The sequence below is a fragment of the Ovis canadensis genome, chromosome 18 (genome assembly GCF_042477335.2).
Source record: "Ovis canadensis isolate MfBH-ARS-UI-01 breed Bighorn chromosome 18, ARS-UI_OviCan_v2, whole genome shotgun sequence".
Lineage (NCBI taxonomy): Eukaryota > Metazoa > Chordata > Mammalia > Artiodactyla > Bovidae > Ovis > Ovis canadensis.
In genome coordinates this window covers 22,995,157-23,063,965 of record NC_091262.1, presented here as the reverse complement: position 1 = coordinate 23,063,965, position 68,809 = coordinate 22,995,157, and the positions used below count along the sequence as shown (strand labels likewise).

Genomic DNA, 68,809 nt, shown 5'->3' with positions numbered 1-68,809 from the left:
GATGAATTTAGTGGCGCGGCTGCCTCCCTGAATCTGAACGGTAATGATGGATTTATCAACGGGGATTCACCTTCAACACAGCAAGGGAGGTTTACTCAGCAAATACGTCGGCGAGCACCCACCCAAATACAATCATTTGACCCCCTGCGGGCATTAGACACCTCACCTCTTCCGCCGCCTGCTTGGGGGTGGGGAGGAGCCTAGGGTCGCCCGGGGCCAGCGCCACCAGGAGGACCAGAGGGGCACCACCTCTCCCCTGGCCTCTTGCCTCTCTTCTAGGCCTGCGGGTCCCGATCTCACTTTTGGGACGAGTGGGGGACCCGGCTTGCAGGTTTGGGCATGGGGAGTGGGTGATGACAGTGTTGGAGCACACGATGAAGTGTGAGCTGTCTTGGTTTGGCCAGGTGACATCAGGGGGCTAAAGCCCCCTTTCGCTCCTCAGTTTCGAAGAGATAGCAATTGTTCCTGCGAGTGGGCTCTCCAGAACCCAGCTTTTGAGCACATCTTAGGTCCTCAGATTCTTGCTGGGCCCTGGACACCATTCTAGGAGAGGCGGCTCCAGGACAGAGGTCTGGGCTGCCAGGCCCTCAGAGGGCCCCAGTGTGCCCAGAGTGGGTGCCTGGCGGGCCTGCTGGGCCTGCTGTCCCCAGGCTCCCCAGACCAGCCAAGCCAAAGCAGAGGCGGCTGTTTTCTGAGGTTAGGATGGAGCCCCTAAGCAGGAGGGCAAAACTTCCGAGCGTCTTCCCCTGAACAGATCCAGCTTCTCTCCCACCTGCCCTGGCAGAGCCCACCCTGCCATTTTAAAGTTTCTGTGCCAATGGGTTTTATAGAATTTGGTTTGGACTGTGATCATTAATGCGCACAAACCCCCACTGACCACCACCTCTTTCTGTCTTTTTATCTTTCTTCTGGAGAGAGGAGGAAAAGTGCTGGCCTGTTCCATCAAGCCCGGTTCGCATTTGCTCTGGCCTCTGATTTCTCTTTCTTCTTTGGAAATTTCATTGAGATGTCTCTGTACTCCGCTTGTCAGTTATCTTTGTTCCTTTTAAATAAAGGGCTTTTAAATGGACTTATTGCTCCCAGCGTGGGTTCCTCTCTCTAAATGTTAGAAAATTGTGCCATCTACCCGCTATGCTGAGTACTGTCACACTCGGAGACCTCGGGGACCTCCGGGCCGGCTTCAATGCCGCCGTGTCAGGGGCCGCGGGCGGCTGGAGGAGGGGGCAGCTCACGTGGATTTTTGCAGATTTCCTCCAGCAGCCGGCCCGCGTGGCCACGCCAGGGCCCGGCCCGCCCCGCGCGCCGCCGCCGGCTTCATGACGGCAGCGAACCCGGGACTGCAGCCGATCCCGGAGCACATCGCAGGCGTGGCCGGGGCTCTCCCCTTCTCCCTTCCCTCCGAGATGCCCCGGGCCGGGAAGGGGGGCGCCTGGACTGCCTGTGGACCCGAGCAGCCGCCGGGGGGTCGGGGATGACCGCGGACAATGAGGGGAGGCTGCCGGGGAGGGGCCGCGAGGGGACTTGGCCACGGCGCTTTGGAGCGCTCCTGCCCGCCGCCAGCCCCCCTCTCTGCCTCGAGGAAGCCGGGCCCAGGCGTGCGGAGAGCCACGGCCGCCGACCGGCTTCCCCGCCTCGGTGAGCGAGAGGGGAGCTCGGGCCAGGCAGTTCGCTGGCAACTTTCAGCTCTGTTTTCCCCGGTAGAGATCATTCTGTAGTCTTCTGGAAGGCCACTCACTACTTGCTTTGCTTCAGGGGAGTGTGGTTTAGCTGAACCGAGTTCGAACAAATCAGATGTCTGACGTGGGGTCTCCTCACCCCGACCCCTCCTCTGCAAAACCACAGGTTCTTTTTGAATGAGTTAAAATGGATTAGCAGTTTAGATTTTATTATGTGGCTACCCGTCTCAGATGCCCCCCCCCCACCCTTTTTTTTAGCCTATTAAAAGTATTAGCTAAGATTTCCAGGTGTCAGTCGGGTATTTATGCTACTGGAGGTGAGGGGGGGGGGGGGATCTGCGATACGGTTTACAACTTTTATTACATGTTTCACACTGTTGGAGAAATGGAGTTTTAAACAACATACAATTAAATCTATATTGCTCTTTGGAGAAGGGCCAAGGAACTCGACAATCAATTAGTTTAGATATTTTGATACTTGTTGCTAAAATCAAAGTGTAAAACTACCACCCCAAGGTAGAGCTGATTCTCCATTTTTCCTAAGGTCATGGAGCTACCACATAGGAAATGGCAGTTGCTTTTTTCCATCCCAGGCTGTTTTTCCTGATTACTCTGCACAGATTGGTCTTTTTTAAAAAATTCAGACTCTTTTCTGTGTTTTTTCCTTCCGTTTCTCTCTCTTACTGCCATCTCACATCTCCTGCCTTGATCAGTTAGGTTTAGTTTTAAAAAAACATTTAATTTGTATTATTTGAAAATGAATTGTCTGCTCACCCTTTCTCTTTATCCCTCTCTCCTTGCCTTGACACTAATAAGGGAAGCCGGTGTGTTTAATAACCACAGTAATATAGTGGTTTCCAGACAAAGACAAAATTCTCTTCTTTATAACCACAACATGATGAGAATAGGGGACTCATCCTTTCTCTCTCTCTCTCTCACACTCCCTCTCTCTCACTCACACTTCTGTCTCTTTCAATAAGCAGTTTAGGAAACAATCTGCATTGAACAGAAACTGCTTCCTTCTTAAAAATGACACCTTTTCCACCTCCCTGGCTCTCTCTGGGCCAATCCCCTTGACTGCCTGGTGGCAGTCTGCCTGTCCTTGGTCCTGGCAGGGGTTGGGGGTGCCTATGGAGACCTGGAGCATCATGAGAAAGTGGGAGGTCCAGCTCACCTGTACCAGGCAGCTGAGGCAGGGCTGCTGGCGAGTTCCAGAGGGGAGCTTGCTAATTTATTAGATAGTTCTTACTTCCCCTTGCAGACACCCCAGGTTCTGGAAAGGAGGGGGGTGTCTGAGGTTTTACGCCTGTCCACCCAGCCCACCCCACCGCCACCCACTTCCTCTTCTGCTTTCTAGGCTGGGCAGCTCTTGGCCAGCTTCATGACTGATTTGAAACCCCTGTGGCTCTTGGGATTGCGCAGGCCAGTCCCTGAACGGCCATCTCTACCAGGATGGGGCATCCAGAACCTCCCCGCTTCTCCAAAAGAAAGGCTCTGAACCCAGGGAAGAGATGGGACGGGATGTCATTCGCCTCCCTCCAGAAGCCTTCCTCTTCCTCCTGGGGCGGAGAGGGACCTTTGCCTGGACTCAGCGATGTGGCCTTGCCGGGCCTGGGCCTCTGCTCCCACCCTGCCTTGTGCCCACCCCCATGCCGAGGCCCTAATTGAGAGGAAGGTCTGGGAAGCATTTTCTCCGTGCTAATTTTATATTTCCCCTTTCCCCCTCACAACATTAAACATAATTTTGCGCTGTCAGTGTCACTGAGATTGCGGTTTGTTGACGTCTCTACTTGGAAACACGACCCCTCCACCTCCAACGGGGAGTCCTCCCTGCGTAGCCTCTGGGAGGCCGCTTCTCCACCGAGGCTTTCAGGGTTTCTGGAACACCCTGAGAGAGAAAGAGAGAGACTGCGATAAAGGCCATAAGGGTCCCTACCAGAACCCCGCAATCATTTCAAATCCCCTCTCCCTGTGATAGCAGGAGCCAATGTGTTTTTGATGTGCGTTTGGTTGTTGGCTTGTTTGTTTAATAAAATCCCTGTGTGTGTGTGTGTTTTACTGTCTCAGTGTCTGTGACGTGTAACCACAGCCACTCCACTTTAAAAATTTCCCTTTGAATTTCTTTTCAGTTGGTCTGTTTTAGTCTGTCCTCTGCAACTTCTTTCTGTTCTCCATCCCTGCCCCCTCCCTCCCCAAAATATTTCCTTGGCCTGAGCAATAATCCTCTGGCCCACCGGCCACGTTCCTGGAGATAAAAAATCCATTTATCCCTTCTGTTGCTTCACCGAGGCCCAGTTATCCAGGGTTTTTGGCGACAGAAGGGAGCAAGAGAGAGGAAGATACTTCTTACTTTGCAGGCCCTGCTTCTTTCTTTCCTGTGCCAGCCTGGAGGGGCTTGGGACTTAAGCAGATGCACCTAGGGTCTGCAGGTTTGCTCTTCATGCCTGGCTGTGGTTCTGGTGGCTTCTCCTGTTTTCCTTTTCTTTGAAGGAGCTGCTAGCTACTCTGCCCTCTCCACAGCAGTGTTTCCGCGCCTGTGTGCACCAAGGCTGGTGGGTTTCAGGGCGATTATCTCATTTCGCTGGTGCAGAGCGAAGCGGCTTGCAGCCCCTGGGTCAGGCATTCAGCAGAGGGCCCATGTCACAGACCCAACCCAAAGGTTAATTTTCTCTCATTAGCATGTCCATAGTTTGCTTACAGCCCAGGAGCGCAGGTCCTCAGTGTGTCACCTCCCGGCTCCCCTCTAGAAGTCTCTGGCACCTTGGCTCTCTCTTCTGGACCTTCCTTCACAACCTCACGTTCTGCCAGGTTCCTATTGGGTTCATGGACTCTAATCTCTGAAAACCCATCTCATCCATTTTCAGACAGTTTGCCTATTTTCATCCTGGAGCCCCTATCTTCCATCCGCCCCTCTTTGCCCCCCCCCCTTTCCTCTATGCACCTCATTTACAAACGGATTCTGCTTTATTTGAATTAGTTCACGTCTCCTCTTTTACTTTCTCCCCTCCCCTTATCCTTTCATTCAGGGCTAGTAAAAGCAAAAGATACAAAATGGCAAAGTTCAGCTGCCTGTTTCTTGGGGGGAGCCAGCCACCCCAGCCACCTAGAAAGAAGTTGAAGGTTTGTAAGGACAGAAGAAACAACAAAGAAAAGAGAATTGCATTTGCGGCTTAAGTGGGCGAGTGTGTTTGTGTGTCTATATCTGTGTGTGTGTTTTTCAGATTTCTTTGAACTGCTTTTGTGCTGACTCGACAGAGACATTTGCCGAAGCTAGTCACGGTATAGGAACTTTGAGTTAACCTCTTATATCAAATGAATCTTTTCATTTAGAGACCAATAAATCTCAATCTCTAGCTACCTTGTGTAGACTCAGCCTGAGCTCAATGAGACAAGACTGGGGCTTATAATAAAGACCAGATAAAGTTTGCCAAAGTTTTTTTTTTCTCTCTCTTCCCCCTCTCCATTTTTTTTTTTTTAAACTAGCCTGAAAAAAATCCCCCATCTAACAAATAAAACTTCAGGGAAGTAGCAGCTTTTCCTCAGCAGAAGGTTGGGGATTTCTTTACCTTCTAGCAGCAAGCCTGTTGACTGAAGTGGTTTTCCAAGCTCAGACACTGAAATGATTTATAGTTTTTCAACAAGTCATTATTTTGGTGTGTTGTTTAGGTGGGGTTGAGACAATCTAATAATCAACGTAAGATGGGGGGAGGGGATTGTCAGTGACCGAGAGGAGAGTTAACATCAGAAACATGAAAGCCAGTCCGGTCTCCAGGGATAGAATTTGGGAAAGAGCCTGCACACGTCTGCTCCTGGGCTATAAAGAAATACATTGTTAACAACAACAAAACAGACAATGCCCTGAGCTCTGCCTTGATTCAGAGCTGAGCTACTTTCAAGATTTTTTAGCAGCACTGTTCATTTTGATGGGGTTTCTGGGCCATTTGAAATTCAACCTTTAGCCAGCCTGCTCATGGGGTATGGTTACAGAATTCATTTTCTGATTTACTATCCCTCCTCCTGTATTTTCTTTATTTCCTGATGGCCTCCCATGGGGCTAATCTTTTTTTTCCCCCCTTTTCTTTTATATTATCCAGTTTTGTTCTCCCCACAAACGACTCAGTGTTTTCCCTGTTTCTAGTGATCACTCATTTGCTTCCTTTTTCTCTTTCCTTCCTTAAGAGGAAAATAAAGAGTCTGGGAGGGGGATTTCCAAATCATTCCTAAGTGTTATTAATTACTGCTACAAGGCAGGTGATTCTTAACTAATAACAAAGTTGTAAATTACCCCTGACTTTCAAATATTTCTCATTTGCCAGCTCTGATTGATTTGATTAATATTCCATCCTTTGGAATAACTTTAGCCGCACTTACAATCAGCTCTACTCATGAAGCAGGGAGCAAATCATCACACTTTCACAGCACCTCGCCTCTCTGCTTTTACTTTTCAAGTTAAGTTTTGGTTTCCATCCTGAGGTCCATGATTCTGACTGGAGAGCAATGCTGGAAAAGCTCATAGGCAGTTAAACTGCAGAAATGGAGTGGATGGGGGGGACGGTATCTGCGTATGTTCAGTGATTTATGTGTAATTTTGAAAACATTGTTGAGGAAATTAATTTTATTGAGACAACCAAACAGTTTCATTTCCTAGTTCTCCTAAACATTTTTCCCCTCCAGATTCAGGCTGAAGGGATGGATTTCCATAGGATTCCTAAACACAGGACATTCACCCAGGCCAAGGCCAATTTCTCCTTATTTTCCTTTTCTCAGAAAGAACTGGTCTACTCCCAGTCCACCCAATCAGAGATGGGGATTGCTGCTAAGGGGAAAAGGTGTACGCTGAGCGTTGGGGGTCAAAAAGGTCAAAAGGGCTGCCCAGAAGAGAGCACCCTGAAAACCCCATCCTTTGGGAAGGGGGTTTGTATTTTCCAAAAGTCCTTTCCCCTTCCATCATCATATTCAGAACGCAATTTTTGACGCTATCAATACCCGCTGCCTCCAATACCTCCGGAGTTTTCATCTTAATTATATTATTAAGTGAAGTACTGTGCTGTCAGGGAATTGAACATGATTTATGACATCTGCCTATTAAAGGATCGATTGTGAATATCGCTACTATCATCTATCAATATTCTTAGGCCGGGGGTATTTCTCGCTCCACGGTTGTTACTTGTAATACCAAAATGATAGACTGCAGGATAAGACTATTTCTTCTTCGCAGGACGAGCTTTCCAGGTGCGGCGGTGAGTCAGCGTGGGGAGATCGGAAGCTCAGCGCGCCCCACCATGTCTCGCACCCAGAGAGGGTTTAAAGTTTGTTTTGTTTTTCTTAATGTGAATTTTCCCTCGGGTCTAGTAGAAGAAGCTAGAGTCGTTTTTAGAGAAAGAAGTAACCTCTACTGGTGGATATCAGGAGCCGGTGTTTCCGAGCTGCCAGGTGATTCGCAATGAGACCAGAAGCCAAAAAATAAAAAGAAAAAAGAGCGAATAGGGGCCCCTTTTATAGGAGGGTGGCTGGGTGGGGGCAATCGGGGCGGGCGGGGGCAGACTGGATATTTTTGGAGCAGGTACTCGGGTCGTGCCGATGCCCTGGGCCTCGGAGGTGTTTGGTTTCTGGGATCAGTCGGAGCTCTCTACCCCGACCACCCCGACCACCTGCTCCGCCTAGGTGGAGGCGGGTGCGAAACGTGCTCCAGCCGAGCCTGTACGCGGAGGCCTTTTGTCTGCAGACAGAGCGCAGCGTCTGTTTTCTTCCACCCTTGCGGGGCACGGCAGGGGTCACCGGCGAGTCTCAGCCCCTGGTTTGGGGGGGTAGGAAGGGGAGGCCGTGCAGGAGGAAGCCAGAGACCTCTTCCCCGGAGCCGCCTGGGAGCGGAGGCCGGGGCGCCCCGGCGGGGTGGTGCGTGGAGAGCGGCCGGGCCTGCGCCCAGCTCCGGCCCCGGGGCGCCCCTGGGGCCGCGAGGAAGGCGGCGGCCTCGGAGCCGGTGCAGTGCCCGCGGCCCCGCCGGGGAGGCGCACCTCCCTCGGAGCGCCGCCGCGCCCGGGGCCTGGACGGCGGGAGGAGGCCTCGGGCCTGGTTGCGGGCCTGGTCTCGGCGCGCCCTGCGCTCGCCCGGCCCTCGCGAGGCCTTCGCTCTCCTCACTGCCCAGTCTCCTTGCCTCCTGAATTCCAGCAGGAAGGAGCGGGCACATCAGTGGAACTCCTAGTCCTCCTCTCCGGCCGGAGGTTGGGGGCCCCGCACAGTGCGTGGCCGCGCGGGGCCGGCCGGATGTGGGAGGACCACAGGCAGGGCGGGAGGCTGGCTGCGCCCGGGGCCTGGCTGCCCCGCGCGACCCCTCTCAGGCAGAAGACGCCTTGCGAGGCAGGAACCTCTCATCCACCGCCACGGGCTCCCACCTCCCTAGCTACCTACCTGCTCCCTCCCTCTGGGCCCCCCAGCTCTGCGGCCTACCCCTGACCCCTGAGGGGTGTCCCAGGGGAGGACACAGTGTAAATGTGTGGACACACTCAGTAAATGTTAGCTGTGGCTCTTAGCATTATCAGGCGCTTCTGGTTCCTCCGTGAGCAGCACCTCTCTAATACACGTTTATTCCGGATCAACCACAGCACAGCCGCGGTTCCCCAGCCCCCAATTCGTACCCAGATGCCCAACAGCTGCTTCTGGCCCCTCTGAGCCCAGAGCCACAGCCCTCCACTCCTAACACACGGGAAGAACACCCGGGGACCTCCGCCCTTCCTCCCTCTCGGAGCGTGCTTGTCCAGGTCTGAACCACAGTGAACCCGACACTGAGGCCCGAACCATGTGTTACCCGGTTTCTTCTGAGCTCTGCCCGGGTCAGCGCCAGGAGATGGGAACTTCTATTAAATAAGAACTTGCTGGGAAAGATTGGGGGGAGGGCGATTTTTAAAGCAAACAAGAAAAAATGACGACCTTCAGTGTGGGGTTTGGGGGGAGCAGGGCAGGCCGAGACAGGAGCAATAATAGCTGAGTCAGAAGCACCGGAAGGACACCCTTTTCTTCCAGAAACACATTCTTGGGTAAGCCTTTCATAGGCCTGGGCTGAGCTAGCTGTCGGAGACCTGCCACTAAATATACATACGACACCTTCAGGCCGGATTTCATCTTACGACCTCAATTAAATATCACCCCGCCTTCCTGATTCTTATTATCAATAATACCTCTAATATTCTTGTTATTTTGCAAACGACGTTTCGGCGGCGGATGTCCCCTGGAACTGCAGCGGGAGCCACGCCCAGGAGGGCGCTCACCTGCTGCGCGGACCCCGGGACTTTGCCCCATCCGCGTCCCTTGCCTCCTCCCCACTCCACCTAGGCTGATGGATATCCTTGGATGTGGAGCCCTTTAAAAATGACAAATGCCTTGTCAATACAGACCATCCCTCCCCTCCTGCTTTCTCATCTTTTTTTTTTTTTTTTTTTTTCCGGAGCGAGGATGGACCCAGGCGCAAGCCCAGCGGCGCGGATTACACGGCCTGCGTTGTACCGTAATCGCCAAAACCTTGGCCTGATTTACAGCTAATAGATCTCAAGCGAGGGAGTCGGGAAGAAATCAGTGGCCTAAGGAGCTAGATTGGGGCTTTGGAGGGATCGGAAATTAAGGGACTGGAAGGAGGATGTGATTCACTTTATTCACCGCTCCCCGCAACACACACACAGACACACAGACAGACAGACACAGACAGACAGACACACACACACAGAGACACACACACACACACAGGACCAGGCGCCTCCCGGCTCGGCCTTCGCGGATGCGGCCCTCGGTTCTCCGCGGCCTGTGTCCCTGTCGCTCGCTTCCCTCGATCGGGACCACACTGAGTGTCAGGGGCGCCTGCGATGCCCTCAGACCCCTCGGCCTCCTCCCGGCTTCTCCCAGCCCCCGGGAGGAGGCGCTGGCGCCCGGGTCGGCCTCTGGTCCCTCCCCGTCAGCGTCCCCGGAGCCCCCATTCACAAAGCCGCGCTTGGAGGAGGCCACACACACACACACACACACACACACACACACCCGAAGAGGGGAGCTTGATCTTGTCTCATTGGTGTCTCGGGCCTGAAAGGAAAATCGTTTGGGTAAACAGCCAAGCTTCCAGGCTTAGCGCCCGGCTCCCGCCCCCGCCCCCGCCCCTCGTCCCCCCGCCTCCCCCACTCCCCTTCCACCCCGCCCGCCACCCACACTCCGCTTCGCAGCTGGGCCCCGAGCGAGCTCCACGCCGCCGGCCGGGAGTCCGGGGCTCACGGGTTCAAAGGGCCGCGGCCCCGAGGGGATGCCCTCCTCGCTGTGCCCCGGGGGGCAGAAGCGGACCGCAGGGCGGTGGGACCGGCCCGGGCCACGGTAGGAACCTCGAAACCTCCCGCTTCCCTAAGTAGAGCGGGTCTCGGGGGAGGGCGCCGGGGAGTTCCGAGCCCGTAGAGACTTTGGCCAAGACCGAGCGGAGGCTGAGCCCCGGGCCCGGACGGGCCGTCCTGGGCAGGTGTGCAAGTGTGCACGACCGCGGGCGAGGGCAGTGAGCCTCCGCAGGCCCCGCAGCGGTGCACGCACTGTGGGGTGATTACCGGGTCCCCACCTCCCTCCAAGCGGGGCGGCTCCTGGAAAAGCATTTAATCTGATATTAAGGGTTTTCCGAAGTGTGATTCTTTCCAAAGGAGAGTTCTTCACGTAAATGACTGTAAACATAATTAATAGTTATTTAACTTGCAAAAAAAGAAAAAAAGAAAGCAACCTTTATGGTGTTTAAAAGGATATTGCTCTCTCTCTAGTTCACACTCTTAAAATCTCGAACTCTGAAAATATCCTGATGAGATTATTAGACTTGATTATATGGTGGCACCCCCTCCCCTTTCCTCTAATGAAATTCCTCTCTCTCCTGCCTTCCTATCTTTCTCTCTGTGTGTCTCTTCTCCTGCTCCCAGTCTCAATCTCTCTCTAATCCAGGAGTCATTAGCAACACCCTCTGGCTACATGTTTTGCATCAGTGAAACACTGTGACATAGTTGTAATACAAACTCTGCCGCCTTGCACTGCATCTTGCGGTAGGAAGTGTAATAGCAATAAAAATCATTTTTCATCTCCAGGCATTATTCGAAGGGGGGGGGGGAGAAAATCTGAATGTGAGAAGCTGAGGGGGAGTTGAGAAAAATGAAGAGAGGGAAGATAAGGAGGGAAGGAGAAAGAAGAAAAAGCTTTCCAGTTTAGAGACTTCTCAGAACTAGAGGCACACAGATTCAAGCCTATCATTTTCTCTGCTTTCTCCTCGTCTGTTTTCATCCTTGTGCCTCGGTGGACCCCTGAACCCTGATCGGAATTGTCTCCTAGTTCCCAGGGTCTCTCAGCTACTCCTTTCTGCCCCAACGTAGCATCCCTTCTGGTGAGGAAGCCCCAGAACTCCCAGAGGCTGGGCCACCCTTTCTCAGCTGGCTGGGGTGAGGAATCCTCATTCAAGTCCTGCTAGGAAATTGGGGCCTCTTTCCCATCGGGTCTCTCAGGAATCTTTCCTGGCTTGATGGAGAAAGAACCACCACCCAGCAAGCCAACGTGGCTATTTTCCTGATGCAGCCCTATAATTTTCGAGCAAGGGCCCTCAGAGAGCCCCCTAATCTTCACTGAGGAGTGCTGGTTACAGGGAGAAGGAACATTCCCTCCTTGCTTGCCAGCCCTTAGAGAACTCACCCTGCCAACTCAGGGAGGGCAGAGTTTCCGGGTAAGGCTCTCCATGTTGCCTTTGCTCAGGCAGGGAAATGCCAGGGCTCACCCACCACCACAGGCACAGTGTCCCCCCACCCTGTAGTCCCCAGTCCAACCATCATTCTATGTGGGAGCCACCAAGTTCCTTTAAACAAAAACAAACTTGCAGTCAGAACTAAATTAGAGAAAGGTTCTGTACCTGCCTCAAAAGAAAGAAACCACACAAATCTTCACAGGACCCTAAAGTAGATACTCTCTACTTTTAACACGAAAAAAATCTTGTTTTGTGAAATATTTCACTAATCACCCTGTGTCTGGGGCAGTGTGCTTTAAAACAACAAATTCAACAAGTACACATATAACTAAGTTAAAATTTCTGTGTATTTTTAGTCGTGTGAGCTTAAGAGTAGGACAAAACAGTTACGTTACCAACCAGATAAAATAAGGTCAAACTTGCACCTTGAAGAGAAACGCTGCATGATTTGTACTTCTTGACTTTCCTGTTCTCACTGGGCTACAGGTGTACAAGTTAGGGGCGGCATTTTGTGGTTATCAGCAGAGCTGAAGGTTGGGGGGGAGGGGACAAGGTCCCCAGTAGGCTGGCGACAGGCATGGCACAGCCCCTCTTTATGTCCATCTGATGAGAATGAGTGGATATGGGTGGAAATCGTAATTGGGAAGGTCTAACTTCATAAGCACCCGCCTCCTGGGAGATATTCGCAGCCGCCACAGCTGAGTGGCCCTGGAACACAGACGGCCCAAATCCGTGTCCTCCAGGAAGACCCCGCTCATTTATTTTATGTTTCCTATGAAAGCAGCATCACCACTTAGACTCGGTGATGCTGTAGCTGTATATTTGCTCCCCTTTCTCCTATGATTTGCCCTTTCGCCCAGTACAGACATTGTGGGGTATGTTGGTCACAGATCGGTGGAAAGAAGGCCTGTGCGTTTCGGCTTGTCTTCAAGTTTAGATGATGCAAGGAAAACTCTTGACGGTCCAGTGAGGCGGGAGGCTGCGCGGGGCGGCCGAGGAGTTCCCGTTTCCGCAGCGAGGTGGCGCTCCAGGGCGCGGCAGAGCGCCCGGCCGTCCGCGCCGAGCGCCGCGGCCTCGCTCCCGGAGAGACCGCGGCCTGCGAGCGTCACTCCCGCCGCCTCCCTTTCGCCTCGGCGCCCAAAGGCGGGGAGCGCTCAGACCCGCTCGGCGCGCTGGTTCTCGGGGTGGGCGGAGGCCCAGGGCGGCGACCGCGAAGCTGGCGGGGTTGCGGAGCGCGGCGGGGGCCCACCGGGGCGCGTTTAGGGCGCGTTTAGGGCCCCGTGGTCCCGGGAGCCTGCGAAGTTGTATTCGCAGCGGGACCCGGGCGGGGCCGGAGCTGCGGCGCAGGGTCCGCTGTCCCGGTGAGCGCGCGCGGGGTCAGCCCCGGCCCGGACACTGCGGAGGGTTAGGCAGCTCCTCCCTGGGCTCGGGAGCCTTCCTTCTTTTTTTCTTTTTCTTCTTCATTTACACACATACATATATTTAAAGAAAAAAAAATACAGGAAAAAAAAATCTAATGCACTCCTTATTGGTTTGTCCCCAAACTAGGCAGTCTTCCAGTCTGATAGGTTTTTCTTTTTTCTTTCTTTTCCTTCCCCCCGCCTTTTTAAAAAAACTTTAACCCCCTGTGGTGTCCCCCTCCCCTTCTGTTTCCCCCCCCCCCCAACCTATTATACTTCTGAGAGCTGGTTCCTTGTGGGTTGGTGGGTGAGAGAGAGATTAACACTAGCTCCAGAAGACCCAGCATTGGGCAAATGACAGCAGAATGGCAGAATAAACTACTTCAAATTACTTAACTATTTCCATCCACACGATTTCGTTTCCACACTTGCCTTCAGGGGGTATCTCACAGCTCTAAGTCAAAGACTACGGGCAGGAAATGCCTTTTACCCTGTCACACTCAACCTGCGTGGGGCCCATTAGAACCAGTTTGGAAACAATGTCAGAAATCATAATAGTCATAAATAGTCACGGTGAACAGAAATTCTATCCTTCGTGAACTTCCTCTGCGGTTTGCCCCCGGCTCTCTGGGACCCGGGCTCCACGTGCAAACATCAGGCTGGGCCCTCTTTTCAGCATTTCGATTTCCCGGGGCCCTGCCCCGAGAGTTGCCCCCTTACCTAGGGGCTTTGGTTACCTGGCCTAGGCCCTAGCCCCCATCGGGGAGACTCTGTTGAAGCTGCACCCGGTCGCCGACTTGTCGCCAACTGCACTTCTTTTAGCCCGTATTTCCGGCTCCCTCACCCTCCCTGACATTTTCTGATATAAATGCAGGAAATTTCGGTCTGATTTAGGAGTCTACAGAAACTCAGAGGGTCAGGTCATTAGAATGTTAACGTGGCGACCAAGAATTATAAACATGATCTAAAAGTCTCTTCCAATTCATTTCTTCAAGTATTTATTTGAGTTAAGCAATGAAAAGTGACAGTTGTGAAATAGACAGCTTTTAAAAGTAATGAAGTCAGATGAGGCTTTAACCTGTCGATTGCGATAAATCAACTTTGAAAAAGACGAATGAAGAATATTTCTTGGGCGCCTAACCGCCAGCGTTTGCTGGGCAAGCTGCAGATTCTGAAACCGGCCTGCGATTACCCTGGGAGCCGTGGCCTGGTGAGGCCCTGAGACTGAAGCTTGGCCCTTGGTCCCAGCAGTCCTGGCACCCGCGCTGCCTGAAGGCAACACTTTGACGGGGATGGGTCTCTCTTTCCGCTTAGCCTTGGGCAGATTTCGGCTACCGCAGTTTGTCTGGGCAGGTGACTTCAGTCCTCAGCACGGTTAGAAATTCAGAGGGGCCACTACCCAGGGGACTAAACGCTATGCAGGAGAGAGATGGGTGCTCAGCCCAGCTCCCCACCCAGCTGAGGGTGTCAACTTCCTGCCGCGGTTCAGAAAGACCAGGGCCTTCCTGACCCCCGATATTACTAACCCTTTGGAACTGGTAGCAGAAGCTGGAAGGTGAAGAAGAGCAGAAAACTAAATTTCCTGGGTGGGTGGCGCTGGGAGCGCTTCCTGTTCTCACTGACATCAAATGGCCTTATCTACGAGGGAACCTAGAAAAGGCAGAGACCCCGGGACAGGCATCCGGTGGTCTTGCGATGGGAGAAAGGTCTTAATTCTGCACCTCCCCCAGGCAGAGGGTCGGAGAGGCGGTTCTAAGGGATGTGAACTTGCAGGGTGTTTTAAAAGAAAGTTGACACATTTTCTTGGACATCTCAAGTTCCTCAAAACTGCACCTTTGGGCCCAGGCTTGGGGGGACTGGTTCCCGTCCCAATGACTTCAACCCCCAGTCCCTATCCCCGCCCCCCGAAGTCTGAAGGAGCATGCCAGGGGCTTCTAGCCCTCTGGGTCTGCCAGGATCACTTTCCTCCAACAATTCTCCCGGGGGAGGAGGGCCCGGAGGTTTCCCCCGTTTCCTTTGTCCCTGTTCCCCAGGGAGAGGCGCCACTCTGCTGGAGCGCCAGCAACAGGTCCCTGCACTTTGTCCCCCGAACTCGCCTCCCCTTGCTCTCTCCATCGTCAACTTCTGGGGTCCACTGGGAAGCCTGGGAGCACCTCTCCCGTCTCCTCTCTCGGGGTTTTCGGGGGCAACTCAAGGCCAGTGAGGAGACAGCGCCGGAGTTTGCGGGCAAGTGCCGGGAGGGGCGGCTCTTAGACCTGTCCTGTGGTTCCCCCCTCCCCAGCCATCACCCAGCTCCAAATTCCGACTCTAGTCCGGAGGCTCCGACTCTAGTCGGGAGGCTCCGACTCACACGACTTTGAGGGTGAGACCCAGGGGAAGGGAGAAGAAAGGGACCATGCCCTTTCCGAGGACAGTCACTAGCGACATAGGGGCCACGCTGGGCTGGTGGCTCCACGCTGCCCACCCAGGCCTGAGACGCCCCCGCCCTCCGCGGCCAGGGGGCCTGCTGTCGACCCCGTGCAGCGTCCTCTCCCCCTTCCCCTCGTTTTTCCTTCTCTGCAGACCACACCGGGGGCAAGGAGGTGCCCCAACCCGGGCGCACAAGTCTCTCGCTCTCCGCGCGCTCGGCCCGCCCTCCAGGTCAGCCGAGCTGGAACCCGGCTGCGGGGACCCCGCTGGCCGCAGCGCTGCCACCACCCCCTGCCCGCCCCGCTGGCGCCAGGGTTCCCAGCGTCCCAGGCCGGGGCTTCGGGGGGCGCGGGGGCGCCGGGCCTCGCCAGGGTTGGAGGGTGGGTAGCGGGGAGAGCAACTCCCCGTTTCCGGCCGGGCGGAGGGGGCCGCTGAGACTCCTCCTCCTCTCCGCCCCGAGGCACCCAGCCGCGGCTCGCCGCGCGTCTCCGCCCGCCCGAGCGTTTCCATAAATCAGGCCGCTGGCAGGCTGCTAATTAGCTCGGGCCGAAAAGAATAGGCAGAGGGAGAGTCCAGGAGCGCTAAGGGGGGTGCGGGTGCCAGCTCGGTAGGTGGGAGACCAGAATTTCCCAGGGACCAACCGGAGGCTTCGCGGAGCACGCCAGCAGCCCCCGCGGAGGACCCCTCCCATCGCTCCTCCCGCCCCCCTCCAACCCCCCGCCCCGCCCCGAGCCCAGGCCTCCAAGCTGGGCCCCCAGATCACAAGCACCCCGCACCGAGCGCATCCCCGCGTTCGACCCGGCCCGCCCACCCACGCAGTCGCCAGCTCTCCCACTCGCTGAGCCAGCCCCACGTTAATTAACTCTCCCCTCACCCCCTGCAATCTCACAAGACTTTGCACAACTCATCCCAAGTGTTTCCTCCTTAAGCCCGCAGCCTCTGGCGGGGAACAGGCGCCGGGCAAAGAGGGAGCTGGGTCTGGAAGGAGGGTCAGCCCCCCTCCAGGCTTTTGGGATGGCGGGGTGCTCCCAGGGATAGAGGATGCTGTGTGGCCCTGGACCAGTTCCCCTCCCCCAGTGACAAGGCTAGGCAGGCCCTGCGAGATGAGAAATAATAACTGAAGTTGGAATATTGATGGCCGTGTAAATTCAGAGCAGAGCACGCGGCGAGAGAGTGCAACTGCTGTTTATTTTCCCTCTTTCCTCCCCCACCCGTCTCCCAGGCCGCCTGGCTCCGCTCGCTCCCGCCTCCCCCCAGTCCTCCCCGCCCTCGGCTGGGAAGGGACGACTCTGCGATGACATCAGCCTCCCCGGCCCCGGGACCCCGGAGCGGAGATTGACAGGTGTCGCTCGCAAGGACAATGCCTTCCAGGTGTCACCGTCGCCGTCTCAGCCCTCCCCACCCGCCCACTCTGCCCCCTTCACTTCCAACTCGCCTGCCCCCCCACCCCCAACCCCGTTTCTCCTCCGAGGGAAGCGCTCTCCTCGCCCCTCCCCTAGCTCCGCGCATCTGGGCCTCGGGGCCTCGGTCTGTACGGGCGGGGGGTGGCGGAACTCCGCCTGCTGCCTGCGGCGGGGCGGCCCGGAGATTGCCCCGAGCCCCGGGACGGGTCCAGGCTGCTAGCGGCAGCTCGGGCAGAGGCGGATCCGGCTCTGCTTTCCATGCCCATCTTCGCCCCCACCCCGAGACACTCCACACGCACACACACACATAATATAGCAGACGCGAAGATAATCCTGCCATCTGGCAAATCCCAAATTTGGCGCCTGAGCTCTGAAAGCCACGGCGAAGTGGCATCCGGGAGTAGGTGGCTGGCTGAACCTGCCCTGCGCTCTAGAGCCGAACCCAGGGCACTGAGCTTCGCGCCCGCACCTCGGCTGGATCCTCCATCTCTGCCCTGACCCCTCGATTTCGTGAGGTTTTGCTCTTACAGTGGACAGAGGCTTTGGGAGTCGGAAATGGGGCCACAGGAATTACGGATGGGGCGGGGGGGGGGAGCGTCCCAGTTCCCACCAACACTGCCTCAATGAGCTCAAACCCAAATTCGGCCTCGTTATGTAACACGAAATGTAATTTATAGCTGGGCGGCCTGTCGGCAGCGATTTAGATCATTTGGTGATAAGGATCACACTTATTAGATTTCTTCAAAGCCAATGGGGGTTTTCTGTTTTTTTTTTTTTTTTTTTAAAGGAGGGCATTTGTGCTAAATTGCCCAGTGCTGGTGTGATAACTGTCAAAAGTTTGACATCAAAGGAGCTAATATTATTCAGTTACTAGAGACGCTGTCTGTCTAAATAAGAATATCTTAATTACTGCATGACAAAGGTAGGAAGGGGTCGGATCTGAAAAGGGGAGGACATTCAGACACTCCTTCTGATGCGCTATCTATATTAGACCGATGCGTGGCTCTTAATCAGGCTTCCCTCGATTTCCTTTCCTCTCCCCCGTCGGTCCTCTGAACTTTATAACTATATGTAAACACGTTGTCAGTGGGGACATAATCTTCTCGGGTTCTTATTAGAAGAAATTTCCATCCTTTCCCGTTCTAGATTAGCAGTGGAGTCCGCTCCATCAATGAAGGGACTAAGGTTTCGTGGACAATAATGTGGCAATTGTTGATGGTTTGTGACCCATAAAATGTGGAGGTGACTGTTCTGGCTTTGGTATGTAATTATGCAAAACACTTTCCATAAAGACTTGCCATTCGATCTAATGGCAGTCCCTGCGGTCTATTTCAAATAGGGAGGGTCTATGTACAGAGAGAGAAAAGTAACATTTGTTTTAACACAGGTTTTATGGGGGGGATGGATAAATACAAACATCGTAACTGCCGCCCAAAGTATTTTTTCTAGTCGAATTAAAATAATTACGAGGGGGTTTAATAAGTTAATCATAGCAACACGGCCTATCCAAACACAGAGGGAGGGGCGTTCGGGCTTCAGCCCACCACCTCCGCGACCTGGGACTGGGCTTGTGGGTGGCGATTCCACCTCCCGCTTGCGCAGGGTAGCGTGAGTCTCCGTGTCATCTCGGTCCACCCTGAGTGCAGGGCTGGGCTCTAAAGCTCACTCTGGGGCTGAGATTGGGGCAACCACCCCAAAATCTTATACGCGGAATTATTCGACAGAGGGAAGTTTAACAAAGCAATCGTCTCCCAGGAAGCCCTCCCCCACACTCCTGCCTCTAGTGCCCTCGGACCCCCAGGATCTGGGGCCCACAGAGAGCCTGGTGGGAGGGGGTGCGGGGCCGGAAGGAGCGCCCGCATGATTGGGTTGAGATGTCTAAACTTGGCGCCCTGGCTCAAGACACAGGTCCGGGCCCCGACTGCCAGCGGCTGAAAGCAGCACCTTTCCATGCCGCCTGGGGTTTTGTTTTGTTCTTAAAAGAGGAGAAGCAGCATCTAAAAAGGCTTGAAGGAGGAGAGGTGGAATGAGACACGAGGTGGTCAGCGGGCCCAGCCCAGCCCTGGCCGCCAGCTACAAAGCAAGCGTTTCTCTGTGACACGGCCGCCCCCGACCCGGCCCGGAGAGGCGCCCCCCACCCCAAACTCCGAACGGCTCTGCGTCCAGCTTCTCGGCCTCGCTGCCCGCCGCGCAGTGACGTGGCAGTGTGAGTTCCGCAGACGCAGGCGACAGGGGATTTTTTTTTTCCAAGGGGGAAATGATGATTAAAAGAGAGAATCATCTAAATATCAAAGTGACACATGGGGAGACCTGGAAAAAATATTTAAGCTAATGAAAAGCTAAGAAGCAGGCACTTAGGCCGGGAAATTAAATATTATGTTTAAGATGGTGCTTTTCTGCGGGCTTGAAGATTTCCGATTCATGTACACATAATAAACACTCAGGTTTGTCATCTGGAGGTGCAAATCTGAAAGATATTCCAACAAATGAAGTGCCGGCAGAGAGAGGAATAAAGAGATCGGCTCCTGTCAGGGGTCAGGCAGCCTGAGATTGCTTCTAGAGATCTTTTGAAAATTTCACACGATTGAAGGCTTAGGGGCTTCACTGTGCTTGCATTTCAAACTCAGATCAGTGGGATCACAATCAAAAATAGAGGTCTGGAAGAATTTGATGCAAAGATGGCCACGGGCTGCACCGTTTCTCTCACTAGCTCACTCTTTCTCTCCGACCCCCCTCCCTTTTTTCTTCCCAAGACAGACACCCTGACATAGCTGTGATCCCTTGGATGACAGAGTTGTCAGAAAAGAAAGAGAAAATTACATCTTGTCTCGTAACTTCTTTTCAGTCAAAAGAAATTTAGGATCTTGTTTCCAATAAAAGAGAGGAAAAATGACCATTTTCTGGCAAGCATAGGACCCTAGCTCAAAAGAGTTTGGGATTTCATAATTAGTGATTTACTCCTAGACATTTAGGTCTGGGTCTCCTCTTCATTTATCCAGATTATTAAGATGATTTCTCATTCAGCTTGTGTCCCTACATTACATTAAAATTTCTTCCCACTGTCAATCTTATGCAAGTTCGGGTGGATAAATATAAGCACACACTTAACACATATACATGTATATACACACAGAACTTTGTTAAACCTGGAGATTGGCCTGGCTGCTTCATATTTTGTGGGATTTCGTGCTCACTCAGATTTCATCCAACACCTCACGACGTCAGCATTTTCTGATTCAAACAGGACACAGGAAAATCAATTGTCTCTCTGATTGATCCATGGCTGGTGGAGGGAGGAAATAAAGGGACAGGGAGGGTGGGTCCTATGAGAACAGTTGTAAGGAACTCTGAAATGGGACCAGGCGGAGTAGAGGAGGCTGGTTTGACAGTCCCAGCTGTAAAAGACTTTGTGAACAAGCAGAAGTCCTGCCAGTTATGCTAAAATGGGAGTCATCTAAAATGAATTTCTATTAGTTTGACCAACTTTAGGAAGATCAAAAAAGAATGGCTAATTCATCATCAGTTTGCCAGTTTTCCTATTTACCTAGCTAGGTACTTCTGAGAAATAATCTAAATTATGGTTGGGTTTCATTAAGTCTGAGACCAAGATGAGCAGAAGTTAAATGCCTAAGAACTTCTCTTAAGTGCATGCATTAAGAGCAGTGACCTCACAGAGGAGGAAAAGGCCAGAGTAAAGAATGTCTCCTATTCTCTGAATTATCAAGTCAAACCGTTTAAGAACATGTGTTCTTTAACAGGTGGGCAGAAAGGGAAAAGTGTTAAGAGTTGCTCTAACTGGTTTTACAAATCCAAATCCTTGACTACTCTAGCTTCTGTCCGCCAGAGCAGCCGTTGCCAGCCCCTTCTAGTTGGGGAGTAGGGGCTGAACCAGGGTGGCAGCTGGGGAGGGAACCAGGCCTCAGCTGCGGCCAGTCTTTCCTGTACCAGGCTGGGGTGGGGGGCACTCAGCTGCAGACCCCCTGGATTTGGAATTCCGGAAGAAAGGCGGGGGAAAAGTAGAGTGCCCCTCAAATCTCACATCCAGACCGTTGGCAGACCCTCAGGTTACCAGGGCAGAACCTCCTGCCCCGGAGGTTTGGGAGCCAGCGGCCCTATATCTACAGGATAGCGGCTCTTCTAGATCGGCATGTCCTATATATATGTCTGGGTCTTTTTTTCCAGACCCACAGGAAAGGAATAGACAGCGGCCTTGAGTATAACTTCTAAACACTTGACCAGAGATGCAAACGAAGGGGGGCCTTCTCATTGCAAGAGGGCCACCCCCTGGGCTCTCAATCTCGCCCTTTCTCTGTCTCCTACGAGGGACCGAGGCTCCCAGCTGGGCTTTAAAAGCGGGGGTTTTGTGCCTTGAATACATCGGGGCCCTGTCCTGGCTTCCAGGAGAAGCGCTGGAAAAAGGGCCGGCGGCTAACGGACAGAAAGCCGGGGAGGTTGGAGAGGACCCTCGGCCGAAAGGAAACGGCGCCGCCTCCGAGCCAGAGCCGCGCCCGGGGCCCGGCGGAGCGAGGGTTAGGCGAGGATCGAGGCCACGGCGGGCACGCCGAGTGACCGCCATCCCCGCTGCACCAGGGCCGGAGAGGGCTAGGGGCGCCTTGAGTGGGACGTCGGGGGTCTTCCCTGCAGCCTGGAGAGCTGGCAGGAGGGTCCATCAAGAAACACCACGAGGACGCGGGTTTGAGGACTGCCCTCTTTGCTCACCACGGAGGGCCTGGAGGGGAGGTGAAACTCCCGAGTGCCGGCCCCGCCAAGGACCCGCGCGGAGTGACCCTTCAGCAGCCTATTAAACAGGGACTTAAGGGATGGAGAAGAGGGTGGTCTCTCCAAACCACAGGCTGCGGGTGACCTCCGGGTCCCCACGTTCTAAGGTCTCCAGCCCTGGGAGCTATGGACAGGGGAAACCTGTCCTGGTCTCGCCTTGGGGGACAAAAAAGGGGCGGCACAGCGGAAAACTGCAAACTGCAGGTTAGAGGCTTCAGGGAGCAGGAAAGAAACCCGCGCCTCTAGGTTTTAAAGTAAACAAAGCCGAAAACCAGCCCAGAGCCCCTGGTAGCCCCTGAGCCAGAGCTCGGGACGTCCAGGGTAGCGCGTGCGCCGAGCACCCCTGCTCCGGGGGTCATCCCCAGGCAGGCCCTGGGCTGGGCCCCCCGCGCGCCTCGGCCTGTCCCGCCTCGAGTGAGGAGACCCTGAAACTGCACCCCTGTTCGCAGCTGCTGGACCCCTCCGGACAGGGTGGCTCTGGGGGGCGCTGCACAGGGCAGGGAGGGCTCGGGGCTCAGAGGGGGAGCCCAGCGCCGCTGGGGGCTGGCGCGCACGGCGGGCCCCATTGCGCCCCCTCTGCCAGGCCGCACGCTCTTGCCCTCTCCAGGAGTGAAACTCGCAAATCTTCCCGAGAGCTGGGTAGGGAAAAGGGGAGCACCCAGAGGCATCTTATGGCTGTATTACCGCGAGCTTGGAAAACTCGGCGTTTCCACTGTTGGAAACCTCCCGTGGTGGCTGGGAGAGGCCCGCCCCGCAGGGCGGCGAGAAAGCACTCGAATTCCCACGTTGCCGTCTTGGCCTTTTCTACAAATGATTTTTTTAAAAATATGAAACTAAAAACTCCAGGCGAGGCAACGCCTTTCTTCCTCTTTTGATATGACATCCACTAAATAAAACCCGCTTTTAAGCTGTCTGTACTTTAACTTCAAAGGAGCAAATGTTAATTTTACCTTTATTTAAATGGTTGCCAGGCTGCCTTGTGAGAGGTTCTCCCCCTCCTCCGGCCCTCCCTCTAGATTTTAACATATGGAGTACTGTAATGATTTAGCGCCACTCCGGAAAGCAGGCAGCTCTTCCCGCCCGCCTCCTGCCTCCCCCAGCACTTTGCCTCATTTTTGTTGATATGGTTAATTTCATGGACCTCTCCTTAAAGTTTAGCCGGAAATACACGGTGCCAGGACACCAATGGCGAGTGTGTGGGTTGTCTCCAGTGGCCTGTAAGTGGCGACACACCAGCAACAGACCCCACGTCTCCTTGGGTGCCTGCAGACCATGCCATGTGGGATTTCGTGGGCACGGCTCCTCGATCTAAGCCCAGACAGGAATATTTTTACTCCACACACGCCCAGGTGACCACACTCCCGGTGATTCGCCACTTGCGCCTGGAACTCTGTTCCTTGAAGGCAAGACTGCAGACCTGTAGGGAAACGCAGGGAATTTCAGGTGGTCTTTTTGATCCCACCTCCAGTTTTTAGGATCTCCTGCCAATTTCTCAGTGTGTTTCTGTCCAGATAGACTGAGCTCTTTGGAGTTAATTAACCTGTGGTCCGGCTATGATGAGTACACAGCGAAGAAAAGGCGGAAAGAGAGGATGTTAGAAAGAGGAGAGGGAGATAAACAGCGTACGTTTAGCCCCTTTCCTTTACACGCGTCGGCCACAGTTCGTTACCGACTTTCCAGCTGCGAGGACGCTGTGCGCCATTTACGGTAATTGAATTGCTGTTATAACACCTTTCAGGGGGACAGCAATGCGTTTCAAAAAAGTTGCGCGCGGCCTGCGGCTGCCTTTCCTGCTCTTGCTGCCACCGGCCGCCCGCCGGGCAGAGCTGCCCCTCGGGGACTGGGGACACGGGAGGTGCCCCGCAGGGTAGAACAGGAGGGACCCGGGCCCTGGTGAATCCAGCCCAGGCGGGGCACCTCCTCAGTCCTGCGAATACTCTGGAGTTGCCGGGGACCCCGCGAGAGCCAGAACCCGAAGCCTAGTCTGAATAAAAGATGACGACAGGACCTGGAACTGTAGAAACTGGGAAAAGCAACATGCGATCCAGAGTAATCCGAGCGCCACCAAGGCCTCTGCCTTCACTCTTCCACTGGATTCGGACTCTCCGGCGCTGCCTGCGGCCAAGGGTGGCTCAGACAGCGCTCCCTTGGCCTGTGCCCTTCCCCCAGCCTTGGCCTGGCGTCTCTGGGTACCTGCTTGCCCTGAGAACGAGGAAAGTATCCTGCCCAGGGCTAGGCACCCGAGTTTGGGGGCCCGTGCTGAGATGCCCCGTTGTGTGTTCTCCCACCCCTACTCCAACGACGTCCCCAGCCTCTGATTTTGGCCACGTGGGGCTGTGGGAAAGCCTGGGAGGCCCCAGGATTCATCACCTCCCTCTAGTCTCTTGGCAACAGCCCTGGCCTCCTTCCTCTTCCAAGGTATATCCCTCCAACCCTTCTCCTGTCTCTCCTACCCCTCAGCAGTGGCCTCGCTGAGACCTCAGGGCCAGCCAACTCTTTTTCCTGGTACCCTTCCCTCCAGACTGACTCCTCTCTCGAGCATGACACAACTTGCTAGGTGGAGAGAGCAAACCTGATTCATTGGTTTTTCCCTTGCTCCTCCTTCCCACCCCTTTCTGCTCCAGGACAGCCTTTGGCTTGGTGGCCTGGGTAGTAGCAGGTTGACAGAAGTGTGCAAAAATGTGTGTTTGTGTAGGAGTGCAAGGGGATCTCCCTACCCTTACCCACTGTGTAAGACCTCTATGGCTAGCTTAAAGAAACTAGAAGAGAAAGGCTAGAACTAGAGGCTGGGCTGTGTTTCAGCAGGCCCCAGGAGATGAGCCCAGTGCGCTGGGAGGGACTAGCGCACCAGGCTGCTGACCCAGGGGTCTGAGCCTCGTCTGCCCAGGTCAGCCAGAGAAACTGAGATGCTAGTGGCCACGCTAGGCTCCCCCCAGCCGCCCAGTGCTGTGTGGGGTGGGAATCAGGCTGAACGAACTGTCCAGGAGGAATTGGGACTGAAACCAGTGGGGAGGACAGTGTAGGAGAAATTGTTCCTGAGGGGGATAAGCAATGCTGTGGGTTCTGGCCCTGAGCCACTGAGTGGGGAAAGTCTTACGGCCTTAGTTTGGGATTCACCGAACAGGAGTGTGGTGTGTGTGTGTTTGAGGTGGTGGTGGTGAGAGGAAGCCGTGGTGGGGGAGGGGTGGTTGGCATCCACCTCACTCATCACTGTGGCTCCAGTTAACCTTCTCTTCCTGGGAAACCTTCAGCTCCCACCCCCTGGAGTCTACCCGCCCCCCTCCGCCCCCTCCTTGCTAGACTCAACGTTTCCTCTGGAACCAAAAGTCTAGTGCCCCTGGAGGCATCCAGCTCTGGAGCAGGAATGAGCTCTGTGGTCCTGCAAGGTGGGGGTGCATTCGCCTGACCCTGCCCCCAGCCACACACAACCCTTAGCCGCCTACGTCTACTCTCCGGCAGAACCAAGTTCTTTGGCTCTCCTGCGTGCGCAGGAGATGGGGTGCGGGTGCCCTGCCTCCTGGTCCTCCGTGGCCTCCTGAAGCTGAGATCAATTTGGGGTGGAGTTGGGGAGGGGATAAAAATCTACAAGAACTCGGTAAAGTGACTTGATGGGGAGGCCGCGGGAATGTTGGGAGTAAATGGACTCAAGCGTCAGTTGAGGGCAGGAGGAAAAAGCAGGTAGCTCCTATATCTGTGACCAGTACCGGGTGTTCTCTGCCGAAAACGACGGGCTCTTAGGTTTGCGCTTCGGCGTCTTGGGGACGAAACAGGTGCGCCCCGGACTCCTTCCGCTTCGAGGCGAAGAGGGTGCGCGTCCAGGGCCCTCGTTCTGCTCACCCAGGGTCGGTAGCATGGTCGAGGGAGGGGGGTGGTCTGGCTGGTACGAGACTCCCCTTCACCTGGGAGCGCAGCCAAGGCTGGGTTTGTGAGCGATTGAGTTCCCGCTGCATCGTTCGGCTCTATCTACTCTCGAAGCCCTGTTGAAATCTACTTTGCAGGTTTGACCCTCCCATCTCTATAGACTGCTCAGGAGTGATTTTCCCCGGATATTGACCTTTGCGCAATAAAGTTGATTGTCAACAGCCAGAAAGATTATTTAGGAAAACGCATGGATCAAAAAAAAGAAGAAGAAGAAGAAGAAGAAGAAATAAGACTGGAGCGAGCCCTGAGCCCTGCGCGCGGCTAAGCACCGCACCCTCGCACTCCCACAAGCCGCCCCATCCCACCTCCCCACGGACTTAGGAACTGCCATTGTCTCCTCTTTGCTGCTAAAGAAACTGAGCTTCAGGGAAGTTAAGAACCTTACGTTGAGCCCACTAGCGACAGACCAGGCCTGGATGGAACCAGGCTAACTTGCTGGAAGTCAGCTTCCATTTCACACTGGATTTAGGAGAGAAACCTACTCACTTGGAGGGTAAATGGAGCTTCTCCCGGGGACAGAGTGGTGCTTCGCGGGTGATCTGTCCCTGCCAAGGGGGTCAGGAAAGGGTTTTCAAGCAGGCTCCAGCCCGTGGACCACTCGGTTGAGAGGTAGCAAGCAGATGGGCCAGCGATTCCCCTTCAAGGCACAGCCTGCTGCTTCCAGGGACGGGAGACAGTATGCCCCTGCGCTTTCTGTATTTCAGAGATGAATCAGGGGTGCTTGCTGTGTTACGTGTGCCCACAAAAGAAGCTTGGGATCGTATCCCTTTTAAAGAGCTTATTAAAAGAGCACCTGGATTTGTCAGGGGAAGGGGGGGCAGGGAAAAGGAAAAAAAGCACCTGGGATATTTGGGCATATTCATCTTGGAAGCTGGAGCGCAGATTGGTGGCGGCCAACAGTACGATTTGCAGCATTGGAATAAAGTTTCATTTCAAACATTCTGATACGCTTCCTGTTCTGATTGGGAAAGACAGTGATGTGAACACAGTCACAAGAACTTCCCTCTTGGTAAGAAGTCCCATTTCCTCACAGGATCCCAGGAAAATGTCTTCAGGGTAGAGCAGAGAGTTGTCTAAACTCAATGAACACGAGTTTGGGCAGACTCCGGGAGACGGTGAAGAACAAGGAAGCCTGGCTCGTGGCAGTCCACGGGGTCACAGAGTCCGCACCATTTAGTGACTGGACAACTGCAGGTTACTAAGGAAAGCATCTCACCTGTTTCTCCTTTTAATCTATCTCCATGCTCTTTTCGTGGATTTCATGAGGAATCAGGCTTTATAACTGATTTTTTTTTTCATCTAGAAAAGCATACTATGCCTTAAGCGTAACCACAACAAACTTACATAGTAGTGATGATAGAGAACCATTAACTTTCCTGACAAACTGGTGTGGGTAGCATTCGACTTCACCTTTTCTTCTTTTTCCGTTTTTTGTTTGTTTGTTTGTTTATTTCTGTTTTCTCATGAGGGTGAAGTGAATTTAAGAAAATACTCTCCTTAATGTCTCTCTCTCTTCATATACACATACAAGTTACATCTCCATGAGTCTAAGCATCCAATATTTGTAAGGTCAATGTAGGGAAAAAAATCAGTGTACCGAGGTAGTCATTTTTTTCAAAAATTCAAAACAGAAAAAATGACAGATAATATTCACATCCTCAGCTTGCAGGAAGGAACTACCCGTGTGTGTGTAACTTATTTGGAAGGAGATGGTCAGCTTGGGTCAGCCAGTCTTAGGGGAATATTGCTAAGTCAAGATCAGCTGTGCCTACCTGGTGACCCTGCAGGCATTCTGCGCTTACAGTTTCCTGAATTTAGAGCTTCCTGGCTTGGGAAGTGGGTCATCAGTGTTGGGAGGAGGTGGAAGCATGAGTGTAGCATGGAAAATGCAGACATCCAGGAGGAGGAGGAAGGGTGATTATCTTTCTGCTCACCATGGAGACTTTCTCACTTTTGTATTTACTTAACACCCACTTATTAAGCAGGTAGGATGTTCCCAGCATGGTATGAGGCACTTGTGGACACAAAGATTAGTACGTCATGGGCCCTGGCCTGGAGGAGTTTCTAAGTTTGCAGCAGCGAGGCAAGCAAACAGGGCATAATACTCTCTGACAATGTGAACAAAGAGCTTCGGAAGTTTGAAAGAGAACTGCTTGGGACAGATGTCCAATGTAGGTGATTTCATTCGGTATTCAAAAAGTATGGGAGGTAGGGCAGAGCAAGGAGCGGGAGGAGAGAGGAATGGGAACTTCAGCTGGAAAGAGGCGCAGAGTAAAGGTAGGGGCCAGGGTTCTTATTTCTCTGGGGGACACTCAGGTTCACTGTTCCCTGGATTATTGGGGCTTATATAAAGAAGCTGGAGGTTTCTCCCATAGTTCTTAAGTAGAGTGTGTCTTCTGCCTCCCTGTCATTTTCATGGGGGGAGGAGTGGATTTGAGATGATTCTCTTTTTAGTCTAACTGGTGAACCACGTTTAGATTCCCTTCTGGAGTGAATAAGTTGAACTCCTTGTCCCTCGGGCATTTACCTGAAGATTTAAGACAGAGAGAAGGACACACAGACATGGACAAGGTTGTAGAAATACCAGAGGAGATTAGTATAAGGAGGATAGTGACCAAAAAACAAAAAACCCCTGCCAGAATGAATTCCTAACTTTGCACAAGTGCCAGAAGTATGGGTACCGTCGGCTTCCACTTCAGAGCTTCCACTTCTCTCAGAACAGATGAAACATGCTGTTTGGGTTAGTTCTCTGTGTCTCTCTCTCCCTTGGGGCTGGAAGCCCCACGGAGGCTGGGAGTTGAACTGTTTCTCTTATGGTCCCAGCTCCTGGCACAGCGCCAGGCACATAAAGAGAGCTCAGTCCATTCTGAGTGAATGAACACTGCAAGTGTAAGGATGCTGGCTTTTAGTTTGTGTTCATGATGGAGACTCTGAATATCTTTTGAGGTTTATCATTTTAGGTTTTTAATTGTGATCTCACAGAGTAATCACTGGAACAACTAGTTTTGATAATAACTTGTTTTTATTCATGGTGGAACTAGCCTGTTGAAGTGAAAGCTTTGAGCACAATAGTTATTAAACTGTACCCCATGCCTTGACCTTGGACACTCACTTATAAGACACTCAAGAACCACAAATTGAAAACCCACTGTACTAGAGGCTCCACATCAGCGTTGTCCAATTTGTTGCTCTCCTTATTCTCAGCATGATGATTTGACTTAACTGTTCTCTCTGAGCTGGTCTTCCTACCGTCCAGAGTCATGGTGAACTTTCATACAACCAAAACTCACTTTTGGCATATGTTTTGCTGTTGTTTTCGTCATTTCATGTATGACTTGGACCTTGGCCAAGATACTTTCATAGCTGGACTAAAGAAAGGTTAAGATACCCTCTTCTTCCCAAGGCTTCTGTATAACTTTTAGATGACCCAGGGAATGGCAATCATCTGGGTTCTTAAAAGTCAATATCTTAAGGCCACTTACTCAGGGAGAGGGCAAAATCTAGGTTGGAAGAAGGATTAGTCTAAGATGCTTTGGTACCCTTCTTTTGCATCGCTGCTCTGTGTTAACATTTTCCAACATAGGCACCAATTAGGTCTTGGAAACAAGCATGAAGAAAAGCATAAAATGTGATGAAAACATGATCAGCTCCCTCTGAATTCTACCTTATGTTTTAGCCGGTCTATTGGCTCCTTGGCTTGGAGTAATTTCAAATTCCCACTGGCTTAGTGGCAAGACATCTTCTCATTCTTTTCTAAATACACTCTTCCTTAAAAAAAAAAAAAAATTCCTCTCCACCATCTTCTCTCTTGTGAATTCTCTTTTTAGGATTCAAATTGCAAAGAAATTCATAAGTGAAATAGAATGTATTTTTGAGCGCTATGTTCATTGTTATTCCTAGCTCAATGGGGCAGTAGAATATTTCAGGGAGGAAGTTTATAGTTTTTTGTTTTTTGTTTTTTTTGCTTTGAGTTGAGGAGGCTGTGTTATGCTTGATAATCATCTCAGTGATACTGTGTCTTGGTACCCAGTCAGCTGAGGTACAATACAGGTATCATCCAATCTTGATTACATTGCTCATAAAAAGGCAAAATTTTGAGGGCTGTGGACCTCTCAGGGCAAGAAGAGTGTCAAACTCTCCTATTAGCAATATCAAAATATGATTCCAGAGAACCCATGATAAGAGATTCAGATGGGATTATATGACACAAATGCAAGGATGGGAAGTCCAATTTTAGGTCAGTTGCCAGCCCTTGGCATTCTGGTGGCTCTGTGAAAGTAGAGACTTCACTTTTGAGATTCTGAAAGGAAATCAATATGTTATAGTAACCTCTTCCATCTTGGAGAACGGTGTTCATATCTGTATGCCTACAGAGAGGAATCTGAGTAATTATTACAACTAATATATCAATTTACTATTCTCAAAGTGTGCATTCCTAAGAAATAACAAGAAAGAAAATTATAAATTTATAGATTAAAAAGATACAAATCATTTGAATTTAAAACTTGAGATGCTAGTACATTTCCTTTTGTTTAAATTATGGCTGCCTCAAATGAACCTATGTCTCACAAACATAGAGAGCAGACTTGTGATTGCCAAGGCGGCTGCCTGGGGCCAGGGGCTTCTATATTTTAAAAGAATATATAAAGGCAAATTTAATTTAGAGATTTTTGTTTACTGTCTATAAAAACTACATTCCCGTGTAGGGACCAGGAGACTTCCAGCCATATTGCTTTCTGAGTTACAGTGGAATTTTGATGAAACCGTGAGCCGCACTAGTTTTGTGTTGCAGGATGGTGGCAGGATGGTGGGTACTGGGGAAATGAGCACATTTTCAGTAGGTTTCCCGTATTTGTCTACATTTGCTCCTTTTTGTCCTCCTTCTCGACAAGGATGGTGTTTTAAAAAATTAATGCACATTTATTAAGAGGGGGCTGAGAAGGGCTGAACGTTTGAAGTTAGAAGGTACAAATTATTACACACAGAACGGTCCTACTGTATAGCACAGGCTTCCCCGGTGGCTTGGTGGTAAAGAATCGGCCTGCAATGCGGCCTGCAATGCGAAAGGCACAGGAGGCTTGGGTTTGATCTCTGCATCAGGAAGATCCCCTGGAAGAGGGCATGGCAACCCATTCTGGTATTCTTGCCTGGAGAATCCCACAGGCAGAAGATTCTGGTGGGCTAGAGTCCACAGGGTCACAAAGAATCCAACACAACTGAAACAACGGAGAACTCCCTGTATATAGCACAGGGAACTATATCCAGTATCCCGGGATAAATCATAATGGGAAACAATATAAAAAAAAATGTATGTACGTGCAAAACTGAGTCACTTTGCTGTCTGGCAGAAATTAACACAGCATTGTAAATCAACTAACCTTCAATAAAAAAATAAATGAAGAAAAATAATAAAGTATGGCTGCCGGTGCTATCTTTACTTACATGTCAAGGTCTGTAATAATCCTCCATGGTAGCCAATGAAAAATTTCTTCCCATGCTGCCAACTTGGTGAGCATAAATTACTGGGAACTTTATATGGAATAAATTATGTTCTTAAGCCTTCTCAGATGTGCAGCCAGTAGAGATTTTAAAGCAGAAAACGAAATGCAAAATTGAGCTCGAAGGGGCATTTGTTGTGTTTGGAACCCTCTCCGGAGTAGCTTCGTCCTCTTTAGCTCTGGGAGGGGATTAAGGGCGCTGCCTTCCAACCCCAGGCTTTCTGAGCCACACGCGGCTCTTCAGAAACCTGCATGTCGTTTGCTTCTCAGATTTAAATAAAGCGATGTGGACTGTTGCAATGCTGATGTGGCAGTGGGCCCTAGGAAAACAAAATGAAGAACCCTGCTCAAGTGACAGACAGGACAAAGACGGAAAGTGTCAACTGACCCCAAATGTGCCATTGCCTGACTTGCGTGCTTTTGTTGAGAACCCTGTGCTGCCATCTTTTTTGTACGACCACTGTAAGTGCAATTCATGGGTACTCTCAAATCCACCGTGAGTTTAATTGATTTGTGGCTTTCCCCACTGCTGACGATGAAGTGGTGCTTTGGCTGCTGAAAGGTGAGGGGAACTTGATTTCAATGCAGAGATGAGATGCGATGCAGCATTCTGTAAACTGACAGATGGAAATTCTGCTTCAGAACTCATTATTTGACGTGGAAGATAATGGTGAAAATTTACATCTTTGAAAGAGTGCAGTGGGTCAAAATACAATCAGACCATTGAAAAGTTAAATGAATTGCACTGGGAAATACATTTAGATGGCAGCTTCTAGTTTTCCTGATGATCTTTCTGATAGATTTTTCTATGTCATCTTAAGTTTCCCTCATTCTCTTTGAGCTTTTAAGGTACCTAACTAGAACTTTGGACGTGTGCATGTGTGCTAAGTAGCTTCAGACATGTTTGATACTTTGTGACCCCTTGGACTGTGGTCCACCAGGCTCCTCTGTTCCTGGGATTGTCCTGGTAAAAATACTGGTGGGATCTCATGCCCTCCTCAGGAACTAGAAATTTGGGTCTGTGTAACTCCTGACACATGAATGGAAAATGATATTCCTCATCTAAAGATACCAGATATCTTGAGGAATTGATGCTTTCTGGGTCTCCTATGAAAAGGTTGAAACTACATGGCTGTATCTAGTTTATTAGCAGAAAATTAAGTTACAAAATATCACGTGTTAACTGTAATTAGTCAAAAAAATGAAAAAGCTATGAAAAAAATTTTTTTTTAGCAATTTCCTTTCTAATCAACTCCCCTCCATGGTTTTCAAGTTGTATACATGGATTCTGTGATGCTTGTCTTTGAAGAATGGAACCTATTTCCCAGAAATGACATAGAATTGCTTTGGAAATTAGGTAATAAAAAGCAATGGTGGCTTCTGATTTGGGTGCAGGCTCTCTCTCTTTTGGCTCTGGGAAGCCTAACAAAAAGGTCCGCAAGAGTAGGAACTGAAGTCTCTGCCAAGAGCCAGTGAACCACTGAGCCTGCCAACAAGTAGGAGAGTGAACTTGGAGCCAGATTCTGTAGCTCCAGTCAGTCTTAAGATGACCTGAGCTCCAGCCAATAGCTAGACTGCATCCTCACAAGAGATCCAGAAGCAAAACCACTTCACTAAGCTGTTCTCAGATTCCTGAGTCAGAAACTGTGTGAGATCACAAGTGTTTGTGCAACTTGCCAAGTTTCAGGCTAATTTTGTACAACAATAGATAGCTTGTACATCACTCAGAAGTAACTTGCACAGTGTCTGGTGCTGTCTAGGAGGCTAAAAAATATTTGTGGAGTGCATGAATTAAAATGAATAAATGAAAAGTTGAATTTAGATTCTTCCTTAGCATTCCCTATTACTTAACAACCTTTTAACTAGCTTCAGAATGTTTCTAGGAAAGGGTCTCTTCAATTATTAAAAGTTCAGTCATTCAACAAATATTCATGGCTGTTACTGTTTGTCAATGAACAACTCTTCCTCTGTGAAATATTGTGAGCCCACTGGAGCATCTGCCAAGCTTTTAAAAAGAAGTAGTTATGGAAGCTCTCTCAGTTTAAAGCAGTTGAAAACTAGATTTGGGGTTGGGGAGACACAAGTCACCAAGAAAAGTGAAGGATTAGGAGAAGGACAAAATTTATCTCTACATCGACAAACTCAAGGTATTCAGAGGTGAGAATGAGACCATCACCGAATCAAGGGATATAAATAGTGTGGGACATTCAACAGTGAGTGTGGACAGTGAGGGGGAGTGTGGCCTCTCATCCTGTCTGGAGTGTGGTGTGTGCCCTGAGCTGCCTTTTGGGTCAGATGACCTGGCTCAGAACCTCACCTCTTCCGTTTACCAGTTGTGAGAACTTAAGAGACTCATTTAATCCTTTGAAATCTCATCCACACATTAAGCAAGCAGAGTATGATGCACGGTTTTAAAACAGATGAAACTGGTGAAAGGTTTAGTCCACTTCCTGGAATGTAGTAAATCCTTTAAAAATGGTTATTTCCTCTTCTTATGATGAATGGCCGCTTTCCTGCTCACACGAACCTCCCTATGAGGTTCTTTACCATGTGTGACATGTTGAGATCATCTGAAAGTACAGAGTCACAGAGTATAATTAGGACATGGTTGGATTCGTCTGCTGTTCTCGGAGGAGCCTGGTAAGAGGAGATAAACAGAGCATGGGCACATCTGCAGTCTTTAAGGGTGGACACTGTGGAAGATGCTGAGCACTCATGCTCCTGTTCTTTCTGCCGCATGTGGCTTTCTGCTTAGGTGTTCTTTCTTCTTAGGTTCTAGCTTTTGACTGGCTTCTTGAAGAGACCAGATGCATTTGGAGGCTCCTCCTGCACCATCAGTGTGACCTTGATGGTTGGTCCTGCATATCTCTAAGCGGTAACTCTGAGGTCTGAGCTACCTGGGCCATTGTAGAAATAGTTCAGCCAGCAGATTTCAAGGCTGTTTACTGAGAGACAAGTCAAGAAGCTGTTCTCTTACTCACCGCTGGCTGCTTCACCTTGTCTTGGCCATGCTTGAAATTGTCTGCGTTTGCCTGCGTATTCTCTTCTCCTTTTCTCTTTATCTTGTTAAGTTTGTCACTTGGCCACTTCCTTCTTCTGTTCTCGCCCATCCCTATAATCTGCCTCAGTTTTCCCCCTCTCTCTTCCCCTTCTCTCTCCTCCTACTCCGGGAGGAGAGAAGAAAACCTGGAATGGGCCTGGAGCTATGCTGGGTCCTCCCTTTCTTCTCTTACTCACGTTGTGTGCTGCCGTTGTAGAGGCACTTTGGAATTTGCCCAGTAAGTGAGTTCCTAGGTAGATCCCACTAGAATATTATTCAAGCCCTTTGGGATGCATCTGCAAATAAGTATGACGAACAAATTAAATGTAACATCTAATGATATTAAAGCTACATTTCTGTTCTGTTCACTATTTTTTTGTTTGTTTTTTTGTTCTGTTCACTTTTGTATTAAAATGTGTCTTCCAAGTTTGACTCCCATTTGTTTTTGATATTTAGTAAGATAAAACACACCTTTTAACTTTTTAAAAGTCCTGGTGGGAGGAAATAGAAAGCATAATCGAGAAAATTTTGTAGAATGCCACCTCCTCGGGGCAGAGAAGCTCCATGGAGCCTTTCCCTATCTATATCTCTCTCTTTCTCCTTGCAACTTATAAAGAAAAACATCCTAGAAGATCTATGGGATTCATAGCTTCTTTTTGCTCTAAATCCATTATCTCAGCATAGAAAACATATTGCATGGCAACTGTATCAAAGAGAGTTTAGAGAAACATGGAAATTATTTTATTTGTAAGGATAAACTAGATTATGCTGCTGTAACAAATTAGCACTGAAGTGTTAGTAATTTAACAGAACAAAGGCTTTTTTCTACATATCAGTGGCAGGATGGCAAGGGGATTCTGTTCCATGTACCTACACAGAGCCCAAGATGAGGGAGGCTCTACTGTCTACTGCTGGACCACCCTGAATTAATCCCTGGAGAAGGAAATGGCTACCCACTCCAGTGTTCTTGCCTGGAGAATTCCACAGACAGAGGAGTCTGGCGGGTTATGGTCCATGCGATCGTAAAGAATTGGACACAACTGAGCAACTAATGCTTTCACTTGAATTAATGGCAGCCTCTGTGGCTGCAGCAGGGGAAGAAAGCACTGAAAGGCTTCAGGACCAGAAGTAGCATCTGGTCTTTCTTCTCATACCCTGTTGACCAGAACTAGTCATCTGGCTAAGCATAACTGCCTAGTCTAGAAAATATAGTCTTTTGTGTGGTTGGAAAGCAGCAGAAAGCCAGATATTGGTGAGTGCCCATGTTGTCTCCCACATTACAAATTTAATCCCTTCAGGAAAACCAAGGGCTAGCAGGGGCTGTGTGCGAGGCCACAAAATAAGCCAGTGGCAGGGTCAGTACTAGAACTCAGCTCTTTTGGTACCAGCTGTTATTTCTGCAGTTATTTTTGCAGTAGTTGCTCCTTCCTCTGTGGGAAATAATGGCGCACTGATAGGTGGCGCTAGTGGTAAAGAACCTACCTGCCAACGCAGGAGACGCGGGTTCGATCCCCAGGTCAGGAAGATCCCCTGGAGGAGGAGAATTCCATGGACAGAGGAGCCTGGTGGATGACAGTTCCTGGGGTCGTGAAGATTTGGACATGACTGAAGCAACAGCACATAGCGTATGTAGAGTAAATCATGAGGTGTGAGCGGAGAATGATGACCTTGCTGTGATTTTTAAATTACCCTTTTCTATCATATGCCAGGCAAAGTTTATTTTCTGGCTGTGGCTTAGAGGAGTTCCAGGCCATATCTCACTAGTAGAGAGTTTTCTTTTTTTACTTAAGCAAAAGCTATTTTTTTTTTTTTCTACACTCAAGTAGTAACAATATTCTGTATGTACTTAGAAACTTCTGAAGTCATTTTCAAGTATCTTTTCTCATGTGCTTTACACATAATGTACGAGAAATAAGGAGGTTGCATGTCACTGGCTTAATTTTACAGATACCCAAGTGTTCTTGCCTGGAGAATCCCAGGGATAGGGGAGCCTGGTGGGCTGCCGTCTGTGGGGTCACACAGAGTCGGACACGACTGAAGTGACTTAGCAGCAGTAGCAGCAAGGCAATGAGAATATGCATACAAGCTCACACAACCAGTTAGTGGTGACCCTGGGACTAAAATTCAAAGCTGTGATTTTCAAAACTGGTGCTGAAGCACAAGCTGGTTTGCCACCATTCTTTTTCCTAGCATTGTGGATTTCCTGGTGTAAATTAAATAGGTTACTTTCTCCAAGCTTCAACAGCTTTTCCGTGGTAGGAGGAGGAGCATAATTTGACTCTTAACCTTGGATGCTTTTGCTAGATTCTTATGTTGAGAAAAATATAACACACTTTGACATCTGGAGGGTGTTACATTGAGGCTCAACTTATGTCTCCAATACTCTTCTGAAACACAAATTTTTTTTTTGCTCTTTATGTTTTCCTCAGTTGGGAATAATAACATAACTAAGATTAAAAGAATGCCTCTCATATTCCATACACTCTACTCATGTTTGCTGTTACTTATTACTCAATATTCTGGGATAATCAAGAGCAAAGAGGAAAATGAAACAAGTGGAGTAAACTCAGCTCTACAATTTCTATATCTACTTTCTATTCCTTAGAAGCTATCACAGTACTGATAGACAGTATATGTCCTATGTAGAAATTTTGTACAACTGATACATCTCCTTGGGCTAATGGTCACAACTAATAGAACCTTGGGCTAATGGTTGCAACTAATAGAAATAATAATGCTTGCTTCCAGTTGCAGCTAATAGAACCAGGGTAGAAACTGGCTTGATCAAAAAAAAGAATGTATTACCTTTGGTAATGGGAAAGAAGAGGGAAAAGCTGAATGTGCGTATAATGCCCCTAGGAAATTATTTTTTTATCTTTCGGATCTGCTTCGTGTTGATGCATTCTCAAGTGGTTTCTTTTCAAGTGGCAGCAAAGATGGCCACTCGTACCTCAAAGATTATAGCTTTGTAATTTAGCTTTTTTTTTTTTTTCTCTTGGTAGTTGTTGCATCAAACATTTCCAGGTTAATAACCATAGGTTTGATTGGGTCTCATGCTCAGTGTTGGAAAAGTCACCATCGTTTAGACTGATCAGGTCTCAGTTATCTTTTGCCTGCTGGACCCAGTGGGTGGAATCAGCTCTATTTAAACCTTAAGGACTGAGATACAGAAAAGAGGTGGTATCTTAACAGGAAATCCAGCTTCTATTACATAAAGAAGGAATGGATGCTGGGCAGAGAAAAATCACAGATACCTATTGCAGTTTTCAACTATATTCTTGAGTACTCAACAAATGCAGGAGAGAAAAACAGATTATTACCGCCAAGGGTGTTATTTTATGTTGAGAGCAAAGACAGCGAGGATGCTAAGGACAGGTGGAAAAAATCTGATAGATGAAGTCAGATCTCAAGTTACCTTCTTCTCTTTAACACTACAGTTTCTCAGAGCTTTACACATGTAATATAAGTTGATAATAATTTTTGCAAATTTTTAATACAAAAATATATTGGGGGGAGGTCTATAAGCTATAAAACAAAATTTTTAAAGTTTGTAAGTGATCAGTCTTCTCCAGGTAAGTAAACATGGAGTTGCTGGTCTATTCTTTAGATAAGATCGCTTTTCAATCCCCAGGCTCCCTGTTATTCAATTGATTTACCTTCCCTGGTGGCTCGGAGGTTAAAGCGCCTGCCTCCAATGTGGGGAAACCCAGGTTTGATCCCTGGGTTGGGAAGATCCCCTGGAGAAGGAAATGGGAACCCACTCTAATATTCTTGCCTGGAGAATCCCATGGACAGAGGAGCTTGGCAGGCTACAGTCCACGGGGTCACAAAGAGTCAGACATGACTGAGTGACTTCACTTTCACTTTCACTTAATTTGTAAGCAGTGCTGATCCCAAGTACAACTGCCTTCAGAAGAGGAACCTTATCTTTGGTGTTTTAACTTTCTAAAAATGCCAGTTACTGGTGCCCCAAGACTGGAGTGCAGTTATGGGACAACCAGTTCCTTCTACAAATCATGTCCATTTATCTCTGTGGGCAGAGTCCATCATTTTCATCTGCTTGTCATATCTAGTTTTGGTGGAACTCATTTGCAACCCTCATACACAAAATATTCCCTAAATACCAACTAAATCGATACAAATCCATCAACAGGCTATGCTTGTAAATAAACTCTATCAACTGATACTTGTATAGCACTCCCGCTTCCTAAGTTCTTGCATGTAAACCCTGTCACTTGATCATCATGAGAGCTCTGGAAGGCAGGAAGGACAGAAAAGAATATTACTTTTCTCCTATCAAAACTAATGAAACAGAGATGGAGTGATCTGCTGAAACTGATGGCTACTGTGAGTTTTTGGAGTCCAGACCTCAGGTTTTTCCCACTACATCTTGCATCTGAATTTGGGTGAAGGCTGTAGTGTTCACTGGAAGGTTCAAGAAAACACTCAGGAGTCAAATGAACAAGGGTTTTAAGACTGACTGCTGATTGTAGTTGTATGACTTTGGGCAAGTTTCTTAATCATTTAGCCTCAAATTATTCAACTGTATTGTTTTAACCATTGCATACCTCATAGGACTCTTGTGATAAAATAATACATGGACAGTGCTTAGCAAATGCTCTATATGTAAATTCATGCTTCAATATTCTAAGTATTGTTCTCATCATATATCTCTAAGTGCTTATTTAACCTTCATTCACAAAGAGAAATAAAGATTTGAATCATTCGTGTGGACTGCTCCATGCTTATGCCTCTATTAACTACATCTTTCAGGTATGGGTAAAACATGAGAGCAAATTGCCTGAATCAGTCTTTACCTCATCATGCTTGCATCTAATTGCTTGGTCTATCTTTTTTGCCTTTCTGATCATCCACTATGAAGCCAAGTCTTTGTTATTTGTACTCAACAGGTTATAAGGTTAATACTATCCTGCATATTCTAGGAGATATGTATCAATTCTGCAATATGATTAAACAATTTAGACTAATAGTAAACAACACTACCACCCATTGGAGTCCTGGTTTTCAGACTAAATAAACCTCAAAGCAAGTTATTTTTCCCCTTTTACTTTGTTTTGAGCTTTTCCCAATTCAGGCTGCATTATAGATTTTCCCAGTGTTTGTTTGATAAAAGGTAGGCCAATTATTTTCATGCAGCCCCAACATGGTTCTTCTGTAACACTGGCTTTGAATATGACAGCCAAAACATCCATTTCTTTTGAGCAGAGCCTCATCAGTGAGTGATTTTGTAGAGTCAATGCAAAGGGAAATAGGAAGCATGTTCCTGAAAAGGGGCAGGCTCTCCTGTTGGTCTTGACGCTCTCTTCCATCTCAGTGTGTCAGAACTGGAGCTCAGCAACAAGGAGCACTGCTACATGGCAGATCCAACTTTCTGCCAAGGGGAGTTTCTAGTGTCATGGTGGAGGCAGAGCATCAGCAGGAAATAAGAGGTGGTGACTAAAAGAGGGGGGCCGTGAGCATGTGGACGGGAGCATCGAGTGTAGATTTGGCGTGGGGGAGATTCTCCAGGACGATGACATCCAGGGAGAGGGCTGGAGGATGAGTGTGAATCAGCCACATCAGGATTTGGTGGGGGAGAAAAGAGGCAACTATTCTGGGCCAAGAGGAGATGCAAGGACTGTGAGGAGTGAGGAAATTGAGAGGGATTAAGGAGCTCAGAATTTAAGGAGCAAGCCGGCTTCCATGGTGGCTCAGAGGGTAAAGCATCTGCCCGCAATGCAGGAGAGCCAGGTTCAATCCCAGGGTCAGGAAGATCCTCTGGAGAAGGGAATGGCAACCCACTCCAGTATTCTTGCCTGGAAAATTCCATAGACAGAGGAGCTTGGCAAGCTACGGTCCATGGGGTCACAGAGTCAGACATGACTGAGTGACGATACTTTCACTTTTCACACAGGCAGGAGAGAAGGCAGAAAAAAGGGTAGGGACCAGAATGAAGAGAGAATGTAACCTTGGAAATTTCTCCCATTCCTACACCCAACCCCACAAAGGAAGAAATGACCTCTGATGTCCCATTCTCTCCCGGGGAAAGATTAGTGAAGTCAAAGTCGCTCAGTCATGTCTGACTCTTTGCGACCCCATGGACCGTAGTCCATGGAATTCTCCAGGCCAGAATACTGGAGTGGGTAGCCTTTCCCTTCTCCAGGGGATCTTCCCAACCCAGAGATCGAACCCAGGTCTCCCACATTGCAGGTGGATTCTTTCTCAGCTTAGCCACAAGGGAAGCAGGGGAAAGATGATTCCCTTTAAAGCCCAGACTTTCAAGGGATTGAAAGAAAACAACAATGACTGAGCACTCTGTGATATACCAGGCACAGTTTTAGTTACTTTAGATCGATTTAAACAATCCTGTGGCATAGGCACTATTGTTGTACCCACGTTATAGATAAGGATATTGAGACAAGGGGAGTGAAATGACCTGCTCAAGGCACTCAGCAGATGGCTTTCTTGGGACTGAAACTGAGGGAGGCTGGCTTCAGGGAATGTCCCCGCACAACGAGTGCTTGTAGCAGTAAGCTGTCTCGTGAGCCGATTCAGGAATTCCTCTAGAGCTTCCAACGGTGCCATGGCAACTATAGAAAACTCTACTGAAATTCGTATATGGCATTTACTCTTTCCTTGTTGAAATCTTTGATCAGGATAATGTTTTAATAAGACATGGTTATGAAAATAATGATGTTCTTAAGCTCAACTTATAACTACCATTGCAAGTTATGGAGATTTATCATGAAAGAACTTCCAGACACCTTTTATCTTTACTTTTGGTTTTTTTTTTTTTTTAACATGAGTAATGAAACTAGACAGGTCACTGTCCGTTAAAGTCAGTAACATTTCCTGGTTTCCAGGAGGTGACAACGATGACTTTTCAGCACAGCTACATTTTGTTGAAATTCAAGATGTGCTTTTAGTATGACTTATTTAGGATTGTATTTTACTTTGCAATTTTTATCACAATTTCTCTCTCTCTTTTTTGTAGATTGTATTATACTCTTTTGTCCCCAAATGAAAATGCAGGCTCCAGCCATACTTCCAACAATGGCTTTTTGGGTGTCTTGTTCAGAAGTTCATACGACTTTTGATACATGGGTTGTAGCAAAAAGTGAAATTTTAGAGAATACATTACAATTTTAAGAAAAAAAAAAAAGTTTAAAAAGTGGAGCAGATTCCATAAGAAAAGAAGCTAATTTTAAACTGAGATGCCTTTATCCAGGGGTTTGTCACTGATCTTCTACATGATAACCTCAGAATTAACATCAACCCACTCCAGTACTCTTGCCTGGAAAATCCCATGGATGGAGGAGCCTGGTAGGCTGCAGTCCATGCGGTCGATAAGAGTCGGGCACGACTGAGCGACTTCACTTTCACTTTCACTTTGCTAACATTTCTAGTGCATGTATAACTTCTGACTAAACTCTATGCTCTATCGGGAGAAAGAAAGTCATGCTTGCTAACTGTTTCAAACTTGGCAGATTTTCTCTGAGAGTACTAGTCAAGCAAATCAGATTCAAACACAAAAGCATCATGTCGTATTTATAGTATCACAAAAATGTTTTTATGACAAATATTTTAGGAATATCTGTAATTATTTCCTAGGATAGTTTTTTTTCTTTTTCATAGTTTAATTTTTTGTCCCTGTCAACAAACATTTGTCATATTAGATCAGGTCATTTGAGCTTTATTTTGACGTTTCTTCTAAGACATGTGAGCATGGGCAAACAGTTTTTAATTATCCTGATCAAGTGTGGGGGACACCTTTTTGCTGACCCCACTTGTAATCAACTGTGATCTTCTAGAAGCAGGAGAATTGATTGCTTTTATCTTCTCCAACTAGTCAGAAGAGTGGGTCATATATTATTCTACCCTTTGGAAAAATGCAACCCAGTGATTGATTTTATGACTGCTGCTGGCAGCAAATTCCTCAGAATGAATTCTACCAGGTGAAGAAGTATTTCCTCTAACTTGCTTTAAATTTCCTTAGCATTAACTTCTCCGAGTGGCCCAGTCTCTTATGGGACAATGTAATAAGGATCTATCAGTTTTACTGCGCAGTACCTATCTTTAATGCCTAAGTAAATCTCTCTTATTTTCTAGCCCTGACTCTGTAATTTTAACTTTCGAAATCTCTCGTCATGAGTGAGTCTACCCTGCACTCAATTTCTTGCCCTGCTCTGGAGCTCTGCCATCCCTGAACCACATACTTGCAGGTGAGAAATAGAGACAATAACACAGATGAAGATGTATTATTCTCCTCCATAATGCTGTGGTGCTGCGCTCTTTCATATCTATCTTCTCTGCACACAAGAAGGGGAAATTCATGGAAGACAACAAAAAGTTGCTTTAAAAATTTTTATCTAGTTCATATCCAAATACAGTGCAATATTCTCTTTTATAACATTATACACCCTGGGATTTTTTTTTATCCTATAAAAAATGATCTAACGGGGCTTCGACACATCTTTGTTCTAATTTCTGCATCCCATGGAGGGGAGTGGTTAAGCCCTTCTTTTTATTTAAAACACTAGGTAGGCATCTATTTCTTTAAATAAATGAAGACCTCAAGTATTCGTTACTCGTGAAATCAAATGATAATACAATATCTAACTACTCAAGCTCCACATTTTTCTCTAGATTTTTGCCAGGATACACCTCATCTCCACCCACACCCCCAAATAATATTATTTCTAGTGTCTAAGTTTTATAACGCCACTGTCAAGTTGGACTTATCTGATGGCAAGAAAACTTGTGTAAGACTTTCAAACCTTAAGTGAAAAAACTGTATCTTAACAAAACATATTTTGTCATTTATTTACTGAGGTATATATGAGAGAGACAAGATGCTTTGTGCTCGTTGAATAAATTGGCTTTGAAATTGTTCATTTAAATCATGGACGCAGGACCCAGAAAGACCAAAAAAAAAAACAAAAAAAAAAACCCACACCAAATTGGAGTACATACTGAGGCAAGGATGATTTTAATTTTGCTTCACTGAATGGTGTTTCCATGAGGAGGCTATGACAGAGGAGGAAGAGGAAAAAGAGAAGGGGAGAGGCCATGAGAAGGAGGTTTGACGAACCAGGAGTGCCTCTGCAGTGATGCGGTTTTGCCCTTTCTCTCACGGTCTCCCCCCTCCTTTCTTTCTTCCTTCCTTTGTCTGTCTCTCTCTTCCTATTTTTTCCCTCTTTTATTTCCATCAAAGATTACTGAGCACCTACCACATGTACGCATGGTGCTGGGTTCTGGGATACAAGAGTAAAACAGAAATAGCGTCTAAACTCAGAGGGGGAAAACTGCAGTCAAGAAGCAGTTGCATGAAGTGCCTGAGAAGTCATCGTCCAGGAATCGGGAGCATGGGTAAAGAGCTTCCCGAGATGTGAAGACCTCCTGTGGGGAGCTGTGTTCAAACTGATGCTCAAGGGACGCGCAGAAGCTAGCCAGAAGAAGACGGAGTTAGGAAGAGAAAAGGTCATCGGTAAAACAGACGGAGCTCGTGGCAGACAAGCTGAGAGAAGTCTAGGTGGGCAGGAGGGCTGGGTTGCTGCAGGGCAGGGTTCCAGGAAAGAGTTCACTGGTGAAGAAGGACACCAGGGCTTGGGGTGGGGGGAGCTACTGCTTTGGAAACAAAACTAAAAACAGTACCTGGGAAGCTATTTGGGGAAAAGAAGGTGTTCTTTTCCCTAAATCTCATCAAGATTAGTTTTGAGTTCAAATAATTACAATAAAGTCTTTTGAAGTAGCTTCAGAAGTTTAGAAAAGAGGACATTAGAGATTCAATAATATACCAAACATTTATATCCACGCATCTGCCTTCCTAGATAGGGATCACAATATGGGATATGGGCAGCCTGGCAGACTAGCTGGGTGTAATGGCCTTTACCCTCTCTGGAAACTAACAGAGGCTCACCTGGTGCAGAGAGAATTTGGTTTTTTTTTTCTTTAAGGGCACTCCTTTCAGCATCAGGCAAATACAGCTGAGAGACACCACAGAAAACACCTTTCCAGGTATGTAGTACTTTTCATTCTAACTTGCAAATTTCTTTTTTGCTGGTAAAAGCCACAGCAGTCATAAAAATTAATGATGTTTTCGCTTTCCCACGCAGGGGGAGGATCAGTCTGTGATGAGTGGAAATTAACAATCAGTCAGCTCTAATGAGGTGGATGAGCCTAGAGCCCATCATACAGGGTGATGTTAAGTCAGAGAAAGACCAGTATTGTATATTAACCCATATATATGAAATCTAGAAAGATGGCCCTGCTGAGGAGATGCAGACATAAAGGGCAGATTTTTGGACACAGTGGGGGAAGGGGAGGGTGGGATGATTTGAGAGGGCAGGACTGAAACGTATGCACGATCATACGTAAAATAGAGAGCCAGTGGGGATTTGCTGGGAACCCAGAGCTCCTGCTCCATGACGACCTAGAGGCATGGGATGGGGAGGGAGGCGGGAGGAAGGTTCAAGCGGGGCGGGAGCGTGTGCACACCTATGGCTGACTCATGTTGACACGTGGCAGAAGCCTTCGAAGTATCGTAATTATCCTCCAATTAAAGATAAAGGTTAAAACAAAGGTCAGACACAAGATCCCCCTGCCCATCCTCCCACTGGTGCAGAAAATAATTGCCCTGACTGCACCTGAAGAAAAGGCCCTGTGCACCTCCGTCTGTCCATCCACGTCTCCACTGACAGGAGACCAAGGGCCATTCAGCTGCCAGTGGAAAAGACAGCTTGCTAGACGAGGCCTCCTGAGAGCCTGGCACATTCTGCCAGGTGGAGCTGTGACTTGCTGGGCATCAGGAAGGCCATCTGAGCCCCCATCCTCTTCCGCATACTCTTCATGAATGAGCTCAACATCTCGGTTTACCGACCTGCTTATCTACATTAGTTGATCCCCTGATTCTGTTTTTGTTTGGCCTAATGAAGGCAAGTGGTTAGGACAGATATCTAAGATGCAGGTTCTAGTCTGCAAGTGTAAGACTGTATTCTGAAATTTGGTTTGGAGAGTCAGTGTAGGGTCCTAGACCTCCATTCAGTTTCTGACCTTAATATACTTTTATACCAAAACTATTAAACATTGAAGCAGAAGTTATATGCCAAATCATTAAAGAGGCATGACTCATCCATGTCCTCACTGAGGCTGACAAATACTTTGGGTACAGAGACAAGCAGAATGGACCACGGTCTTCATGCATTAGGTTGATATAGTGTTTAAACATTTGGAACCATGTTTTCCTCAAAGGATATTTAGGAAAAAAACCTCTTTTGCTTAGACATATTTAATGCAGTTAGTTGATATTTAAATTTTAACTTAAAAGGGATTTTAAACTGAAATTGTTTTATACTATACTAATACTGGCTATAATACCCTACTCTACTATACTTATGATTCTAATACTATACTAATGGGCTTCCCTGGTGGCTCAAATGGTAAAGACTCTGCCTGCAATGCAGGAGATCCAGGTTTGATCTCTGGGTTGGGAAGATCCCCTGGAGAAGGGAACAGCAAACCCACCCCAGTATTCTTGCCTGGAGAATTCCATGGACAGAGGAGCCTGGGCAGGGGTGGCGGCAGGGCGGGGTGGGGTTCAGTCCATGGGGTCACAAAGAGTCAGACAAGACTGAGCGACTAACACTTTCACTTTTCATACTGTGTCAATATTTATATCTATCTATCTATCTATATTTGGGGGAGAAGGAGAATAGGGGTCAGGATTATGTGTGTGTGAATTCATATTCAAAGAGGCCAATATGGTATTTTGAAAGACCATGTCCAGTTTCATCACTAACTGGACAGGCACATTTATTAAATACCCCTTTGTCAGGCAGGAACATTACTGTGTCCCCTGGATCCTAGAATACTCCTAGAACTTTTTCCTGAATCTTCTATAGAGAAGGAACTCAAAACAGACTTGCTGAACTGAATTAAATAATGGAGCAAGCACAGCTGGTGGCATCTAAGGATGCTGAAATGCTCAGCTTGCGTGTCATGCCTGAACCCTGCTACTTCTAACTTCTTTCCTGCCTGTTTCCTGTTTCAGATAGAAAAGTATCCATAACTGGGGTGGTTGAGTCAAAATAGCAATGATGACAACAACAGTGCGGTAAGGACCTAGACTGAGCCCTCGCTATGCATCAGAGACCTTGCCACGCACGCACTGTGATTTTCTGTGATCCTTACAGCAGCTGGAGGAGGTACGTTGCTATTATTATTTCTGTTTCGCAACCAAGAAAAGCCCAGGCTTAGAGAGGAACTGCTCAGTGTCACGGAACTAGTGTGGGGTGGAGTCAGAACTTCAAGTTGTTTTCTATGGTCTGATTCTTGATACCATACTGTTAATCATTTTCCAAACTTACCAGGCCGGACCTTAAGGCACAGAAGGTTCTAGAAAATCTAGAAAGATTTCCCTGCACCTCAGAACAACCAAAGCAAATTTAGAGTGGCAGAGCTCTCCTTGGGGCCAATTCTTTCCTTCTTTCCTTTGTTCTTCCTTTTCCTCATGACTCTATTAAGCTCTGCCAGGCATTGCAAGACACTTGAGTGGGTGTGGGAGGGCCGATTGAGAAAGACTGGCTCGTGCTGATCTGCCCTCTTCCTGTTCTTCCCACAGGACTAATGGGCTAAACAGATTTAATGCTTGGCTGTCAGCATCCCTGTGGAAGACTCCAGCAGACTCACATGTCCTACGGTTCAACTTTTCAAACCTACCTCTGTGTAATTCCTAAGTAGGAGTCTGAGCTCTGTTGTCATATTTCAGTTTTACAGTTACTCTGAAATATTTTGATCCAAATATGCCCTTAGTGTCATGCTTTATTAATGCGATGTGACTCATATTAGTGACTGCTTGCTCTTGAGCCATATGCCCTGAATAAGTTATCGGGTTTCATTGTTTACCCTAAGTTTAAAAAAAAATTCCATGCGCTCCGACCTCCTGACACCTAAACCCAGCTCATGCAGTTAAAACAGGAAAACTAGTTATCTGATATCTCTAAGGCAAATCAGCTTGTAGAGCCTCAAATGTTTCCATTTCCACTGGTGGGAGGGCATTGTGGGCGCCATGGATTATTCATCAACAAAGCACGGGAGAGAATTTCTTTTCTGTTTGTTTGTTGATTTCCAAAGTAAACCCGAGTATGAAGAGATACAGCTATGGTGCCTTTATTTTTCATTGTTAGCACATATCATTATGTCATCCTGGAAGAACTGCCCCAAAAAAGAGAAAAAAGAAATTACCACGTGGATTGCTTAACGGCCCTCCTCCTGCCTGCCTGCAGAATTGTCTGAGAAAGGAAAATACGCACGCATTAGTCAGGCCCTCGGGGTTACAAGGCTTCTCACCACCAGCAGTGCCAGGTTAGCCTGGGAGTCTGCGGAGCAGGCTTTGGCAGGCCACCAGAGACAGGGCATTTCATAATCAAGAACTTACCCGGGAGGGTTCTGAGCCAACAAGATAGTGTTGGGAGTCAAGGGCTAAGGAAGAATGAGCGGATTTATTCTGTGGACCAAAACCTCTGCACTTAAAGACATTTCCTTTCTAGTTTTGATTGCCTTTTATTTTAGCTGCTGCACATTTTTTTTCCCCTCGCCAGATTTCACAATATATCAACTGTTCTGTCTTTGGTGTACCTGACTGAAGTGTTACACAAATCCATCACTAAAGGATATACTGGCTATACGCTGGGTGGTAGTGGTAGTGATGGAAACACTTTCCTAATAAGATATAGGAATAATGAACATTTATTGAGCATTTTTACCAAGTGATACTAAGACATGCATGAGATAGCTCAGGTAATCCTCTGAACCCTAGCATTTGGGTACTATTACCAAGTTAATTTCAGTTGAGGTAACAGAAGCATGGAAAGGTTAAGTAACTTACCTGAAGTCACAGAGCAAGTAAGTCACAAAGGCAAGACATGAAGCCCTGTAGCTTGATGAAGTTCATGGTCTTAGGAGAGACTCTTTGTTCCTCCAAATGGTCCTAGCTCTTGCCTTGGGGTCCACCAGGAGCTGTTGGCAGTGCCTAGGTCCCCATGTTTGCTTAAGGACCTATAATGTAATAGGACCTAACTAATAGGTCATTTAAAACTACAAGAGATGCGTTGGGTTGAAAGACAGTTTGGCAATTTCTTATAAAACTAAACACACTCTTCCCATATTATCTAGCAATGATATTTATTCACATGAGTTGAAGATTTATGTCCACATCAAACTTTGCATATGAGCGTATATAGCAGCTTTATTCATAATTGGCAAGACTTAGTACTTTTCCAGTTGTCCTTCAGTAAGTGACTGGATAAACAAACCATGGCACAACCAGAGAGTGGAATGTCATTCGACAATAAAAAGAAATGAGCTCGTAGACAGACATGGAGGAAACTTACATGTACTGTCTATAATTCCAACTATATGACATTCTGGAAAAGGCAAAACTATAGAGCAGTAAAAACCCCAGATGTTCCAAGAGGCTCCATGGGGAGAGAAGGATGAATAGATAGAACACAGTTGTTGTTTTTTTTTTTCTCACTTTTATTCATTTTTAACTGAAGGATCATTGCTTTACAATGTTGCATTACAACATTTCTGCCATACATCAACATAAGTCAGTTATAGGTAGACACATATCCCCTCCCCCTTGACCTCCCTCCCACTTCCCACCCTTCCCATCCCTCTAGGTTGTTGCAGAACCTGGGTGTGAGTTCCCTGAGTCATACAGCAAATTCCCACTAGACATCTCTTTTACACGTGGTAATGTGTATGTTTCCATGGTAATCTCTCCATTCCTCCCACCCTCTCCTTCCTTCCCTCCTCCCATGTTCATAAGTCTGTTCTCGATGTCTGCGTCTCCACTGCAGCCGTGCAAATAGGTTCATCAGTACCATCTTTCTAGAGTCCATATATATGTATTAATATGCTATATTTGTCTTTCTTACTTACTTCACTCTGTATAATAGGCTCTAGGTTCACCCACCTCACTAGAACTGACTCAAATGTATTCCTTTTTATAGCTGAGTAATATTCCATTGCATATCTATTCGTCTGTTGATGGACATTAAGGCTACTTCCATGTCCTAGCTATGGTAAACAGTGCTGCACTGAACATCAAGATCCAAACACAGGGGATATTTAGGGCAGTGAAACTATTTCCTATTATGCTTAATGGTAGACACATGTCTTTATACATTTGCCAAAACTCACAGAACATACAACACTGAGTGAAGCCTAATGTAAACTATTATCTTCAGCTAATAATAATGTATCAGTATTGGAGCATCAGTTGTAATATATGTACCATACCAAAGCAAGATGGTAGCAGCAGGGCAAGGTTGGGAAGCGATATGAAGGGATATACAGAAACTCTTTATACAGTTCTCTCAAACTTTCTATAAATCTAAAATTCCTCCAAAAATGTATTAATTTAAAGAAAGGGTTTTGGTGAACGTGGATGGGAGGGACTGGGAGATAGGAGGAAGTGTTATTGCCCTTTCCTACCTTTTACATGTCTATTCAAGGTAAATTAAAATTTAAAAGCCAGTAAAGGAAAGAATAGGGGCTTTCCTGGTGGCTCAGACAGCAAAGAACCTACCTGTAATGCTGGAGACTTGGGTTTGATTCCTGGGTTGGGAAGATCCCATGGAGAAGGGACTCACTATCCACTCCACGACTGGGCCTGGAGAATCCCATGGACAGAGGAGCCTAGCAAGCTACAGTCCATGGGTCACAAAGAATTGACACATTTGAGTGACTAAGGAAAGAATTCTCAACTTTAGGTATGATCCTGAGGCTATGGCCTATTTTGAAGGGTGGAACCTTGGTCTCCTGTATTCTTGATGCAACAGAGGAGCTACCTGCTTGGACCGAAGGTGGCTGGGGTAGAGTCGAAGGTGTTAGGTTGGGAGTGACGATGGGGCTTCACGCTGCCTGCTCTGGCCCTGCTCAGATCTGCACGTTCATCAGAGATTTTGAAGAGCCCATTCTGGTGGGCTAGTTTGTATCCTGAGCTTGCTGAAATGAGACAATGCTTAGGAGAAAGAGGCAAAAAACAACAACAACAACAACAAAAAACCCACCAAAAACAAAAAACAAAGTGGGATGGGAGGAGAAAAGAACAAAGAAAGAGAGAGAGGAAGGCGCAAAGCAAGGAAGGAAGTGGGAGGATAATGTAATTTTGGTGGGCCATTCTGAAGGCTGGTATAGCTTCCTACTAAAGGTCTGGTCTTGGCAAGTGATGCTGGAGAAAGAAGGAGGGGTGCTTTCAGATTTTTTCTAGTAAAAACGAATGGGGCTGGAGTTTTTCCTAATCCCTCTCAACTTCAAACCTTGGAAGGACCATTAAACCAAAAAGGGGACGAGCTCATGTCGGTCGCCATCTCCCGCATCCTCACCACCAGGCCTGGTGGATGCCATTCATCATACAAGGCGTCCATCTGTGTGCCTGTCACTTGAGCTGTTCCCTATGGTCAGAAAAGCAGATGACAGGCAAATGCCAAACTCTTGCTGGTGTGGCTGTTCCGTGGTGACTCTGGGTAGAGAGCTCACTTCCCTCTGCCTACATTTTAATTTTCATTATTCATTAAATTTTCTCATTTGCTTTCCAGAAGGAGGCAGTTATGTTGGAGGGAATGGAATGAACCCAACTCCATTTGGCTCCTTGCTGAACTAAAGGCATGAGAGTTTTAAATACCACTGGGCAGTTGATACAGTAGAAACGCACACACAAACAACCCCAAATCTCATATAAGGATTCAAGTATAGGGGCTATCTGAACAAACTGGTTTTCTATATAATCATTTAAGGAATGTTTGGTTTTATATATGGAATCAGCTAGGACAAGGATTTTATTTAGCTGTGTTACATGTAAATGATTTACAATTGGAAAATTCCAGTTCTTACCAACTCCCCATCTTTCTAGGAGATTATACCAATGAACTCTGAGGTGTAAGGGAATCTTCCAAGCCATGGAATATTACTCCCAATGTGAAATTTTATTTCAATATACGGGTCCCCCAAAACCCTAATAGAATTGAATTACTGACTCAATGGGCTTCCCAGGTGGCTCAGTGGTAAAGAATCTGCCTGCCAGTGCAGGAGATGCAGGAGACGCGGGTTTGATCCCTGTGTCGGGGAGATCCCCTGGAGGAGGAAATGACAACCCCCTCCAGTACTCTTGCCTGGAAAATCCCATGGCCAGAGGAGCCTGACAGGCTGCAGTCCATGCGGTCACTAAGAGTCACACACGACTGAGCCACTGAGCGCGCACGCGCACATTGACTCAAGGTGATATTCCCAGAAAACCAGGATTGATGACTCCTTCCCAGGCAGTTTTCTGAGAACTGCCTGTCTCTGCAGCTGCTAGAGGCTGCTGGCTTCAGAGTTCCTTTGGGTTCTTTCAAGATGAATCTTTAAATGGCACCTGGGTCTGTCCTTGTATGCCAGCTCAAGAAAGGTTTGATTCTATTTCTAGAAGTGGATTAATGTAACCATAAGGAAACAAAACGTTCCAACTCTACAGTCTCCTTCAGATTTTGAGACTCATTTTGGATCAGTGAGGCAACTTCCCTGAGTTTAATTTCATCCACTTTCTTCATCAGAAGAGGTAGACTTGAGCTCAAGTCCAATTGGTACAATTTCTGACCCCAAAGCAACGGGTCAAAATGAACTAAAAATTAATGTCAGATTTGCAGAAATAGTTCATTAAGAAGAGAAGGGAAAACTTAGAACCAAGGAAAAGGATTAAAGAATCTTCCAACTGGAAACCTAAATTTTAAAGTTTGGAACAATTAAACATTCTTACTAACAAAAATTACCCCAAATTAAATGTAAATCTCCAGTATCAACAACAGTGACTGCTTTAGTCTCATAGTGTGAGGTCTTTTGCCTTTTGTTTTCTTTTTTAAAAATCTTATGCCAAACTTTAACTTTCATATTTGTGAAATTAAAGGTTAAATAATAAAAAACATCAAAGTTTGAAGTATTACAGTGATTTTTTTTTTCTTCAAGAATATGACTCATATACTATTTTATAATAACACTCAGGAAGTAGAAATTATTTGCATGAACAACAGGGATTATGTGTGAAAGTGAAAGGAGAGAGAAATACTTTTATAGGTCTGATAGTCTTCACTTAGGTATAATACAATAAAATATGATATTATCCACTAAGGACAAGAGCAATGCTTCCTACTTTGAACCAGGTATCACCAGGTATGATTCTTGCAGTTTCTATTACCTCACATTCAGTATCAAACACATGCAAGTCATCTGACCTACAGAGGAGGAGGTGAAAAAAAAAGATCCATTTTATTGAGAAGAGAAAGATTTTTGAAAGTAATGCTTACTTAACAAAGTGTGAAAAAACACAACTCTTGGCTCATTTTACTTGTTGAGACCGATAAGAGCATCCTAAGCATCTTTCATGGATTTTTATTTGTGCATTTAGAGCGCAACGTGGTAAAGCACAAGATAAAGCCGAAGAGACGCAGTTGCATATGGCGCCACTAGGAACCAAAGGGCTGCAGCCAGCTTACGTTCACAGACTTGAACCAACCTTTCCACCTCCAGCATCTCCGCTTTGCCCCTCCCCACCCACGCATGTGCAGGCATCACAGGCGGGAGGGAAGTTTATTCTCCATACACAATTCGCTCTTTGGCCACTCTTTGAGTGTGCCAACCAGGTTGCCAATTCTGATGTAGACACCTGTCCATTTGGAACAGGAATGAAAACAGCCACTCATTTCCTAGAAACCATCAAACACCCTGTCAGGGAACAACAGCTCTCTGCTAACTGCAATCTGGGCAAGACATGAATGGGTCACGTCGCTAGCCAATTACCAATCCTCTGAGCCATTTAGCTTCCTTCAGATTGATGAAAGTTCCTGATTCCTTCACTGCAATATAGTTTCAAGAGGGTTCTCTTTTAATCACTGTGATACTAAGCTGCTAAAACTTTAATTTCTCTTGAGCAATAGGCTTTTTAAAATACTGCTAAGCAGAACCTGCAAATAAGGGTACAAGGCCAACCCATATTTTAGGGTAACTGCCTGAATGATGGCATCTTCATTGTTCAAACAACAACAAAAGTGATTTTCAACCCTATGGTTATTAGATTCTGGAAATTCTGCATAATTTCAAATACAAGCGTGGGCATTTTCCTGTGTGTGTGTGTGTGTGTGTGTGTGTGTGTGTGTGTGTGTGTATTGGAGGACTCTCAGCTCTTTATCTTGTTCTTTGTCCTTTGTCCTGTAAGACACTGGCTTGGTGTCTCTAAGGACGACACCCTCATGAATCCTGGACGCAGAATATTTTAAGTTAGTGCTGCCTACGACTTTCAGATGAAATGTCACTACTGAAGTGAACTTTTGGAGAAGCCTGGGTCCCGAGTTTACGAGCTCCTCCCTGGCGGAGGCTGGAGACTAATGTGGGTTTAATGTTGTTATGAGCCAGGCGGCTGAGCGGGGTAACAATACGAGTCTGTTGGACATGTCTTCTGGGTTGTCACGTTCAATTTGCACATGACCTCCTGGCCAAAAAATGGGAAAGAAGTGGTAGAAAGTGGGACTGAAAGCTCATATTATTGCTTTGACAGCTTCACTCATCTAGAAGTAATGCAAAATGCAATTTATATTTATACACTCTGACCTCCTGCGCAGAGAGGGAAAGTATCTAATGATGGGCCGAGGTACTGGAGGAAGAAATAGATCTCAATACAGCTGGAATTTGTCTACATTTTTGCTTTTCAACCATTCAATTACAGTCAAAAGATAAATGAAACACGAACAGCGCGCTGGTGAGGTAGTGACACAATTATTTTATAGTGACTGGGTTCTGGCTTTGAGTCTTGGCAAAGGTGGCCACAACACGCCTTATTTCACTGGAGACAGATAATCTGTCTGCTCCCACTGGACAAAGGCCCTCTGCCTGTAGGTGCGTCATTACGCCCATCAGAGAGGAAAAAAGACACCAGCGAGTCAGTGACACTCCAGATCTGCATTTGGAAATTCTTGAGAGGGGCTGACACGTTAATCCTATTAACCAAGATAAATCAAGTCAGGCCTGGTAGTAACTGGGGCATTATTCACTTTCGAGTGGAAAGAGGCAGTAGGCAGAAAGCACCATTTTCTTTTGTGCATCGGGAAATTTACTGGCTTCTACATGCCCTCAAATAGCTTCCTTCAGAATAGAGTCCACGAGCTAACTGGGGGGAATGGGACTATAATCGTCAGGATCTTCAAATATGTCGAGGATTTCAGAACATGGTTTTAAACCCAGACTGTTTCTAGGATCTACGGCGTCATAGTCTCTCTAAAAGTAGAACACACACGGAAAAGGAGTCTGGCCCTGTCCAGAGATTAAAAGGAACAGTAATCATCACCTTCATAAAGGCAGCAGCTCCTGCATGGCTGATGGCAGACTACCACTTGAACATGTTTGTGTCAAAGGTTATATGAAGGACCCACAGATCAACCTCGAGAAATAAACAAAGAGAAACGGGAGACTGCAGTAAACCGTGCACTGGAGTATCCCTAAAATGATTGCTAAACAAGTGCATTTGTCTATATTTTTGCTAATCTTTTCTTAACTTTTATTCTCTGGGGGATAAAGGGCTGCAACTACGTAAGTTTTCCTATATGTGTTAAACTTCTCCCCACTGTGTCCCACCAGTAAGTTCTGATGCAGAAGACAGGAATGCATTTTTTTTTTAACAGAATGTTCTGTGTGGAGGAATATCAAATAACATAGACTCTCAAATCAAATCTTTCTACTTTTCCTGTCTTATCACAGTTTATGACACAAACTCTCCACCATTACCTCCACCCCTAGGGAAAAAAAAGGGGAGATCACTTGCAGAGTTCAGCTGGTCAATTTCCAGAGGTTTCCTTTAGGGAACAGAATGTGGTTTGGGTTTTAAGATATTGTTTCTAATGTTTTACTAGCTTCTCAGTACAGAAAAAAATTAGCAGAGAGGGTGTGAATTGGAGAGAGATGGACACAGGAAGTCTGGAACCCCAGTCACAGGACAGAATCAGGGTGTCAGTCTCCTGGGGATGCTCTGAGGAGGTAGAGTACCACACCTGGGGTAAGTTAAGTATAGGCTGTTTCTGCTTTATAACTGGATGAGAAAAATCTCACAGCACCTCTCCAGTTGTGGGTCTTTGAAGAGGAGTTTGGGGGTTGGACATGGGGCCCAGAGGTCACAGGGGAGACCATCTCCATGAAGACACCATCTTTATGAGGAAACGCCTTACTTCCTTGTTAAACAAACTCAGGACAAAATGGCTCCCCTGGTGGCTCAGCTGGTGAGGAATATGCCGGCAATGCAGGAGACCCAGGTTCGATCCCTGCGTTGGGAAGATCCCCTGGAGCAACCCACTCCAGTGTTCTTACCTGGAGAGTTCCACGGGCAGAGGCACCTGGACAATCCCATAGACAGAGGAGCCTGCAGTCCATGGGGTCACAAAGAGTTGGACACGACAGAGTGACTGACACTTTCAGGACAAAATAAAGCACCAGGAAGACGGCTGGTGGGTTTCTGGTTTGGTCTTCCTTTCCCAGGTACCTGCCCCCTTCCCACACTGGCTTTCCTCCTGGGTGCCATCACAGCCACCGACTCTCCTAGGATGAACTGAAAAATGGCTGAAGACGCCCTGGCTGCCATCAGCCCATGAGGGTATTCCAAGGTAGGCAGGTAAGAAACCGGCAGCTCTTTCTAAACACACAATGGTGGAAAAGGGGGTGTTCCAGAGATTTGAGAAGGATGGGAAGCCAGAGGTCTCCTTCAGGGGCGCTCATCCTCACTTGGAACTCCACGGACCTGGTGGCCTGCGGGACGCAGGACACACCAACTCCTTGCCCTTTGCAGGTGGCAGCGGCTAGGGGTGGATGGCGCAGAACTGGGTCCTAGGGAGCTCCTAATTTCTGCTGAGATGAAATGGCAATGCGTGTGAACTCTTCATGTTCACCGGCTGGAGAGGGAATCTCGAATAAATCTTTCCATTTTGATTTCAGCTTCTGAAAACAGTTATGAGACTGACTGTGATTAAAGACGCGTGATTTCAACCAGTTACATAACCAGGCTCGTGAAAAGCTCATGGGATGCTGACGGAAATGACCTGGGTACCATTCTTCTATCTGTTCCCATCCTGTTCTGTTCCTCCCGGCAAATCCCTCTTTCCATGAAAAAATGAACCCCAAAGTGCAACAGGGCTCTTCTCATTTTGAGGAACACGCCTTCGCAGCATGAGCGCGCAGCCCCCAGACCTAGAACTTTCTGGCAGAGGCGTGGGGGGCCGAGCCCGGGAGCTGGGAAGGCGGGTCCCCTGGACCCGGGTCCTCGGAGCGCATCCACGCGGGGCCCCATGTCCCGGGACCGGTCCCGCAGGAGTTAAACCCATGAGGCAGACAAAAGGGAGGCGGCCGCGGTTCCTCCTCTCAGCTCTCAGTTGGAAATAGAACGGCTGCCCTCTGGACTTTAACTCCCGCCAGAAAGGGCATTTTATTACAGGTTATGACAAGTTGCCGAGAGACACGCAGAACTCAATAAGAAGGAGCGGCGATGCTCGAGATGTTTGGGAGACAGAGCGGAGATGGCTTCAAATGATAGGTGTTAGCAGGGCTGGAGATGGAATCTGAGGGCCGGCCGGGCGGGAGGGGCGGCGCGGGGATGGGGAGGTCGGGGTCCCCGCTTCCCGCGCCGCCCGAGACCCCTGCGACCTCCCCTCAGCCTCCTCCCGGAGTCCAGCCACTGCTGCGACCGACCTTCCCAGAAGGTTCGCGCCAGCCCCTCCGCCCAACTTGGGTTTTCCGAATCCATGCAGGGAAATCTACACTTTCCCCCTCCTCCCCGGGTTCTGTTTCTCTCTGAACCTCTGGGAGAACAGGGATGTTCCTCTGAGAACCTGTGTGGTGCTCCATACACACTTCACTTTCGTTTTTTCTCGGAGTTTACTTCTTCCCATCTAGTTAAAACAGAAATAAAGGACCTCAAGCGGAGAGTTCTATTTTTTTCTGCCAGGTGGGAGATGCGTCTTTTGGGGTTTCTGCTTAAGTCAGCCCCGCAGTCCTAACAGCTGCTCAGGGTCCCGCTGACCCTAGCTGATTCTGCAGAATGGGAACACAACCCCCTTCTCCCCGGCCGTCTTTCAGACGCTTTTCATCAGTCATCGCCCTTGGAAAATAATTCTGTCTGTCATGAGTGCTCAGACCTGCAGAGCCTTGTCCGGCTCTGAACTCGCGGTGGAATGGACTCCATCAGAACAGAAAACTAGCCCCAAATGGAAGTGGCGCTTGCCAGATGTGGGTCGGTCTGAGGGTGGCGGCTGATCTCCAGGAGGGGCAGTTATCTAGATAATTGCAGGAGGGGACGAGTGGAGGGGGGGCAACGTATTCCCAGAAGGGAGAGAAGTTTATCTAAAGTCCATCTCTAGCACTCAAATCTAAACAAGACGTGGTTAGTAGTTTCAGAAGCAAGCCTCCCTACAAAGCACGGTGATTTTCAGGATTTGAACTCAAAGTCAGAAACAAGAAACTTTCTGGCAGAAATACGTAGCACAGTATAGCAGATATTTAAAATGAACAAACTTACAGATCTTTTTCTTCCCCTTTCCCTGTCCTGCTTTAAAAAAAAAAAAAATCTAAGGAAATAAGAAGTGGAGGACCCGTTGAACCTCTGTTATTGAGGTGAGGGAACAGATAAACCACAAATACATACCAAATATGTAGTTGGTATCCCTCACCATTTCCCATCCCCTGATGGAAGGCTGGGTCCCCTCAAGTGTATGAAAAGTAGCTCAAGTGCTTGCCTGATGGTCCAATGGGATAAAAGTAATAACCTCTTAAAATTGTAGAGAGGCACTTTCTTGGGGTGATGGTCTTGAACATACATGCCTCCTTCCCCCCAGCACCCACCCTGTGGCACAGACCCGTGCAAACCCAACTTCGTTTTTCTCACCTCGATCCAATCTTTTACTGGAAGTTTCTTGCAGAACAGTTTTTCCTCCTTATGTCAGTTTGCCTGATTTTCAGAGACTTTGCTTCTTGACTCTCCCCTGGAACTCTCAGTAAAGCCTCCCCACCCCCCAACAACTTGTTTCAGATGCACAGACAGACCTGTACCTCATATTTGCGACAGAAGTTGGAGAAAGTTCATATGAAAACCGCTGAGCCTGCAGAACAAGTCCTGGGTGCTCATCATGTGCAGAGGAAGTGCTGCAGAACTTACATCAAGTGTAAAGAGCCTTGAAAATGAGTGGGAAAGGCCCCTGGAAAAGAGAAAATTTGTGTGACATGAAGTCACAAGATGAATAGAATGAGAGATGCTAGTCATTTTTCTGTCATCATAAGCCATAATAGTACCTTGAAGATAAAAGCATATTTTCCCAGAGATCTATTTGTTTGTGTTATTTTTGTTTTAAACTTCTTCAGAACTAAAAAAACAAACAAGAATTCTTGTTCTTCAAATTACTGTCCATTGGCAACTCATCAGCTACATGTTTTGCAGAATTGTAGGACTCTTTTGGTAAAATGTTAAAATATCAAAAAAATTTTAGCCCTCACAATGGAAAAGCTTCCTCTAGTGCTTTGGTTTTCAAAAGATTGGGAAAGAGAAATTATAAACGAAATCACCCCCCTGGCTTGGTCCATGTAATTTGGGAATCCTTACAAAAATGCCTGAGGGAGAGGAAAAACGCAAACTGAGCTCAATACCCATTCTTGCATTTGGTAAAGTTTTAACAGATAAGGATCACTCCTTTTTTTTTTTTCTTTTCTTCTCTCTTGCTTTCTGGAATGGGGTTATATATCAATTCATCTTTCAGAATCAAACTCAAATATGCTTAACATTTCATGGATTTTTACACGTTCTTGTCTTTTCTGTATGCTCTGTCCCCTGCCCCCTTTCTGAATATAGCAAATTGTTGAGAATATAAAGAAAAACTGCACATCTCAAACTTTCCCGTACACCCTGTTGAAAAGAAAGAGGATAGAGAGATTCAAGTAGAAGGAACACTAAGATGTCTCCAGAAACAGCCCAGAAAAAAAAAAATTATAAAAATAAGAAAGGTCATCTGTGAGTTAAAGCCAGAGCCGTCACCTGTAAGTGAAACTGCCCTGCAGAGGTGCTCTGTATTGCGGCCAGGGGCCGGGAGAAAAAAAGGAATCGCCTTTCCTCTGGGAGTGAATAAGAATGAAGTTACTGGTGATGGGGGACAGAGGACAAATTTGTAAGAAGAGGTTACCTAGAGATATTTTTTTGTACCTGTCTTCACAAATCACCCTAGCAGCTTGGAGAAGATCTGGAAAGGGAGGCGAGCAAAGTGAGATGAGGAACTTGGAGGGAGGCTGGCGCAGCTTCAGCCCCTTTGTGAGATGTGCAGGGGGCATCTCTTTTTACAGTTTTCCTCCCTTCTGAGGCTGGAATAATAAACTCAAGTGGCCGCCCCTCAGCTCCTGTCCATCTTCTTTAGCAAACCTGACATAGTGGAAGAAATATGACATGTGAATTATTAAAGAGGAGCTAGTTGACTTTTGACCCTGATTACCTTTCGCAGACCCCATTACCTGCAAGTTTATCTAGCAATATACTGCTGGAATTACAGGGTGTGCCAGGCAGGGGGAAGAGAGGAGAAAACAAAGCTGGGATTTTGTGCAAACATCAGGGAAAAGCAGAATGCTTTACCTTCCTATTTATGTCACTTTAAGGGATGAGTACTATGTTACAGGAAACAAACCACTCCTAGTCCAAGAAAGAAGTCAATTTCTCTGAACCTGAAAGACAAAATGTAAAGAACCCAGCATCGCCCCTCCTTATATCCCTCTGATTCTCAGTTCCTTCTGGCCAGCTTCCCAGGACTTTAATTTTTGTTACCTTTAACCTGATTTAAATGAAGTCTTAACTTTATGAACAGTAATCATATAACCCGCTCTTCTGTGAATCCTCTTCCTCCTCCCCCTCCTTTTTTGGATACAACTCCTGTGTTTGCTCTGTTGCAAACACTTCTCAAAAGGGAAGCAACATTGTTCTATATGCTTTAAAGATAGCTCAAAGACCCTAAATTGAACTCTTTCAAAACTTTAGAAAACATCCAGAGACTATTTAATTTAGGCAATTGATATTATAAAAATCAGCAATAATCATTCAGGCATTCAAACAAAAGTTTCTCTGTACTAATTAGGCAACCATTATTCTGCGGGGCTTGAGTAACTCGCCAGCTGTTGTTAGGCTCAAACAGGAAGGAATTTTTTGAACATTTAGGGGTGTCTTCTTTTAAAATGAATAGGACAAGAGTTGGAGTCATAATAATAATGATTGCTTAGCGCTTTGGGCATAGATTTGTGTATCCTGTTGCCAGGGTGAAGGCAATAATTGAATCTATCCCAAATCTGAGTGATGGAGTAGTCAGAAATGACTCCACGTGACAGAAGAGCCAGGAGGCAAGTGATGGATACTATTGTCCAAACGTGACCCTCCATTAACACCACCTATCAGCATCTGGATCCTGTCACTGTGTCCCATCCCAGAGCCAAGAGGGCTGCCTGGCATATTCCTAGCGCTTCAAGGGCTTGCAGGCTGCGCTCAACCCCGCATCAACTAAATGGATGGGGAGACTGACCCAAACCTTGCTCTTTCTATCTCCAACTCGCCTTATTACCCCTCTCCAGGCCCATTGTTTGGCAGGTGCTGGCAATTTGCTCCTTATCTCCCCTCTGTTTATGAGGGCTTTTTCTTAATAACAAAGGGAGAGATGGTATTACTATTAATTAACAATAAAATGAAACAGTTTGGAGAATCCACCAAAGGAATCACCTCATCCTCTAATTGGAGCTAGAGCGAAAAGGGGAGGAGGAGGGGAAAGGAGGGGAGGGGGGAGGGGAAAGGAGGGGAGTGGGGAGGGGAAGAGGAAGGCGTAGGGGAGGGGGAGGGGAAGATACAGATGACCTACTGGGTGACAGGCACAGGTTGGAAGGGTGACATTTTATTGTAAGCCTCCCAATGAAAGGAAGAAAAGGAAGGGACCAGTCAATTTAATGCAGGGACCAAGAGTGCAAGGGTGTTGCTAAGAGACAGGGATGCTGCTAAAGTTCTATCAGAAGCACTACTCTGACCTTATGCAAATAGAGGAGGCCACCGCTTTGTGGAGCGGCTGAAAATTCCACCCCCTGTGTCACCAATACCTGGCATCGAGCCTTTTATTCAAATGTTCTCTAAAAACACACACAGAGGATGTGACAAAGCAGGACACATTTAGGGGCTGTAAAAAACACAGACACACACAGACAAAATGGGGCGGGGAATGATCACCATAGTCACAATTTTTAAAACCAGGGAGAAAACCAACATCAGATCTTCCTGCGGAAATGTCACGCATCTTTACCTCCTGGCACTATCATTTTCCTTTAGCTGAAAAGTAACCTAAAGATTCAGAAATTGTCTGCTCTTTGCAGAAATGAAGCTTATTAAGCACCACCCTGGCTCTCAAAGTAGTGTCTTAATTTACACCCCAGGGGTGTGGGGAGAGGATGTTGTGTGTATGTGGGGGGGTGGGCCGGGGGTGTGAAAGCCCGGTGCATACTGGAGAAACTGTATCGCACGCCCTCCTCCACAACTGATAAAGTAGGCATGCTTTCCCTTCCAATTTTACGATCCACCCTAGGACAAGTGTTAAGTGCAGAAGGCCAGAGGTTTGGAGAACAGTTGGGTCTTCCAGGAAGTTGACTGTCCTTGCAGTTAGTTGTATAAAGGAGGAATCGCAGCGAGTGTCACTGGGGCACCTGCGGTTAATCTGCCAAGGCAGGGTGGGCATATATCCCACGCCACATCTCCGCCCCAGGCGCGCCACGAGGCGTGACTGGGCCCGGATGCGGGAGAAGATGCTGACCCGCGGGGTCAAGGTCGCAGGGGCGCAGGTGGTGGAAGGTGCGGCTGCCATCGGTCGCCTGCCCCTGCCTCCACCGCGCGGCCCTGCAGAGGCAGGGACGGAACCGGCCGCGAGGCAGTGCGGCCGCCACGGACCTCGGTTTGGAGCCTCTCTGGACCACTGCAGGCGGCGGGACCCGGGGTCAGGTTTGTGCAGCAGCACATGCAACGGCCCAGGCCAAACTCCCCTCTCCATCTGCCTTTCTCTCTTCCCCTCTTCAGTCCAAATTAGCATTTGTCCTCCCCAGCCTGGCCGCACACAAACACGAGGAAAAGGAACCTCGGCTCCCAGGCCAGTGGGAAAACCACTGACCTTAAGGGTGGCAATCCTGAGAAGTTTCAGACAGGCGCCTCTCACAGCTCTTTGCCGGGACTTTTAGTTCTCTGGGGCCACCGCACCCCCACCGCTGCAGCTTTGGGAATCTCTGGGGCTTTGGGCTGGTGGGGAGGGCAAGCTGGTAGCAGAGAGCCCCCCAGACACCCGGGCCAACCCTGCACCCTCCACCTAGGACTGGCTGCACCTAGAACCCAAAGCCATCACCCGGAGACTCCTGATTCCTCCCCTGCTCCCCAAGAAGGAAAGAGGCATCTGTGAGCGAGGGCAGAGCTCCAATACACCACACACACACACACACACACACACACACGCACGCACGCACAACTTTACAGACTCGATTTAACCAGCGAGCTTTTTATCCACTCCATTCCCTCCCTCACTGTTGACTTCGATATTGATAAAATGCCCGCCCGTTCACGTCTGTCTGGGAATAGCTGCAAATGAATACGTTTAACGACTCGGAGGGGCGTTTCCAGGCTTCTGCGGGCGGTAACTTCCCAGGGTAACTTCTCCTTAGGACGCTCCCACCTCTTTTCTTAATGGTGGGCCTTTTCATAATGGGCACACTACTATTAAAATTTCATATTAGCAGTGTGTATGGTGAACTTTGTAATGGGAAATTCAATAGCTGCTGTAAATATTAATGGAATATGAAATGAAGCCACAGCCTCGACCAGCCCTGGCAGTAAAACCCAGCGAGCATGTGGCGGCCCCGGGGCGAGAGGGGCCTTTCGTCTTGTCGCGCTCGTTTTATGACATTAGCGCGGGGCTTCCCGCGCCGGCGCGGCCCCAGAAGCCGAGGTGCTGGGTCACCCTTGACAAATGTCCCCGTGTCTCGCCAACAGGCCCCCACCCGGCCCTACCTCTCCATCTGCCCGACAGGCCCCGGGAGAGTGCTTGCGGGTGTCAGTTTCAGGTAAAGAGCTCTGGAAAGCGCCACGTCCCCCCGCCCCGCCAAAACATTACAGGGTTCCAGCGCCGCCTCCAGCAGGGGCAGCCCCGGGTGCAGCCAGTGCAGGACGGGTCCTCGCCCGGAGATGGAGGGAACCCCCAGCAAATTTGGGGGGATGGAAATCAGGGTCAAGATTGGCCGGATTACCTCCCTCCCTCATCCCCATTCCCTCCCCGCCTCCCGCCCAGAGGACCCGGCTCAGCAAGGGAACCGGGGCTCGGTAGGGCGTCTGGGACGGGACTCGGGGAAGGCAGTCCAGGCCGCGCGTTCGGGTCCCGCGCGTTCCCGGGGGCTCGACGTGTCCCCACGTGGCAAAGGCCGCCCGGGCTATCCAGCGACGTGGTGGGGCTGGGCGCTCAGGGGCCGGTCGGTACTGATCTAAGGGCGCTCGGACTCCAGGAGCTGGGTCGCCAGTGCTGCCCCCGGGTTCGGGCGTGGGTCTTGGGCAAACCGGAGGGGAGGGCGCGCGCGGACGCGGGAGCAGCAGCGCGATCGCGGCGGCCGCCGGCGCCCGGGCTGCAGCAGTGCCGAGCGGCCGTCGCCGCCGAGGAGGGTCCGGGGAGGCGCGACGCGCTGACAAACGTGGCCGTCAACACCTCGGGCCGCCCCGGCGAGTGATCTCCACGGGCTGCGAGAGGTCGGCACTTTGAGTGGCAGGCGACGCCCTTCCTCACTCTCCCTGTTTAGGGTGTACCGACAGCACTTCGCAGAGCTTAGTTGTAGATGGGACATTAATCTTGGTAAGAGAGAGCCTGCCAGCTTCGGCCCGGGCCTCTCCCTTTCTCTGACGGCCCCCCATCCTTACTCCCCGGCACCCCGACACCACCCGCCTGGCCCGACACAGGCGCCCGGGGTGGCGGGTCCACGCGGGACAAGGGGACGCGCCGGGGCTAAACGGGGGCAGGGCGAGACGCCCCAAGAAGGTTCAAGTCAAAATCGACTTCAGTGACAGCCGAGCCTGGGTCCTGGCACCTTCACCTCCCACCCCCCACCGCCCCCGTCATTTTTGCCTGTTTGCAACTGGGGAGAGGGGAGGACTTGATCAGGGCGGGGAACTTGTTTTCAAGTCACCAAGCACGCAGGCGAGACCCCCCTGGCTGCGAAGAACTCCGGGCAACTGTCTTCCTGTTTTCCTTCGACTGACCCCCAGATGTCATCGCTATGGAGTCTTCCATCACCTCCCCCCTTACCATCAGCCCTATGGGATCACTTTTCTCTCCGGTTCCCCACTTTTAAATGATTTCCTCTCCAGTTATTTTTTCCCTCCCAGTTAATCCAGGATAGTTTCTCATGCGCTCCAGATGCAACAAACTGCGGAGCTGAAATGAACTGAAATAAGAATGGAATTGACATAGCCTGGGTTGGTTTTGCACCAGGGGTTTCACTGCGGGAATAGTTTCAACAAGGCATCCGCGTTTTCCAGATCCATCGAAAAGCTTCAGGTGGGGTTTTGCATTCTCACCGAGCCTCTGAACAGTTCTCCCACCCTCAACCGCTGTTCCTGGTATCACCCCCGCTCCCTCTCACCCCCACCCCACAAAGTTAAATAGCCGTGCCTCACTGTTTCTCTTCTTAAATCTTCCTTCCTCCAAGATAGTGCATCTTTTTCCTCTTGCCCTTAAGAGTTGCACTTTAAAAAAAGATTAAAAAAAAAAAAGACAAGAAATGGATATAGGTTTTGTAAGTGTTAAATAACTTTCTCAGCATGTATTAAAGGAAGATTGTATTTTATCAGCAGCTGATTGATGCAGCCCTATGATCCTGTCGGTTTGTCTATAGTATCATATTTATTTAACCTGCTGGGGGACTGTGTTCAGGGGCAGCCTGTTCACGCTGACAAGAGCATGCACATTACACACTACTCCAGGTATTTTGATTGATTGTTCCCACCCCAAAGCCTTTGGTTCATAATTTAGCACAGCAGGTTTTGCATCACAGACTAGGTTTCAACAACAAAAAAATCCTGTAAGAGATTTCAATGAACAACTACCGCCAAGAAACCTTTCTCCACCTGCAACCCCCAAATATTTTAAATACCTCCTGAGATGGTTCAGTTGGTATAATTACAGGGCACACAGCCTTTATTTACCCCAGTTCCCTAAGTGTGATCAGATTATTCATTTTAATTTGTAGCTGGACCAACATTTCCTTAACTGTGGGTGGCACGGGAAGTGGGGTGGTGGTGGTGAAAATGTGAGATAGTGTGGGCTTTTCTTTTCTTCTCTTTGGCTCTCTTTCTTTGAATAACAGGTTTGAGATGTGGAAGCAGTAGAAAGACAGACGAAATGGCTCTTTTGCACAGTCTCCTCAGGTTGCTTTGGGAATGAGTTCAAAGCGTCCTTTGGCAGTAGGCTAGATTTTTACTACCTCTAAATGTCCCCATTGTACCCTGTGGTTAAGGCAAGATTTTTTAATAAGTGATGTCCTGTTCAATGTATGGAATAAACTTCGTAATATTTGTGTCTTTTCAAATAAATAATCCCAATGATCTGGGCACACCCTAGTGGTTCTGAAATTTTTGATCTAAAGTTAGCATTGCTTATTGAAGGACACATGAATAATTACTTCCTATGTGGTTTCTTATAAAAAGGAGACTCCCCTTTGACTTCTTTTTAAACTAACAGCAATAGAGTACACGTGTACTAACTAAACTAAGCTTGCAAAACAATATATGTGTTTTGCTACAATGAAATGGGACATATTTTTTGTGCATCTTCTTGGATTTTTATATTCCGGTTAGCAATGGTTTTGTGTGTGTATGTAAAGGCAAAATTTCAAAATGTGTGCTATTTTCTAGTAATAGAGATGTTGTTTGTTATGCTTGCTATTTTTACATTTGTCCTTTAGAAACTCTTGGAATGACTCCCGAAGCCTGGAAAGGCAATCTTAGCACTGTATCTCTTTGTCCATTAGAGTCTCATCTTGTTGTTCTAGATCAGATGAGAAGATTTTTACCAAAGTGGTTTACTGCGTATTTACATAATGCTTTACTGCTGGGGTGGGGGTAGGATTTAAAAAAGATGTCAAGTGGATAGTTGCCCCTCAATAACGCAACACATTTAAAGTGTTTTTCCCCTTCAGCTCTTAGGTAAACACTGGGGAAAAATTATGTATCTGGTGATGGCAGGGATTCCAACCTTCATAATTAACACTTTCTTCACCATCCATCTATCCATCCATCATGCATCCATCCATCCTTCACTTTTCCTCATTCTTAAATATGATTATTCACAAAGTGTACCTTTTGGCTTGATTGTATACTTTATAATGATGGTAAAGAAATTAACCAGTGTGATCCAGACTTCCCATTCCAGTTAATATTTCCTTTTATGAAACGTCCCTTTTATTTGGAACAGGTTTAGGAGACCCTGATGGTAAATCTTCCTTGCTGATAGCATCATATTCAGCAATGTATTTTTTATCCCTAGATGCTGCTATTTACCCTTATTTGGCACTTGATGACAAAAACCAAAATATTTATAAAACTCCAGGAGATGCACCTTTCTGCTGAGGAAAAATAGCCATTATCAAAATCAGTACAGACACAATATCTGGAGAGTAGGAGAAAGGGCAGGCTGACAAAGAAATATTAATCTCTGACTCAACGGCAGCCAGGGGATAGGAAGGCAGATCAAGCAAGGTGAAGAAAAGGCGAATTTGTTTGTGATGAACCAAATCTACACATTTTAATCACTTGAGCTAAGGAGTTTTGAGATAGATGCCTTGTGAATCAACTTGGAGCCGTGTTCCCAAAATTTTTAGTTTTGCGTTGGTTTGCATTGAAAATAAGCCATTTCTAAGAGCCATTCCAACTGGAGAGATAGAAGCTAGGAACTGACTGAATTTCCATCCCCAGTGAATGTGTTTGGTTAATAATCATCCTCCCTAGGCCCCAGGACCCCATAAGACAAATTATTACACCAACCTGCATTAAGCAAAGAAGGCTAATCAGTCAGAATCTCCAGATTAAAAAAAAAAAAATTACTGCAACTCAAATGATCTGGATGCTTTTTTACCTAAATTATCCAGATAGTAACCAAAATCGTCTACCTGACTTCAAGAAAAACCTGCTCTACTGCTGACCAAAGGCCACATCTATTGAGTACTCCATTCTTTCTTTGCTTACTTACTAAAATATATAATCCATATAATAATATAAAAAAAGAAAATAAATCTTTTAAAGCCATCTACCACCACCGTGTTTCTTGAATAGAATGTACATCACTCCTAACAAGGAAGAAAATACTTTCACATGTTGGCTGTCTCCTGGGGACTCGAATAAATTGGGTCCTATTTCTTTTCAAGGGGCCTCTTTAACCATGCTCATACACTCACAGAGAGACACATATATTAATACAAAAGAACGTCTTTGAAGTTTAGTCACTTCTTAGCTGTGCAGCCCCAGACAAATCACTTCATTTCTTTGTCCCTCAGTTTCCTCATCTGGAGAAATTATAATAGTGCCAGCCTCAAGGATTTCTGTAAGGAGTGTGTTAATGTGTGAAGAAGCTCTTAAGGCAGTACCCCCCACATACTTATATCTAAATTGGCATCTGCTCTTATTATAGCCCATAGTATGCATTAGTGTCTTACTAACATCCTTACTGAAAATAATAGTTTTACTTACGGTCACCTGGATTGTGGTGACTGTCCTCCAAATTTAAAGTGCTTCTCTTAAGGCATTGTGTTCAACTGTGCATTGTACTCAAGTACAAAATTGTCCCCAAACGAGCAAAGTGATCACTATGTTTCTCCCTGTCTCCCTAGGCCCCAAACAAACTAAGGAGCCTTTCACGTAAATGCCAAGCTAAAGTGCCACTCCAGGGCATGGTGGGTACTGCCACTGAAATGTTTGTACATCGAATAACAAGAAGATTCCACCAAAAGTCTGTAAAAAGGCAAACATCTCACCAGCCACTCTGGTAAGGCTGTCAGCATACCCTTCCTCATTTTATCTTACATGTCTAAGCCCTTCATAGCTTATGTTAATATCCTCTGGGTTTCAGGATATGGTTTCTGTACGAGCTGGCACTGTCCTCCATTTGACTGTCGAAGGCAAACAGAAAGTGATGTTTCCTAATACTAGGTTAGGATATTGATCAATAACTAGAATCTTGATGAGAAGGTGAATGGAATTAAATAATAAAATTCGGGGAGGGGGTGTGGATTTATCCACGTCAACTTCTGAAATTTAGACAAAACCAATGTCAATGGGGAATAGCATCAGCATTACCTCAACTATGGAATATCTGACTTGTTTTTGAGCTGATCTAGGTGCCACTTCAGAGAGTAACTCGAGATCAGAGCTAAAGTGAAACCAGAGTGCTTGAAAGGCTGCTGGCAGCATGCCGCCCACCTTCTCTTTATGTTACCCCACATGGAGACAGAATATGACTTGCCTTTGTTACTGTTAGATCGCAGAACCTCAGATATGAATAGGTTTCATTTCATGCCACTCCCCAAACTAAATCACGCAAACACGGCGGACAGGAGCTAGTGTTTTCTTACATGTGTTAACATTGACCTTGCCACTTAGAACCACACCCCTCAATTCCCTAAATCACCATTCCATATCCCTTTCATATCTTTTCTTTTCACCCTGCTCCATAGTGTGAGACAGTTTTTTTCCACTCTGTGTACACTGAAAATCCATGAAGTTCTGGCAGCCGAACTTTTCACCAAGTTAAGAGTCCAACAATCAGGCGTGTACATTGCTCATCCACTAAGATATTTACTCTTAAATGGCAT

The 68,809-nt window shown here is 47.8% G+C and overlaps 1 long non-coding RNA gene across 3 annotated transcripts; it reads left to right on the top strand.

Moving 5' to 3' along the window:
• The first annotated feature begins 9,656 nt into the window (after positions 1–9,656).
• On the top strand, positions 9,657–47,007 carry LOC138423509 (uncharacterized). 3 transcript variants are annotated; one of them, XR_011250296.1, is made up of 6 exons: positions 9,737–10,022; positions 41,966–42,078; positions 43,071–43,388; positions 43,813–43,873; positions 45,906–46,059; positions 46,476–47,007. It is a non-coding gene; the product is annotated as an uncharacterized lncRNA (long non-coding RNA). The 3 variants fall into 3 exon arrangements; XR_011250295.1 differs by lacking the exon at positions 43,071–43,388 and having other exon boundaries at positions 9,743–10,022; XR_011250294.1 differs by lacking the exons at positions 41,966–42,078; positions 43,071–43,388 and having other exon boundaries at positions 9,657–10,022.
• Positions 47,008–68,809: the final 21,802 nt, after the last annotated feature.